This window comes from Vitis vinifera, chromosome 9, assembly GCF_030704535.1.
Source record: "Vitis vinifera cultivar Pinot Noir 40024 chromosome 9, ASM3070453v1".
In the NCBI taxonomy this organism is placed as follows: domain Eukaryota; kingdom Viridiplantae; phylum Streptophyta; class Magnoliopsida; order Vitales; family Vitaceae; genus Vitis; species Vitis vinifera.
Window position 1 is genome coordinate 11,295,912 of NC_081813.1, and position 72,089 is coordinate 11,368,000.

Here is a 72,089-nt window from a genome sequence, read left to right on the forward strand (position 1 = left end):
GGGTGACAGAAGAATATGCTTATAGATACACATGTAATATATATTTGTAAGTCATATGAATGACTTGAAGCATGTAATATATATAAATACACATATTCATACTTGAAATATTGCATTTTTTTAGATTATTAGTTTAATTTAATGGAGATGAATATTTAGTTGAAAAGTTACAATGTATTATTGAAAATATGACTTGATAGTTGATTATGGATATGTGTCATTTCTAGTATATAAAAAAAGAATAATTTAAATCTGTAACATTTTATATTGATAATCTATTATTCTTATAACAGGTTCAAAGAGTAAACAAGTCAGTATCAAAGAAGTTATTACAAGTGTAAGTGTATGTTTATTTATTGCATACTCTTATATAGTATCAATTGTAAGGAAGATAAAATTACCTCGTAAAGGTAATTAAATCTTTATATATTTTAAACTTTTTTTCTATATATTATGCTTTTGAAGCTTGTTTAATTAAACATATGTTATTTGACAAACTTTTCACAAATGTTTTGTATACTTATGTGTTTTATTTTGTTCCAAAGTTTTATTGCATAATACTGATGTATATTATCTCACAAACTTTTGACAACTATGTTGTGTACTAATGCATATTAAGTTTTGTTCTTGCCTATTTAAGTTTATACATTTAGTTATTTAAATATATCCAATATTATGTTGAAAAAAGATGTACTTAAATTTTTTTGTTCTTAATATTAACAAGTTTTGCAATTCTCTTGTATAGGATATATATTCCATTATTTTAATTGAAATGGAAAATCGAGATTGGATGTCAAAAGATAGAAGGTCAGTTGAGTATGATGAAGGAGTTGAAAACTTTATCAATTTCGCATTAGCACATTCAACCAACCATACCTCTATAAAATGCCCATGCTTACGTTGTGGAAATCTATTATGTCAAACTCCTCAAGTCATTAGAGAGCATTTGTTCTTTAATGGAATAGATATCAGTTATCGAGTATGGTATTGGCATGGAGAAAAGGGTCCCAGTGGAGGATTTTCAAATGTCTCACAACAACGTTATGACAAATGCGAGTATAATGATGTTGCTGATACAATAGATATGGTTAATGCTGCACAAGTTAATTGTATGAATGATCCCCAAGTGTTTGGAAGGTTACTTGAAGATGCAGAAAAACCTTTATATCCTGGATGCATGAAATACACAAAGTTGTCAGCATTGGTAAAACTTTACAACTTAAAAGCACGTTATGGTTGGTCTGACAAAGGATTCTCAGAATTGCTTCAGTTGCTTGGAGATATGTTGCCATTGAATAATGAGATGCCGTTGTCCATGTATGAAGCCAAAAAGACTTTCAGTGCTCTTGGTATGGAATATAAAAAAATTCATGCATGTCCTAATGATTGTATTTTGTATAGAAACCAGTATAAGGATGCTATTGCATGCCCAACTTGTGGAAAGTCAAGGTGGAAGATAAACAGTGAAGGGGGGAAGATTAAGAAGGGGGTTCCTGCAAAGGTTTTGTGGTATTTCCCACCAATCCCTAGATTCAAAAGGATGTTCCAATCTTCAGAAACTGCTAAACATCTTATGTGGCATGCCAAGGATAAAGAATGTGATGGTAAACTACGCCACCCATCAGACTCCTCAGCGTGGAAACTAGTTGACCACATGTGGCCTGATTTTGCTTCTGAACCGCGAAACCTTAGACTAGCACTCTCAACAGATGGTATAAATCCTCATAAGTCTATGAGCAGTAGACATAGTTGTTGGCCTGTTATACTGGTCATATACAACCTTCCTCCTTGGTTGTGCATGAAAAGGAAGTTTATGATGTTATCATTATTGATCTCAGGACCACGACAACCTGGTAAAAATATAGATGTTTACTTGAGTCCATTGGTAGATGACCTTAAAACTTTGTGGGAAAAAGGAGTTGAGACTTATGATGCACACTTGCGTGAGGTTTTTACTTTAAAGGCCATCCTTTTATGGACAATCAATGATTTTCCTGCATATGGAAACTTAGCTGGTTGCACTGTGAAAGGATATTATGCATGTCCAATATGTGGAGAAGGAACATATTCCAAAAGATCAAAGCATGGTAGGAAAAACTCATATATGGGTCATCGACGAATTCTTCCACGTAACCATCCCTATCGGAGACAAAAGAAGGCATTCAATGGTGAACAAGATTTTAGGATTCCTCCTAAAATTTTGAGTGGGGAAGAAATACTTGAAAAAGTTGATCTCATTCCTATTTCTTGGGGAAAAATGAAGATAAAATCTCTTGAATCTGATGTGAACACAAATTGTTGGAAAAAAAATCCATACTTTTTGAGTTAGAATATTGGAAATATCTTCATGTCCGTCACAACTTGGATGTTATGCACATCGAAAAGAATGTTTGTGAGAGTATTATTGGTACTTTGTTTAACATCCCTGGGAAAACAAAGGATGGACTTAATGCTCGACTTGACCTAGTTGAAATGGGTTTAAGGTTTGAACTTTTCCCAAGAGTTGACTTGAAAAAGACCTACCTTCCCCCTGCATGTTTTTCACTATCTAGAAATGAGAAAAAATTAGTTTGTCAAACGTTGTCTAATTTGAAGGTCCCTGAGGGGTATTGCTCAAATTTTAGAAATCTTGTCTCCTTAGAGGAATTGAAGTTGTTTGGTCTAAAATCTCATGACTACCATGCACTTATGCAACAACTGTTGCCAGTTGCATTACGTTCTGTTTTGCCAAAGCATGTGAGATATACTATATCAAGATTGTGTATCTTCTTCAATAAATTATGTACAAAAATGGTTGATGTGCCAAAATTGAATGAAGTACATAATGAGTTAGTGGTCACGTTGTGCTTACTTGAAAAGTATTTTCCACCTTCATTTTTTGATATTATGCTTCATCTAACAGTGCATTTGATAAGGGAGGTGCGACTATGTGGTCCAGTTTACTTTAGGTGGATGTACCCATTTGAGAGGTATATGAAAGTTCTTAAAGGATATGTTCGCAATCATAATCGGCCTGAAGGATGCATTGCTGAGTGCTATTTAGCAGAGGAAGCTGTCGAATTTTGTACTGAATATTTATCAGGGACTCATGCAATTGGAATTCCAAAAAGTAGCAATTATGACAACAAATTTGGTAGACCTATAACTGGTGGTCGTTCAACCAACATTGATCATAAATCGTGGTTACAAGCACATCATTATGTGTTAGAGAATACAACTATTGTCCAACCATACATTGAGTAAGAAAAATATGCCTTTATTTTTTTATAATTTCATAACATAATGATGAAATCCTAAGTTTGCATTCCTTGTCTATAACGTTATAGGGAACATATGAATTGGTTGAAGTCTCAATACCCTCGACAATCTAAGAGACAAATTTGGTTGCAAGAAGAACATATGCGTTGTTTTACGTATTGGCTTAAAGGAAAGGTAATCTCTTAGTTTTCAGAAATTATTTTAATATGTTGAAAACATCACAAGTTTCCAATTATGTTTTGACTACACACAGGTTGAAGAGGCTATCCATAACGGGCAAGATATTTCCAACACGCTTAGGTGGTTAGCACATGGCCCTACTCACCAGGTGGTTAAATATCCTGGATACATCATTAATGGGTGTCGTTACCATACTAAGGAACGTGATATGACATGCGTCACCCAAAATAGTGGTGTTAGCATTTTAGCAGGGACTATGCAAATTGCCAGTTCTAAGGATAAGAACCCAGTTTTTGGTGAACTTTGCTTTTATGGGGTCATTAATGAGATATGGGATCTTGATTACAACATGTTCAAAATTCCAATTTTCAAGTGTGATTGGGTTGACAACAAGAATGGTATAAAAGTGGATGAACTCGGGTTCACATTAGTTGACTTCTCCAAAATTGGTCATAAATCGGATCCATTTATTTTAGCATCACAAGCCAAGCAAGTCTTCTATGTTGAAGACCAACTTGATCCCAAATGGTCAATAGTTCTCTCAATTCCTCCAAAAGATTTCAACAACATGGAAGGACTGGATGACTTCACCGATAATTGCATGGAACATCACCCCTTTATAAGTTCAATGCCAGAAGTTGAATCATTTGACGTTATGGATGAATCAGATGCAATATACATGAGAGAAGACTGTGAGGGCATATGGATTGAAAATAATTAAATAATATATTGTACCCTTGACATGAGATATAATAAGGCATTTCACTTATTAGTTTTCATGAGTTGCACATTAGCTTAGCTTCTATATATTGCTCATAATATATATATATTGATCATCCTAAATTGATTTCATGCATCATAAACATATGTTATTCAAAGGTACCACTTCAATCTTCATTTAACTATCTTTTTTGTTGTCCATGGAACTAGATTTATATTATTTTTTATTATCATGTTTTGATTTTATGCTCACATAACTTGAAACTCTCATTCCTAAATTTCTTTTTCATTAAAACTATAAATAATAATTGAAACTATATATGCACTAATTTATTTTATTATTATCCTCACAAATAAATTCTTCATTATTGATAAGAAATCAAAAAACAAGACAAACTTTGAAATAAAATTTCAAAAACTATATTTGTGAATGACCAATTTAATTATAGGAAATATATGCAAGGATATACTAATCTTGCTTTTGAGTCATTTTACAGGTTTGTTGGTGAAGTACTAGTTTGCACATTTACTTGATATCTTCCACACAAATATGGATCCAGAAGAAGAGGAAATGCCAAAAGTAAAGCATAGAGGTAGTACATTGAAACCAAAGATTGCAAAAAATCGAAGTAAAGGGATAAAGCTCAAGATTGAATACAATAGCCTTGGTAGTCACATTGGGGAAAATTCAGTTGAACTAAGTAGTTATCTTGGTACAATAACTAGAACCCATGTGCCAATAATTGTTGAGAGTTGGAGGAAAGTCCCTAAAGAGACTAAGGAGAAGTTATGGGATTTGATCACGGTAAGTCTATCTATAGCTTTCATATATAATTATTGTATACATTCATTAACATGAGCTAACATGGGTTGCTATTTTGTAGACAAGCTTTAATGTGAATCAAAATTCCAAGAGGAATTGTTTCCTACTAATGGGCATCAGGTTTCGAACATTTAAGTACAAGTTGACAAAGAAATATATATTACCTTTCAAGAATGACCCAGAAAAGCTGAAAAAGCCACCTCCTATCTACCCATTCATACAAGAGGATCATTGGAGACAGTTTGTTAAAGATAGACTTTCTGAACACTTTAATGTTAAGCATTATTTTTAATACATCTTCAATTTTTACATTTACATAGTTTCACCATGTACTAATTTTGTGTCTATATTTTTTAGGAATATCGCAAGGTTCAGAAAGCGAGAAGAGATAAACACATTTACAATCATTATCTTGGAAGAAAAGGATATGCACGTTTTGAGCAAGATATAGTAAGTAAAAATTTTTGTAAAAAAATGGAGTATATATTTTGTTTATAGGAAAATTATTCCAATTTTTAAATGTCATTTATTAACTTGATCATATTGAACTAATGAGTTTTATTGTTAAAATTTTTATAGCTACAAGCAGAAGGGAGTATTGGTAGGGTTGATAGAAGTGTTTTATGGAAGAAAGCACGTGAGAAGAAAGGAAAGTTTAATAAGATTACAGAGCCAGTGATTAACATGATAGTAAGTTAGCATATTTATGCCTTTTAGAACAAAACATATTTATGTTATACACCAATTTGTCTATTATCCTTTGTATTAAAACAATTCATTTTCTAGCTACCTTGAATTGGTTGTCTTTGATTGATATGTAAATCATCTTCATCAAATTATTACTAATATATGTTTTGTTGTAGGATGAATTACTAGAAAATGCTAAGGAGACTGGACTACCTCCACCTGGTCCAAATGACATATTAGGTCAAGCATTGGGTAAGCCTGATCATCCAGGACGTGTGGTAGGTCAAGACCGTTTGGTTAGGCCTAGCTCATACTTTCATCAACCATCTGATGACATGAAAAAAATCAAAGAAGAAATATGGGAAATGGTACGAAAGGAGATGGAAGATGCTGCAACAAGACAAGTTATGTCTCCCCCCACACCCCATTCTGATATGGGTAGTAATAACATGAGACAACAACTTGTTTTACAACCAGTTGTAGCAGAAAAACCAATGTTTAAAATGATAGAAGAGCCCCAACCACCAGAACCACCACTGAAACACAAGGTATGCATTTACTTACTAATAATACAAGATTAATATAAGTGATATAAAGCCTATGTAAATGATATTATTTGTTGTATTGAAGGTAATTAAATGCAAATTAGCAGTGGAAAGAAAAGGAAATGTTGTTGCAACTGGTACACTAATAGAAGAAAAAGGATCGAATAGGTTGGTTGTAATAAATGTTGCACACAAGCCAGATGCTAGACTCCCATTTCCAAATCCATATGAGATTATCAATGTTGGGGATGCTATTGGCTTTGAGCTTGACTGGCCAACAAGCCTTGTCATACTTGAAACTGAACATCCCCAGGTATGTCATTTTATGCCTATAGTAAATTTGATTGTAACTTGGTATTTTATTGTTTAAGAGTATATATATCTAACATTCCTTCCTTTTTCATAGGTGTTGGATAAAGGAAAGAAGAAGATAGTGAAGACACCAATTATTCGAAAATCTAAGCCTCAAAATCATTCGGTCATTAAAAATTTTCAGAAATTTGTGGATGGTTGCCTTGGTAATGACAAGACATACCCAATACAGCTCCCCATTTCACTATTCGGTGTCGAATTTCAAACATATATATCTAGAGAGGATTGTGAATACATTATTTCATCTTTGGAGGTGTCATCAAACTGCATCTCCTTCTATTTATGGTGTGCACCTTTTATTTTCATTTGTTTTTATTTTTTTAATGAGTTGCCCATGTTGAACAAGATTGGATATGACTAATGATAATTTTCTTTTGGTGTTTTGATACAATAATAGGCACATGCATGATCAAGTACATATTGCCAAAAAGGAATCACAATTTATATTTGTTAATCCTTTTACAATATCACGAGCAGGCCTTAGTACTCCTCAAACAGAGAAAAGAGCACAATTGTTGTCAAAACGCTTAATGGAGTGCCAAGATGCTAAATATGTTTTCATACCCTACAACCCCGAGTAAGTGACAAATATTATACTTTAATTTGAGGTTTTATGATTGATTTATATTTCTAATTATATGCTACTTTTGTTTTTAATGTTTTAGCTTTCATTGGGTCTTGGTAGTGATTGAGCCAAGGAAAATGATAGTCCACTATCTTGACCCTATGCATCACAAACCATGTGAGGACTTAAAGGATATCGTAAACATGTAAGTTCTTCCTATATTATTATTATTTTTTTAAAATACATTCATCTCAAACACATTTTTTTTATTATCTATATATATGTTAAAACATATAACATTTACCTATTTTAAAAATGTACCCATTGAACTTATTTACATAGGGCTCTTCGAATATCTGCAAAGAAAACATCTAAGAGGGAGCCATCTTGGCAACTAGTGCAGGTGACATCCAAAAAATTTTCTTTACACATTAGCTTATGCATTTGCACCATTTATATATATGAGTACTAATGTTATTTTATAATTGATCGATTAGTGTCCAAGGCAAGAAGGAGGGTTCGAATGTGGCTACTTTGTTATGAGATTCATAAAAGAGATAATTTTTGATCCTACAATTATTGCTTCAAAGGTATTACAAATTTAATGAATTGTACATAGTTTTAGGCTTCCAAATGTTATGCATTTTAATGTTATTTTCTTATTTGATTTCAGTTTGGTGGTAAAAAAACATATTCTCAAGTAGAGTTCGATGAAATTAGAGGAGAATGGGCTACTTTTGTGCTACAACTAATCATGAATCATGTTGATGCATCATGATCACCATGCATGGTGAGTCCTTTAGCTACTACATGAATTTTTCCATAGGTACTCTTTGAATAATGTTTCTATTTGAAAAAAAAAAAAAGTTCTTAGATTTGTTCATTTATGATAACATCGATCCATGTTTATTTTCTTCAATACAAATCTATAAAACTCATTAAACTATGTAATGCAGGTATACACTTTTGGGATGGTGGAATGGAGAATAAAAAGAAAGAAGAAGGCAACAAGATTTTGGGTTTTTAAATGCAACTCTTATGTCATACGTTGTAGGACATAAATGTTACTTTAATTAGTACTGAGAAATTTAGATTTTTAGATGGGACTTTTATGTCATTTTATAGTTAGCCGGTTTTATGCTTATGAAATGGAGGTATACATGAATCTTGGGATCTTTAACATTTGTAAATCATGTTTTGGTATGTATTCACTCTTCTTTTTTTAGTTTTGATGGGTTTGATTTGGTGGATGTACTATCTTTTTGTGAACATTTGATATACAAATATTATTAGATGATCAATGTATTATGAGTTATTCCAGAAACATTACAGAAAAATGAGTTAAATATAATATGATTGTTATATTTATGGACATAATATAAACAGGTTAATCTTACTTATTAATTCATAAGCATTACAAAAATCTATAACTAAAAGCAATCATATCTTCCACAATAATTTACAATGATGTGACACCATTACTCAAAGGTGATGCATTTAATATGACATCATAACTCAAAGATGATGCATTTAATGCGACACCCTATCATCACTAGAAATATATGGTGTCACTTCCGAATGGGTCACCATTTATCTACTTTGGTGTCACTTCCAAATACGTCACCAATTGGTACCCTCTATGGTGTCAGTGGAGAAGGTGACGCTATGCTGTAATGACACCTTATGTATATGGTGACTCGTTATAAATGACACCATATATCTTTTTCCTTGTAGTGAATTTTATCCAAATGAATCTATATTTAAAATTATAATCATATTTATCAAAATTTTTACTAAGATTATCTTTAATTCTTTTAATATATTTATACTCATTTATTTAAAAAATGAAAAACTAATTTTTTTTTTTTTTTTTTTTGTAAACATGTTCTATTACCTTTCAAGTAAAAAATTAGATAAGTTTGAAAGTCAATAAATAAAAAAATTAAATATCACTTTCAATAATTTTTAGATAAAATTTTATATAATATATTTTATTTGAAAGTTAATTTTTAAAGTTTAACTAAAAAATTGTATTGACAATTTTCTTGTTGTGGGTCAAAATACTTTGCATTAGTCTATCTAGATAAGAAAAATTATTAATATAATATTAGAAATTCTTATCTTAGTTATTTTTTTTCAACAAATTTATCTTTTTTAAAATTTTAAAATATAAACATTAAAAATTAAAAAGCTAAAAAGAGATATAAGTGATAGTTAATTTAAATTTTTTTTAAAATATGCTTAATGTAGAAAATATAAAAAATAATTAAAAATAAGAGAAAAATATAGATGAAAGGGTAATATAAATTTAAAATAAAAAATAAAAATTAAACTAAAAGATAAAAAATATTTGGATGAAAAATCCCAAAATTTTTATCATTGCTTTTAATAAGAGCAAAAAGATTCATTATCTTTAAAAATGAAAAATAAAAAAATATTATTACTTTTTATTTGACATAAAATAGAAATATATATTGGAATAAAAAGGAAAAAAAAAGTTAGAAATGAGTAATATTTAATAGGGAATAGAAAAGGAAAAAAAACACAAAAAAATTAAAATTCATACTCACTTGTAGGCATATAAGGGATAAAGGTATTTTAGGAATTAATGAAAGATAATATTCTTCATCTTAATTTTCATACTTTGTTTGGGTCTTGGGCTTAAATATGGGTGGTTGGAGGACCAAATGTTAATTTTTGGGCCCAGCTGGGCCCAAAACACAATTCTCCCTTTTTTTATTGGATAAATACAGGGAGATAATAGTAAAAATATACATTTGTACAAAAGATTCTTGAAATCTTTTATCTAGATTGACCCATAGGTCCTCCATAAAAGATTAACTCAGGATCTACATATGAATCATCAGATAAAATTGTATCTTTAGTTTCTTCATTTTCTTGATAGTCGCCAAACTGTTTGAGGGTTTGAATAAGTCCCTGACAATAATGTTTTTCACACCCAAGACATACAACAGTTCATGCACACAACAAATTAATTCTGTTTATGAACTCTAAGCTTAAAAACAAAAATAATTACTATCTAATTTATTGCAAAAAAATTGAACATAAAAACCTAAAGATTTGAATATGAAAATAACTTTTGTATTGAAAATATACCTTGATTACAAGAGAGTTGTTGATTACAAAGAGGCTTGTTGACAGGAGAGGTATGATTACAAAGGAATAGATTTTGAAATGAGATATTACAAAAGTTAGAAAAAGATTTTTAGAACACTCATTGCTCGCTCTTGCGCTCTGCCTTGTGATGAAGATTGCATTTCTATTTATAAATGAAGAGATCGAACTTAAGTCTTGATGAAATCTGTGTGCTTGAAAAGTTTTGAAATCCATCATAAAGTGTTGGGACAGTTGGAACTTTGCTCAATCAATTTCTAATGTGCAGGGACAATTGGAGTTCTAATTAAATCAAGTCTTCTGACAAGAGGAGACAACTTTTTCAGGTAGGAAAGAAATTTTTTTTTCCCATGTTGATTTTACTATTTAAACTATTCAGTCACTATTCATCATTATTTGAATAGTGTTTTTTTTACTAGATAAATACAAGAAGACAATTGTACAAATATACAATTATACAAAAGATTCTTGAAATCTTTTATCTAGATTGACCCACAGGTCCTTCATAAAGGATTAACTTAAGGTCTACATATGAATCATCTAATAAAGTTGTATCTTTAGTTTCTTCATTTTTTTTATGATCACCAAACTGTTTGAGGGTTTGAATAAGTCCTTGACGATATTGTTCTAAATCAGTAGCAGCTGCTAATGAAGCTTGATATTTGCCATGTTGATTTTTACTATTTAAACTATTCAATCACTATTTGACACTATTTATCACTATTTGAATAGTGTTCTTTTTTTACTAGATAAATACAATGAGACAATTGTACAAATATACAATTGCATAAAATATTCTTGAAATCTTTTATCTAGATTGACCCATAGGTCCTTCATAAAGGATTAACTTAAGGTCTACATATAAATCATCTAATAAAGTTGTATCTTTAGTTTCTTCATTTTTTTTATGATCACCAAACTATTTGAGGGTTTGAATAAGTCCTTGACGATATTGTTCTAAATCAGTAGCAGCTGCTAATGAAGCTTGATATTTGCTTTTCAAAGTTAGGAATTCCTTTTGAGTCGGCCCTTGAGAAAAACTTGTTGAGTCTTTTGAATTTGATGAGTTTGGCCTTGAAATTATTTGCAAAATCTTTTGTTGACAAATGAACGTGTGATTGATTTTTTCCCACCATTTGATGCTAAATTCTCTGGATAGAGATAATGGAAAATGAGGAGGTTGTTTTTGCTTCTTGGTAATATTCCATGTAAGAATCTGTGGAATTCTTAATCTGGAACAGAACATCAGGAGTCTCAGTTGAGTGATAGACTGAGATGAAGTCTTGCTTTTGTAGAAGTCGAATATTTCTTGAATTTTAGGAGGAAATATGGAGTCTAGTAAACCAAAGAAAGTCCACCATTTTTTAAACCAAGAAGGAAATTTGGTATTATAGTTTCTTGAAAATTGGATGAACCAAGAATGCTGCTAACTTTGCAAATAAAACATATTGTACCTAGCATCCATATAATCTATATAATTGTAGCTCATGGGATGGAAATGTTGACTAAACACCTTGCAGGTGAAGGGTTTTTTATTCTAATAAGCAATGGTCATGACTCTAAGAATTTGACATTTGAAAAAAGCAATCCTCTGAGGATTGTTTTTATCAGTGTTATGAGTAATTTCAACTGAAGCAGTGTCCACTAAGATGAAATCATAATCAAAAGATCATTGGAATTGAAGTTGACTCCTTGAGGAAAGATAAAAGAAGGATTTTAGGAACTTCTTCAAAATTAAACTCAAGCTCGATGAAAACAATCTCTAAGGTTTTGGGTTGTTTGATATATTGACTAGTTGAAAAAAAAAAAAAAAAAGGTAGTGTTGAAATAGTATTAGGGTTAGATTGACTCTGAATAGGAATATTCTTAGATGTTGATTTAAAAGCTTGAATGAAACTTTTTGAAGGTTGAAGAGAAGGAAAATCTGGACTTGGGACTTGAAATGAATTTGACGTTTGTATTGGAAAAGTAGAATGAATATTTGGAATTTTTGAAATCATTGCATGTGAAGCTTTGGTTTTCTTGGATGATGAAGGAAGCTAGGGCCTAACAGGAGTACCCAATAGGATATAGGAGGATCCTTACCCTACAAAAAACTCCCAAGTAAGGAAGTCAGGAAAGGAATCCAACTCTCCTTTAATAAATTCAATTTCAAAATCAAAATTTGAAAGTAAAGTTTGCCATCTTGCAAAAATTTGTTTTGAAATTAATTTTTTAACATCATTTTGTAAAATATCTTTTGCAACTTTGTAATCAATTTTTAAAAGAAATTTTTTGTTTATCAAATCACTTTGAAATTTTGAAATACATAAAACTATCGATAAAACTTCATTTTTGACAGTTGAATAGTTGATTTGAGCATCCAACCAAATCCCCAAATGATATCTAACTATATGCACTTGATTGTTATATTTTTGCTTTAATATCCCTCCATAACCTAAATTAGATACATCTGATTCTACAATGAGCAAGGCATTGGGATGAGGGATGTTAATGCATGGTAAATGTTTGACTCTTTCTTTAATTTCTTTGACTAAATTAGAATGATGCACAATCCATGCAGGTGCATTTTTCCTAAGTCTTTTGTATAAAGGTTCACAAATGATTCTCAAATCTTTGAAATAATCATAAACATAATTTAAACAACCTAGAAATCTTTGCAATTATTTTTTATATTTTATTTCATTAGGAAATTTGTCAGCATATTCTATTGACCTTTGAATCGGTTTTGTTTTACCTTGATAAATTTCATGTCCTAAAAATCTAATCTTTGTTTGAAATAATTTCATTTTTGGGGCAGAACATGCCATTCCATTTGCTTTAGTTATGTTGAAAAGCTTCTTTAAATGAACAAAATGTTTTTCTAATGAATCATAAATTACTATAACATCATCAATGTATACAATTATGAATTAAAAATGGGGGTTAAAAATATCATTCATAATATTTTGAAATTCAGAAGGGGTATTTTTTAGACCAAAAGGTATGACATTCCATTCATAATAACAAAAATGGATTGTAAAAGCAGTTTTGTATCTATCTTCCTCTTTAATTTGAACTTGTTGAGTTTTGTTTTCTTCTTTCATTGTATCAATACAAATTAATCATCAAATGAAAGGATAATGATGAAATGCATTAAGGTGGGAATCATTTTTTATTAAAATGCTATTGTTATATTTAGTTTTATATTAGAAATATGAATATATATATATATATATATATATATATATATATATATATATATATATATATATATATATATATATATATTAAATAATAATAATAAATAAATAAAAAGTTTTTGCTTTTGTGCTTTTACTATGCTAGCATGTCTTGTGGTTAGAATGATTTTTTTTTCTTATTTTGATAAAAGTTTTCAATATCGCAATACCAAAATTTTTTACATTTTTTTTTATATAATTAAGATAAAATATTTTAAAACTAATAATGTAAAAATATTGCAATTTAATATATTTCCAAATATCCCAAAATTCCAAAATAAATTACAATAATAAAAGTTTATATGTTAGACATAAATAATCTAAACATGCTCATAACAATCCTTAAATAGCAATTAGATCATAAGTGGAATTGAAAACAGATCAAAAAAGTACCTCCCGCCATTGCCATTCTTACAGGTCAAAATAGTGTCTTCTATTTTTCAGGTTTCAGGTGCTTCTAAACCTTTCTCAACCTCCACTTAGATGGTGTTTTTAAGACTGAAAGAGATTGAAGGCTTAGGGAACCCTACCCATTAGTGCCCTGTCCCTTTTTAAAGATTCTCTCCATCACCTAGTCTGGTTCGAGTTTGCACATAACATGGGGTAGTGATGCGAGCGTGGTTCAAAATGTTAATCCTCGTTCCTAAATTGATAGAATGAATGTGGACCATATTCCGAATCACGTCTTCGATTTGTTACCGAAGATCCAGGAGAAACAAAATCCCAACATTCTCCCACTTGGTCTATATATTCTATCATTCACCATAGCAAGAAACAAAACACATGAATCATGGCAATAGGTCCTCTAAAACCAAGTATTATCTTCCATGTACCACAATGCATCATGTCTCTTAAACACTAGCCCATATAACTTAATGAATAAACCCTATGTTTATTCTAGGTCCAAACATTAATGATATTTCTCTATAAATGAATAAAAGTGTACACAAAGAAAATCAAATATGAGAAAACATCACAAATAGAGTTTCATTGAAAAGAACATTTGTTCTTACAACGAAAATCACACAAAGGAACCAAGTCCTAATCTATCTACATGATCCTTAAATTTCAAATGTGGCATGCCTTTAGTCAAAAGATCAACAATCATCAATTCAATGCTAACGTGTTCAATAACCATTGTTTTCTCTTTAACATGTTCTCTTATGGCTAAGTACTTGATGTTGATGTGCTTGTTTCGACTACTACTTTTGTTGTTCTTAGCCATAAAAACTATAGTTGAATTCTCACAATATATCTTCGATGGCTTAGAAACTAAATCCACTTGATATCTTCCTGGTCTATACTTGGATTACTCTGATATCTTCCTAACATCCCAACAACAAATGCAATGTCAATTCTTGTATAGACTTGAGCATACATCAAGCTTCCAATAGTAGAATCATAAGTTCTCGCTCAAGATCATTCTTCGGGCACTAATCCAAATTAAACCTATCGCCGGGAGCTATACTTGGTGAACAATCCTTCATCTGAAATCTCTCTAAAACCATGTTGATATAGGTCTCTTGAGACAGACCCAAAAGGCCTCGAAATCTGTCTCTATGTATCTTAATGCCAATGACATAAGTCGCATCACCCATATCCTTCATGTTAAAGTTTTCAGATAGAAACTATTTCACCTCATGTAGTAAACCCTTATCATTGGTTGCAAGTACAATGTCATCCACATACAGAATAAGGAAACAAATCTTACTCCCATTGACTTTCTGATATATACATTGATCCATAATGTTCTCCATGAAACCAAATGAAGAGATAACATCATGAAACTTTAAATACCACTGATAGGATGCTTGTTTCAATCCATATATGGATTTCTTAAGCTTGCATACCAGATGTTCACCACTACTAGAGGAAAATCCTTTTGGTTGTTTCATGTAAACCTCTTCCTCTAGATTTCCATTGAGAAATGTCATTTCAACATCCATTTGTTGTAACTCTAAGTCAAAATGTGCTACTAATATCATAATGATACAAAGAGAATCTTTCTTAGATACAGGATAAAAATTCTCCTTGTAGTCAATTCCTTCCTTTTAAGTAAATCCTTTAGCAACGAGTATTGCTTTATATCTTTCAATGTTGCCCAATGAATCCTTCTTTGTCTTAAAAACTCATTTACATCCAATGGCTTTTATACCATCAGGCAACTCAACAAGATTCTAGACTCCATTAGATGTCATAGAATTCATCTCATCTTTCATAGCATCATACCATAAATTTGACTCTTTGCAACTTATGGCTTGTGAAAATGTTTAAGATCATTTTCGGCTCCAATGTTATAGTCTGATTCTTGCAGATACACAACATAATCACTCGATATTGTTATTTTTCTTTCTCTGGTAGATCTCCTTAATGTTGTATCAACATTTTCCTAAGGATCATGTTGCTCAACAGGTTGTTCAACAATTTTTGGCGAATCTTAAACAACTTGATCTACTGGATTGTCATAAGCAATTTATGGAACTTCAATGATTGGTTGTCTATCACTTGGTTGAACTTGATGGGCGTTGTGAATGACAATCAATCTATCACTTGAAGTGGATGGTTGAGCATCAATGGGATATTTTTCATAAATAATGTCCTGAAATCGATCGCTCCCACTAATCAAGTCATTCTCAAGAAACTTAGTATTTCTTGACTCCACAATCCTAGTGTTGTGAGATGGATAGTAGAATCTATACTCTTTAGACCTTTCGGCATATCTAATGAAATATGCACTAATGGTCCTTGGGTCTAGTTTCTTCTCTTATGGGTTATAAACTCTTACTTCAAACAGACATCCCCAAATACGTATATGTCGCAAACTCAGTTTCCAACCTTTCCATAATTCAAATGGCGTCTTGGGGACAACCTTTGTTGGAACTCGGTTCAATATATACATTGTCATTTTAAGAGCTTTAGTCCACAAGGATTCAGGAAGCTTAGAGTTGCTACTCATACTCCTAACCATGTCCATTAATGTTCGCTTTCTTCTTTCAGCCACACCATTCTGGTCTAGGGAATCAGGCATGGTGTATTGAGCAACTATCCCATGCTCTTGAAGAAACTTTGCAAATGAACCAGGTGCTTATTCATCCTCGACGTATCTACCATAATATTCTCCACCTCTATCTGTTCTCACAATCTTTATTTCCTTTCCTCATTGTTTCTCTAATTCAACCTTAAAAACTTTAAAGGCACCCAATGTTTCACTCTTGTTATGAAGCAAGTAGATATACATGTATCGTGAGTAATCATCTATGAAGTATTTCGGACCATACACGTCCATGTCTGGACAACAAATATCTGAATATATGATCTCTAATACGTTTGTGCTCCTCTTGGCACCCTTCTTAGACTTGTTGGTCTGGTTTTCCTTAATGCAGTCAACACAAGTGTGAAAATTAGTAAAATCTAAAGTATTGAGTACTTCATCATTTACTAATCTCTTAATTCTCTATATGGAGATATGTCTCAATCTTCTATGCCACAGCATAGAGGAATTTTCATTCATAACACATCATTTTGTACCAGTGTGAACATGTATAGTGTTATTAGGGGTATCGTTTTGCAAATTGATAGAGAAAAGACCATTAGACAATGTACTATTTCCAACAAGATTAGATTTATAAAAAAAAAAACTGAAAGATGTCTCATAAAAACTAAAGGAATAACCCAAATGTACATCTCTTGAAACTGAAATCAAAGTCTTAGAGAACCTTGGAACATAAAATGTCTTTTCTAAATCAAAAATAAAATCACTACTTAAAACTAAACTGCATGTTCCAACAACCTTCACATGTGAACGCATCTTGTTTCCTGAATATATGCATTGCTCACTTAGCATTGACTTCCTAAGGTTTCGCATACCTTGTAAGGTATTCGAAACATGGATTGTAGAACCAGAATCAATCCACCATGTGTTATAAATAACATCAACCATATTAGATTCATAACAAACAAATGAGATTGGTTTACCTTTCTTCTTAAGACATTTTTGGAATTTGGTACAACCCTTTTTCATGTGCCCCTTCTTTTTGCAAAAGAAGCACCTATTGACCTTCTTGATTCCACATTGGGGCGGTATTTTACCTTTCCCTTTCTTTTTAGCCTGATTATGATCCTTTCCTTCCATTTTCAACCTTCCCTCCTCTTGAATACACATGGTCAGAAGCTCATTAATTGACCACTTATCCTTGTGTGTTGTAAGAGATTTTGAAGGGTCCATATTGTTGTGGAAAAGTGTTTAAAATAAAGTGCACAAGAAAAGTGTCAGACATTTCAACCTCAAGTGTCTTCAATTGTGTCGTAATATCCCTCATCTGCATTATGTGCTCTTGCACACCACTCACATCGGTGAGCCTTAAGGATGAAAACTTCATTATCAGGGTGCTGGCAAGTGCCTTATCTGAAGTCACAAATTGCATATCAATAGCCTTCAGTAATGCCTTGACATTGTCATGTTGATTGACAGAACCACGAATACCATAAGAGATTTTAGTCTTTATGAACATCAGACTAAGGCATTTTTATCGCTTCCATTGTTCACAAAGAGCCTTTTATGATTTAGTGTTGGTGTTAGTAATGGTTGGCTTGTCTTTCCTGATAGCATAATCAATGTCCATGCACCCCAAATTAAGGAGAATTATCTCATTCCAAACCTTATAGTTATCACCTTTCGATTTGGGAATGTCACATTTTATATTAGAGAAATTCGCAGGTTGCATGAATGCACAAAAATTAAACATACATGCTTATAATTCAAAATTGAGACTAATAATCATATATCATGTTTTACCAATGTAACTCAAAACCTTATGATAAAACTATCAAATTATGTTCCCTTTCCTAATTCCTGTGGGTAATTAAGAAATATAATTTGATATTCCATCCTAATTAATTATACAAATATAATAAAAAAATTCTTGTGGGATGAAATTTTATTATATCAAATATAATTAATTACCCGTAATGTCATTTTCCTATATGTGATCCTAAAACACTTAATATATAATTTTGCATAATTAAATATGTTTGTGGCTACTCTTTAATTAATTATAAATTATATGGATCACTTGACATTTAATTAATTCACAAGAAAAGCTTATATAAATTGTATGAAACAATAAGCAATATGTACACAAAACTCAATATCAATGTACTAATATTATTCAACTCAATGTTGCATGTATAATATAACAATATATCATACACACAAAATTATGAAATAAATATTATAAGCACATAAATATCTAAAATTAAATCCCTAAAGAGCCTTTAAGAATAAATTTAATGTGCAAAATTATTTAATTTAATGTGGTATGCATAATAAACCATAAAAATATACATTCAACTAAAAAAAATAAATAGTCTAACACATAAAATATCGATAAAGAAACCCATAAATTAACATATCTTAAAACACTAAATTTTATGAATTTCCGGAAAAAAAAAAAAACGCAGATTGTTAAAACGAACAAGGCAGAGGTATACAATTGCTCTAATATCAAATGTTAGACATAAATAATCATAACATACTCATAACATTCCTTAAATAGCAATTAAATCATAAGTAGAATTGAAAATAGATCGAAAATATACCTCCCACCATTGCCATTCTTACAGGTTAAAATAATGTCTTTTATTTTTCAGGTTTTAGACGCTTCTAAACCTTTCTCAACCTCCACTTAGATGGTGTTTTTAAGACTGAAAGAGATTGAAGGCTTAGGGAACCCTACCCATTAGTGTTCTGCCCCTTTTTAAAGACTCTCTCCATCACCGAGTCTGCTTCGAGCGTGCACAAAACATGGGGTAATGATGCAAACATGGTTCTGAACATTAATCCTCGTTCCTAAATTGATGGAATGAATGCGGACCACATTCCAAATCACATCTCTGGTTTGTTACTGAAGATTAAGGAGAAATAAAATCCCAACATTATAATGATAAATTATTAGTTGGGAAATTGGTAATTACGGTTTCCAAATTGTCTTTGAGTGTTAAGAAAATACAAAATAAATAAATAAATGAAATCTAGGCTTTTATTAAAATACAAAAAATATGCAATGCATATTTTGGTTATGAATTTATTATTGAAATGTGTGTTCAATTATTAAACTTAATTCATTAATTTTTAGATTTTGTAAATTTAGAAATTAAGAACATGAAATTCTCACTTTTTACTTATCAAAATTAACTAAATTTTTTTATTTTATTGATACGTACGAGTTATATTTTGAAGTTATACTTGGGGAAACTTCACCCCACACGCCTAAATTATTCAACACCGGCTCTATTAATTTAAACTAATGACCCCATACGCCTAAATTATTCAACACCGGCTCCAATAATTTAAACTAATGACCCGGCACGCCTAAATTGTTCAACACCTGCTCCATCGCTCAAGTCAACCAGCGCAATAAAGCTGTAGATCCCATCCCCCCATCTCTCTGGTCTTCTTCTTTCATCCTCCATTCCTCCTCATTCATCAATCCCATTCCCACCTTCATCAACCCGGCTCCCTAATGGCGGATGCTCTCCTTTCTATTGTCCTAGACCGGCTGGCTTCTCTTACTCAACAGCAAATTCATCAGGAAGTTTCTCTGGTTGTGGGTGTTGAAACAGAAATCCAAAGCCTCACCGATACACTCCAGGTCGTCCGAGCTGTTGTTGCAGATGCAGAGAAGAGACAAGTGAAGGAGGAACTTGTCAAAGTTTGGTTGCAGAGGCTTAAAGACATCGCCTACCAAATGGACGACGTGCTGGATGAGTGGAGCACTTCTCTTCTCAAATCTCAGATTGAGAGAGCTGAAAGCCCTTCCATGTCTAACAAGAAGGTAAGCTCCTGCATTCCCTCCCCTTGCATCTGTTTCAAACGAGTTGCTGGTCGTCGTGACATTGCTCTTAAGATTAAGGATATTAAACAGCAAGTGGATGACATTGCAAACCAAAGCAGTCGGTTCAATTTTACATCCAGATTTAGCAACGAGGAACCACAGAAGCTTATAACTATCTCTGCAGTTGACATTTCAGAGGTATGGGGTCGGGATAAGGACAGGGACACCATACTAAGGCAGCTGTTGGGTAAGAGTTGTGAACAAAACTTGAGCCTTTACATCATCTCCGTGGTTGGGATGGGAGGTATCAGCAAAACAACTCTTACTCAACTAGCCTTTAACCACGATGAGGTGAAGGCTCATTTTGATAAAAGAATCTGGGTCTGCGTCTCTGATCCTTTTGTCCCAATAAGAATTTTGAGGGCTATTCTTGAAGCCCTCCAAGGCCAGTCTTCTGATCTCCATGATCCTGAAGCTCTACAACAAAAAATTCAAGAATCTATTGATGGGAAAAAGTTTCTCCTTGTGCTGGATGATGTGTGGACCGAAGACTATCAGTTGTGGGAACAACTCAAGAATTGTCTCAAGTGTGGAGGTGGTGGGAGTAGAATTTTTGTGACCACTCGCAATGAGAGCGTTGCTAGGATGATGAGAAACACATACATGCACTCCTTAGGAAGCTTGCCATTAGAGCAATGTCGGGCATTATTTTCCCAAATAGCTTTTTGCGGGAAGAGTACTGACAAGATTGAAGAATTAGAAGAAATTGGAAAAAAAAATAGCAGACAAGTGCAAGGGGTTACCTCTTGCCGTTAAAGCTTTAGGGAGTCTGATGCAGTCCAAAAATAATAAACAAGATTGGGAGAATGTTTTGAATAGTGAAATGTGGGAACTGGATGTTTTTGAGAAAACACTGTCCCCTGCCTTATTGTTGAGTTATTATGATCTTCCCCCGCCACTTAAACGGTGCTTCTCATACTGTGCGGTCTTTCCCAAAGATCACACCATTCAAATAGACGACTTGATTAAGTTGTGGATGGCACAAAGCTACCTCGACTCTAAGTCAGACGGAGAGATGGAGACAATTGTGAGAGAGTACTTTGAAAACTTAGCAGCTCGGTCTTTCTTCCAAGATTTTGAGAAAGATGATAAGGGTAACATAGTAAGGTGCAAGATGCATGATATAGTGCATGACTTTGCTCAATTTTTGACCAACAATGAATGCTTAATTGTGGAGGATGACTGTGAAAACCTAAAGACAAACTTGTCCCTTCAAAAGGGTCGTCATGCAACTGTAATTGTCCATGGAAGTACCAGATTCTCTTTCTCCGTTAATAAAGCGAGGAATTTACACACACTTTTAGTTGTGTCTGACAACGGGTGTAAAATTGACTCATTTCCACTTGATTCATTCCAGCAACTCAAATATCTTAGAGCAATGGATTTGAGAGGTAATGACTCAATTGTAGAACTCCCAAGAGAGGTGGGTGAATTCATACATCTGAGGTACCTTAATCTATCACGTTGCAGAGCTTTGAAAACATTACCCGAAACCATTTGTGGTCTATGTAATTTGCAAACCTTGGATGTTCGTCTTTGTTTGGGACTTAGAAAACTGCCTCAAGGGATGGGAAATCTAGTTAACTTGAGACATTTTTTATTTACTTATTATGAGGAATTTTCGGAACAGATAAATCTGGCCAAAGGAGTTGGAAGATTAACATCTCTTCGAACCTTGCCCTTTTTTATTGTTAGTGATGAGTGCAAAATAGAAGACATGAGAAACTTGAAGGAGCTTAGAGGACGGCTTGAAATAAGGGGACTAGTCAATGTGAAAGATGCAGAGAAGGCTGAAAAGGCAGAATTGAAGAATAAGAAACACCTCCACGGTTTGACATTACATTTCACAACAGGGAGGATGCAAGAGAGGATGAAAAAAGTGGCAAAAGCCTTACAACCTCATCCAAACTTAAAATCCCTGAGCATAGTACAGTATCAAGTCAGAGAATGGCCTAGGTGGATGATGGAGCCATCATTACTCCAACTAACACACCTTCTCCTTTCTCACATAGCATGTCAGTGCTTGCCTCCTCTGGGAGAGCTACCACTTCTCGAGAACCTGAATATACAATACATGCCGAGAGTGAAATACGTGGGTGGTGAGTTCTTGGGATCATCATCAGCAATTGCTTTTCCAAGGTTGAAGCATCTGGGTTTTTCTGAAATGCAAGAGTGGGAAATTTGGGAAGTAAAAGAAGAAGGGAGGAAAGTAATGCCAAGTCTTCTTTCCTTGAAAATAAGCGCAAGTCCAAAGCTTGCGACATTGCCGGACCTGCTCCAGACACTACTACAAAAATAATTTATGGTGTCACTATTTATGGTGTCACTTTTAAAATAATGACACCATAGGGTTTATAATTAATAAAGGTGACACATCATATTAAAAATCTTCTATTGAGGTAGTTAGATGATGTTAATTTTATATTAATAGTGTCATTTTTTGGAAAGTGACACCATATAAAATAATTTTTTTTAAGTATTATAACTTAATGAGCCTATTTGAGCCCACTTTTAGAATTAATAATGAAGGTCAATATATAAAAAGCCCATTGTTTCCACATGACACCCACAATCCAAAAAATCTCAATATACAAACCCTATATATAATTAAAATCATAATCTTCTTCTACCTTTTCTCTCACCCATAGTCAACACGCTCACAACCGACATTCTTCTCTTTGTGGACTCCTAGGTAAGTCAAAATCTCTTAGATCTATCATCTTTTTTTATTTTTATTAATGTCATTATATTGATTGTTTCAACGTTTTTGTATTATGGTTTTTATGTTTTTTTTTTTTTTGAGTTGTAGGGAAGAAAAACTTAGGTTTAAAGTTCTAGCATAAAAGAAAAAACCTGTAGATTAATTGATTTTTTAATCTGAACCAAACACACAATCAACTCCATAAAAACAAGTGGAAAACAAGAAAAAAGGAATGATTTTTAATATGTATTTGTGTGAGAACGATAGGTACAGATTTTATTTGAGATATATTACCACATAATCTTCATCCCTTCTAAAAAAATGAGAGAGAGAAAAAAAAGGAATGATTTTTCTGTTTGTATCTAAGTGAGAATGAGACACGGAATCTTTAAATCCATTCTTTGGATTAATCTGCATGAGGATTTTGAGGAAATTTGTTACTGTTTAGTGACGGAAGCCTTTAGTACCAGAATCAATTGTTTGATTGGGTGGGTTCCAATCAGACCTTAAGGAATGGGTCCAAAGGACGTCATCCATCAGAGTAATGGTGTTCATTATTGTTCTTGTGCCTTGAGTCAAAGTTAACTGACTCATATGCTTCATATCCAACACGTGTAGAGGGGAAAAATAAAAGTAATTGTTCTTTATGAATGGATTTGGTTGTGGGCTGGGGATGTTTTTCAAGAGCTTGGAATATTAGGTACAGTAATTGGTTTCGTAGCAGCGTGAATGTATTTGAGTTTTACATTTTTTTTAAATATATGGTCATGTAAAATAAAAGTAAAACATTAAGTAAATATAGAAAAGCCACAAATACAGCAACTTGCATGTAAAAGCATTTTTGTGTTTTGTCTTTTACAAGTTTTATAAATTGGAAAATTCTGACACCATACAAAAACATAGAAAAGCCACAAATACAACAACTTGCATATTTTTATTTTTATTTTAATTATTTATAGTTGATTAAGTTTATGGTATGCCATGTTGGATGCTTTCAGATTTTACAGATCTAAGTTATTTTTATTTTGAGAATAAATATTCCATAATTCAACCTTTTCCTTTTCTTGTTGGTAATCATGCTACATAAAATCTAGGAATGCTAAACACATCTCTTTTAAAATTACTATATTTACAATAGGAAAATGGCTTTTATCAAAAGAGAAATATCCTTAAATTGTGTGTGTTTGTTAATGTAGAATAATGGGCGTTGCTGAATGTTTGTGTCTCTATTACTTGTCCGGGTGAGAGAATAAATTCCCATTTACCCAGAAAATAGTGGGAAGTTCTATAAAGTTGTTTTGAGTGAGATTTTCAGATTGGTACATGTGCATGGGGCATTAAGGGATCGTCCTCATTGAGCAAATTCCTCTTGTATGCCAATTCCTTTTAATGAAATTTGCTATTTTAAATTAAGTTCTTGGTCACTTAATGCCCATTTCAGCCTCATCTGAGCAAATTAATTTCAACCTCTTGTTACCCATTTTAGACTTTGTTTAGACATGAAATAATGATTGACATCTTCATGAAATCTTGCTGCTTTAGATTAGATTCTTGGTCACTCATATGGCATGATCTAAGTGGAAAATAAGGTGGTGCTTGGTTCACATGTGCCTGAGAAAATGGCAAACACCTTCATCCTAGGGGCTGCATATTTAGAATTTTGGTATAAGCTCTCTCCCCTGATCAAAGACTCAACAGTCTGATGCTTAGAGTCCAAAATATTGATGAAAGCCACAACAAGCTATCCTCATTAATACGTTGAGTTGGTGACTTCCCTTTTCCTTTAATGGTTGTTCTTTGATATGGAATCCCATTGACTGCAGTACTTCAAATTGAGCCTTTGTTGATTCTATCTGTTGTTTGTACATGCAAGACCAATTCACGAGGATTATCCTCATTCTCATCAACCGGTCCATGGTAAGGCTCTTCTCCCACATGGCTTCCCACACACCCACCCAATCCTGCCCCCCTCCCCCCCCACATTCCATGAGGTCCTCTCCATGAAACAAGAAGCCAACTAGGTCAATTCTTGGGGCCACTTGTACATTTACCTAGGTCATGTTCAGTTAAGTGTTGATGAAAGCAAAAACAAAATGCTAAGAAAACTGATTTTTCTCAATGAGGTTGAATGAACATCAAACGTAAATACCAACTTATAATAATGACAATTCCAATAACATGTTTCAATCTTATAATGGTTGTTATATATTAATCAATCAAGCAGGGATGAATTAATATGTAAGTAACAGAGTCGGTACTTATTCACAAAGGAAGGACCGAAGAACAACAAGATTTGATGATGGAAATTTCAGGTGGCTGTTGTTGTGAACTGGTAAGAGGCATAAGAGAGAGTACCGAGGCTCCAGCTATGGTGGATGAGTTTGGAACCCATGGCTACATGCAATGGATAGAAGTGTTCCAGCCATGGGTGGGCCTCTCTAGCATGCGGTGCCTTCTCTTCATAGTGATTTATGTCTTCATATCTTAAACACGAACATGTAAATATAAATGTCAGAAAATGAAACAAAACAAATGACTGCCGCTGCTTCAATGCATAGGAGCAACTCTATTTTATGTTGCTTGATTTTATGGCAAAGAATAGCGTATATATATAGTAATTGAATGATTACCTTCCATCAAGGAGAGCTTCTTTCAACCAGGTATCAAACTGATCATATGCCCAAGGCACAACCGATTCACTATTGGGATTGAGCTAGGGCCCTCAGATTGTGAGTGGCATTTCCAGAACCAATGATGAGGACGCCTTTTTTAAAGTCTTCCAGACCTACTTGTCCTCCTTATCCACCCCAAAATCTTTTGCTAAAATGCTTGATACGAAATCTATAACCAGCTTAAGCTCCTAGCAACAGAACCTTGCAAGAAACCTTAGGTTTCAATGACCTCTCCCTCCATCTGAACCACAAAAAAACCCCACTTCTCTGGCTACTGCCACGCTAAAGAAGACCTAAAAATGATCCTTTGAATGACACTTCCCATGCCTAACATCAAACCAAACTTGGTTCTGAGCCCCTCTTTTGTCGTTTGTGGTACAAGTAAGACAATAAAATACATTCTCTCCATTTCTGATTGGTTTTGAAATATCCTTTCCCATCAATCCACCCCAACCTTCACCCACCCAAAAAAGGGGAAAAATCTCCACCTCTAGACCCTCCAGATCAGTTCCCTAGCAAAGCCTTAAGGAAGAGCAAGCTTCGGATTCCAAGATTCCCTCACAAAGCACACAGTCAACCATAAATTCTTCCCACTTCCTCCACTATCATCATGAAAAAGGATTCCAAACCCATGCTTATAGATACACATGTAATATATATTTAAACTACTGGGGAGCATATTTAAACTACTTTTACATAATTTAAGTGCTTCTATTTATCAAGAATTGTTTTAAATAAAAAAAAGGTATATATATGATTCTTGGGGGTCTGATGTATATAGTGGATTAAGGAATACATTGATTAGCATGGGTGACAGAAGAATATGCTTATAGATACACATGTAATATATATTTGTAAGTCATATGAATGACTTGAAGCATGTAATATATATAAATACACATATTCATACTTGAAATATTGCATTTTTTTAGATTATTAGTTTAATTTAATGGAGATGAATATTTAGTTGAAAAGTTACAATGTATTATTGAAAATATGACTTGATAGTTGATTATGGATATGTGTCATTTCTAGTATATAAAAAAAGAATAATTTAAATCTGTAACATTTTATATTGATAATCTATTATTCTTATAACAGGTTCAAAGAGTAAACAAGTCAGTATCAAAGAAGTTATTACAAGTGTAAGTGTATGTTTATTTATTGCATACTCTTATATAGTATCAATTGTAAGGAAGATAAAATTACCTCGTAAAGGTAATTAAATCTTTATATATTTTAAACTTTTTTTCTATATATTATGCTTTTGAAGCTTGTTTAATTAAACATATGTTATTTGACAAACTTTTCACAAATGTTTTGTATACTTATGTGTTTTATTTTGTTCCAAAGTTTTATTGCATAATACTGATGTATATTATCTCACAAACTTTTGACAACTATGTTGTGTACTAATGCATATTAAGTTTTGTTCTTGCCTATTTAAGTTTATACATTTAGTTATTTAAATATATCCAATATTATGTTGAAAAAAGATGTACTTAAATTTTTTTGTTCTTAATATTAACAAGTTTTGCAATTCTCTTGTATAGGATATATATTCCATTATTTTAATTGAAATGGAAAATCGAGATTGGATGTCAAAAGATAGAAGGTCAGTTGAGTATGATGAAGGAGTTGAAAACTTTATCAATTTCGCATTAGCACATTCAACCAACCATACCTCTATAAAATGCCCATGCTTACGTTGTGGAAATCTGTTATGTCAAACTCCTCAAGTCATTAGAGAGCATTTGTTCTTTAATGGAATAGATATCAGTTATCGAGTATGGTATTGGCATGGAGAAAAGGGTCCCAGTGGAGGATTTTCAAATGTCTCACAACAACGTTATGACAAATGCGAGTATAATGATGTTGCTGATACAATAGATATGGTTAATGCTGCACAAGTTAATTGTATGAATGATCCCCAAGTGTTTGGAAGGTTACTTGAAGATGCAGAAAAACCTTTATATCCTGGATGCATGAAATACACAAAGTTGTCAGCATTGGTAAAACTTTACAACTTAAAAGCACGTTATGGTTGGTCTGACAAAGGATTCTCAGAATTGCTTCAGTTGCTTGGAGATATGTTGCCATTGAATAATGAGATGCCGTTGTCCATGTATGAAGCCAAAAAGACTTTCAGTGCTCTTGGTATGGAATATCAAAAAATTCATGCATGTCCTAATGATTGTATTTTGTATAGAAACCAGTATAAGGATGCTATTGCATGCCCAACTTGTGGAAAGTCAAGGTGGAAGATAAACAGTGAAGGGGGGAAGATTAAGAAGGGGGTTCCTGCAAAGGTTTTGTGGTATTTCCCACCAATCCCTAGATTCAAAAGGATGTTCCAATCTTCAGAAACTGCTAAACATCTTATGTGGCATGCCAAGGATAAAGAATGTGATGGTAAACTACGCCACCCATCAGACTCCTCAGCGTGGAAACTAGTTGACCACATGTGGCCTGATTTTGCTTCTGAACCGCGAAACCTTAGACTAGCACTCTCAACAGATGGTATAAATCCTCATAAGTCTATGAGCAGTAGACATAGTTGTTGGCCTGTTATACTGGTCATATACAACCTTCCTCCTTGGTTGTGCATGAAAAGGAAGTTTATGATGTTATCATTATTGATCTCAGGACCACGACAACCTGGTAAAAATATAGATGTTTACTTGAGTCCATTGGTAGATGACCTTAAAACTTTGTGGGAAAAAGGAGTTGAGACTTATGATGCACACTTGCGTGAGGTTTTTACTTTAAAGGCCATCCTTTTATGGACAATCAATGATTTTCCTGCATATGGAAACTTAGCTGGTTGCACTGTGAAAGGATATTATGCATGTCCAATATGTGGAGAAGGAACATATTCCAAAAGATTAAAGCATGGTAGGAAAAACTCATATATGGGTCATCGACGAATTCTTCCACGTAACCATCCCTATCGGAGACAAAAGAAGGCATTCAATGGTGAACAAGATTTTAGGATTCCTCCTAAAATTTTGAGTGGGGAAGAAATACTTGAAAAAGTTGATCTCATTCCTATTTCTTGGGGAAAAATGAAGATAAAATCTCTTGAATCTGATGTGAACACAAATTGTTGGAAAAAAAATCCATACTTTTTGAGTTAGAATATTGGAAATATCTTCATGTCCGTCACAACTTGGATGTTATGCACATCGAAAAGAATGTTTGTGAGAGTATTATTGGTACTTTGTTTAACATCCCTGGGAAAACAAAGGATGGACTTAATGCTCGACTTGACCTAGTTGAAATGGGTTTAAGGTCTGAACTTTTCCCAAGAGTTGACTTGAAAAAGACCTACCTTCCCTCTGCATGTTTTTCACTATCTAGAAATGAGAAAAAATTAGTTTGTCAAACGTTGTCTAATTTGAAGGTCCCTGAGGGGTATTGCTCAAATTTTAGAAATCTTGTCTCCTTAGAGGAATTGAAGTTGTTTGGTCTAAAATCTCATGACTACCATGCACTTATGCAACAACTGTTGCCAGTTGCATTACGTTCTATTTTGCCAAAGCATGTGAGATATACTATATCAAGATTGTGTATCTTCTTCAATAAATTATGTACAAAAATGGTTGATGTGCCAAAATTGAATGAAGTACATAATGAGTTAGTGGTCACGTTGTGCTTACTTGAAAAGTATTTTCCACCTTCATTTTTTGATATTATGCTTCATCTAACAGTGCATTTGATAAGGGAGGTGCGACTATGTGGTCCAGTTTACTTTAGGTGGATGTACCCATTTGAGAGGTATATGAAAGTTCTTAAAGGATATGTTCGCAATCATAATCGGCCTGAAGGATGCATTGCTGAGTGCTATTTAGCAGAGGAAGCTGTCGAATTTTGTACTGAATATTTATCAGGGACTCATGCAATTGGAATTCCAAAAAGTAGCAATTATGACAACAAATTTGGTAGACCTATAACTGGTGGTCGTTCAACCAACATTGATCATAAATCGTGGTTACAAGCACATCATTATGTGTTAGAGAATACAACTATTGTCCAACCATACATTGAGTAAGAAAAATATGCCTTTATTTTTTTATAATTTCATAACATAATGATGAAATCCTAAGTTTGCATTCTTGTCTATAACGTTATAGGGAACATATGAATTGGTTGAAGTCTCAATACCCTCGACAATCTAAGAGACAAATTTGGTTGCAAGAAGAACATATGCGTTGTTTTACGTATTGGCTTAAAGGAAAGGTAATCTCTTAGTTTTCAGAAATTATTTTAATATGTTGAAAACATCACAAGTTTCCAATTATGTTTTGACTACACACAGGTTGAAGAGGCTATCCATAACGGGCAAGATATTTCCAACACGCTTAGGTGGTTAGCACATGGCCCTACTCACCAGGTGGTTAAATATCCTGGATACATCATTAATGGGTGTCGTTACCATACTAAGGAACGTGATATGACATGCGTCACCCAAAATAGTGGTGTTAGCATTTTAGCAGGGACTATGCAAATTGCCAGTTCTAAGGATAAGAACCCAGTTTTTGGTGAACTTTGCTTTTATGGGGTCATTAATGAGATATGGGATCTTGATTACAACATGTTCAAAATTCCAATTTTCAAGTGTGATTGGGTTGACAACAAGAATGGTATAAAAGTGGATGAACTCGGGTTCACATTAGTTGACTTCTCCAAAATTGGTCATAAATCGGATCCATTTATTTTAGCATCACAAGCCAAGCAAGTCTTCTATGTTGAAGACCAACTTGATCCCAAATGGTCAATAGTTCTCTCAATTCCTCCAAAAGATTTCAACAACATGGAAGGACTGGATGACTTCACCGATAATTGCATGGAACATCACCCCTTTATAAGTTCAATGCCAGAAGTTGAATCATTTGACGTTATGGATGAATCAGATGCAATATACATGAGAGAAGACTGTGAGGGCATATGGATTGAAAATAATTAAATAATATATTGTACCCTTGACATGAGATATAATAAGGCATTTCACTTATTAGTTTTCATGAGTTGCACATTAGCTTAGCTTCTATATATTGCTCATAATATATATATATTGATCATCCTAAATTGATTTCATGCATCATAAACATATGTTATTCAAAGGTACCACTTCAATCTTCATTTAACTATCTTTTTTGTTGTCCATGGAACTAGATTTATATTATTTTTTATTATCATGTTTTGATTTTATGCTCACATAACTTGAAACTCTCATTCCTAAATTTCTTTTTCATTAAAACTATAAATAATAATTGAAACTATATATGCACTAATTTATTTTATTATTATCCTCACAAATAAATTCTTCATTATTGATAAGAAATCAAAAAACAAGACAAACTTTGAAATAAAATTTCAAAAACTATATTTGTGAATGACCAATTTAATTATAGGAAATATATGCAAGGATATACTAATCTTGCTTTTGAGTCATTTTACAGGTTTGTTGGTGAAGTACTAGTTTGCACATTTACTTGATATCTTCCACACAAATATGGATCCAGAAGAAGAGGAAATGCCAAAAGTAAAGCATAGAGGTAGTACATTGAAACCAAAGATTGCAAAAAATCGAAGTAAAGGGATAAAGCTCAAGATTGAATACAATAGCCTTGGTAGTCACATTGGGGAAAATTCAGTTGAACTAAGTAGTTATCTTGGTACAATAACTAGAACCCATGTGCCAATAATTGTTGAGAGTTGGAGGAAAGTCCCTAAAGAGACTAAGGAGAAGTTATGGGATTTGATCACGGTAAGTCTATCTATAGCTTTCATATATAATTATTGTATACATTCATTAACATGAGCTAACATGGGTTGCTATTTTGTAGACAAGCTTTAATGTGAATCAAAATTCCAAGAGGAATTGTTTCCTACTAATGGGCATCAGGTTTCGAACATTTAAGTACAAGTTGACAAAGAAATATATATTACCTTTCAAGAATGACCCAGAAAAGCTGAAAAAGCCACCTCCTATCTACCCATTCATACAAGAGGATCATTGGAGACAGTTTGTTAAAGATAGACTTTCTGAACACTTTAATGTTAAGCATTATTTTTAATACATCTTCAATTTTTACATTTACATAGTTTCACCATGTACTAATTTTGTGTCTATATTTTTTAGGAATATCGCAAGGTTCAGAAAGCGAGAAGAGATAAACACATTTACAATCATTATCTTGGAAGAAAAGGATATGCACGTTTTGAGCAAGATATAGTAAGTAAAAATTTTTGTAAAAAAATGGAGTATATATTTTGTTTATAGGAAAATTATTCCAATTTTTAAATGTCATTTATTAACTTGATCATATTGAACTAATGAGTTTTATTGTTAAAATTTTTATAGCTACAAGCAGAAGGGAGTATTGGTAGGGTTGATAGAAGTGTTTTATGGAAGAAAGCACGTGAGAAGAAAGGAAAGTTTAATAAGATTACAGAGCCAGTGATTAACATGATAGTAAGTTAGCATATTTATGCCTTTTAGAACAAAACATATTTATGTTATACACCAATTTGTCTATTATCCTTTGTATTAAAACAATTCATTTTCTAGCTACCTTGAATTGGTTGTCTTTGATTGATATGTAAATCATCTTCATCAAATTATTACTAATATATGTTTTGTTGTAGGATGAATTACTAGAAAATGCTAAGGAGACTGGACTACCTCCACCTGGTCCAAATGACATATTAGGTCAAGCATTGGGTAAGCCTGATCATCCAGGACGTGTGGTAGGTCAAGACCGTTTGGTTAGGCCTAGCTCATACTTTCATCAACCATCTGATGACATGAAAAAAATCAAAGAAGAAATATGGGAAATGGTACGAAAGGAGATGGAAGATGCTGCAACAAGACAAGTTATGTCTCCCCCCACACCCCATTCTGATATGGGTAGTAATAACATGAGACAACAACTTGTTTTACAACCAGTTGTAGCAGAAAAACCAATGTTTAAAATGATAGAAGAGCCCCAACCACCAGAACCACCACTGAAACACAAGGTATGCATTTACTTACTAATAATACAAGATTAATATAAGTGATATAAAGCCTATGTAAATGATATTATTTGTTGTATTGAAGGTAATTAAATGCAAATTAGCAGTGGAAAGAAAAGGAAATGTTGTTGCAACTGGTACACTAATAGAAGAAAAAGGATCGAATAGGTTGGTTGTAATAAATGTTGCACACAAGCCAGATGCTAGACTCCCATTTCCAAATCCATATGAGATTATCAATGTTGGGGATGCTATTGGCTTTGAGCTTGACTGGCCAACAAGCCTTGTCATACTTGAAACTGAACATCCCCAGGTATGTCATTTTATGCCTATAGTAAATTTGATTGTAACTTGGTATTTTATTGTTTAAGAGTATATATATCTAACATTCCTTCCTTTTTCATAGGTGTTGGATAAAGGAAAGAAGAAGATAGTGAAGACACCAATTATTCGAAAATCTAAGCCTCAAAATCATTCGGTCATTAAAAATTTTCAGAAATTTGTGGATGGTTGCCTTGGTAATGACAAGACATACCCAATACAGCTCCCCATTTCACTATTCGGTGTCGAATTTCAAACATATATATCTAGAGAGGATTGTGAATACATTATTTCATCTTTGGAGGTGTCATCAAACTGCATCTCCTTCTATTTATGGTGTGCACCTTTTATTTTCATTTGTTTTTATTTTTTTAATGAGTTGCCCATGTTGAACAAGATTGGATATGACTAATGATAATTTTCTTTTGGTGTTTTGATACAATAATAGGCACATGCATGATCAAGTACATATTGCCAAAAAGGAATCACAATTTATATTTGTTAATCCTTTTACAATATCACGAGCAGGCCTTAGTACTCCTCAAACAGAGAAAAGAGCACAATTGTTGTCAAAACGCTTAATGGAGTGCCAAGATGCTAAATATGTTTTCATACCCTACAACCCCGAGTAAGTGACAAATATTATACTTTAATTTGAGGTTTTATGATTGATTTATATTTCTAATTATATGCTACTTTTGTTTTTAATGTTTTAGCTTTCATTGGGTCTTGGTAGTGATTGAGCCAAGGAAAATGATAGTCCACTATCTTGACCCTATGCATCACAAACCATGTGAGGACTTAAAGGATATCGTAAACATGTAAGTTCTTCCTATATTATTATTTTTTTTTTAAAATACATTCATCTCAAACACATTTTTTTTATTATCTATATATATGTTAAAACATATAACATTTACCTATTTTAAAAATGTACCCATTGAACTTATTTACATAGGGCTCTTCGAATATCTGCAAAGAAAACATCTAAGAGGGAGCCATCTTGGCAACTAGTGCAGGTGACATCCAAAAAATTTTCTTTACACATTAGCTTATGCATTTGCACCATTTATATATATGAGTACTAATGTTATTTTATAATTGATCGATTAGTGTCCAAGGCAAGAAGGAGGGTTCGAATGTGGCTACTTTGTTATGAGATTCATAAAAGAGATAATTTTTTATCCTACAATTATTGCTTCAAAGGTATTACAAATTTAATGAATTGTACATAGTTTTAGGCTTCCAAATGTTATGCATTTTAATGTTATTTTCTTATTTGATTTCAGTTTGGTGGTAAAAAAACATATTCTCAAGTAGAGTTCGATGAAATTAGAGGAGAATGGGCTACTTTTGTGCTACAACTAATCATGAATCATGTTGATGCATCATGATCACCATGCATGGTGAGTCCTTTAGCTACTACATGAATTTTTCCATAGGTACTCTTTGAATAATGTTTCTATTTGAAAAAAAAAAAAAGTTCTTAGATTTGTTCATTTATGATAACATCGATCCATGTTTATTTTCTTCAATACAAATCTATAAAACTCATTAAACTATGTAATGCAGGTATACACTTTTGGGATGGTGGAATGGAGAATAAAAAGAAAGAAGAAGGCAACAAGATTTTGGGTTTTTAAATGCAACTCTTATGTCATACGTTGTAGGACATAAATGTTACTTTAATTAGTACTGAGAAATTTAGATTTTTAGATGGGACTTTTATGTCATTTTATAGTTAGCCGGTTTTATGCTTATGAAATGGAGGTATACATGAATCTTGGGATCTTTAACATTTGTAAATCATGTTTTGGTATGTATTCACTCTTCTTTTTTTAGTTTTGATGGGTTTGATTTGGTGGATGTACTATCTTTTTGTGAACATTTGATATACAAATATTATTAGATGATCAATGTATTATGAGTTATTCCAGAAACATTACAGAAAAATGAGTTAAATATAATATGATTGTTATAGTTATGGACAGAATATAAACAGGTTAATCTTACTTATTAATTCATAAGCATTACAAAAATCTATAACTAAAAGCAATCATATCTTCCACAATAATTTACAATGATGTGACACCATTACTCAAAGGTGATGCATTTAATATGACATCATAACTCAAAGATGATGCATTTAATGCGACACCCTATCATCACTAGAAATATATGGTGTCACTTCCGAATGGGTCACCATTTATCTACTTTGGTGTCACTTCCAAATACGTCACCAATTGGTACCCTCTATGGTGTCAGTGGAGAAGGTGACGCTATGCTGTAATGACACCTTATGTATATGGTGACTCGTTATAAATGACACCATATATCTTTTTCCTTGTAGTGAGAGGACACCACCGTTGGATTTGAGCTTCAAGTATTGTAATATCTTACAAGGGAAGTGGCCTTGGCTGCTTAAAGTTACAGCAAGAGTATGATTGGTATGTTAAATGTTAAAACACCCCACCTCTTCTCTCTTTTAACAACCTTTTCTTAAACAAAAATAATAATGAAAGGACAATTTTATCCTCGTCTTCTTAAAAACTACTTTCAAAATTTCTAAAATATAAAATAATAAACTTAAATTTTTTTTAAATTATTTTTAAATCTTTAAGGTAAGTGTGTAAAAGTTTCTTCATTTTACATGGTAATTACTATTATTTTTTACTATGATAATAATTGATGCAATGCAGGTAGGAGATGACCCATCCATGGAGCATCTTCGATCCAAAACAACCTTTCAAGTGAAGAGAAGTAATTAAGTTTCTGGTATGAAAGCAAGTCCACCATCGTATTGGATTTCATGATAAATAAATGTGAAGTTGTGATTCATATGTGATGAGAACACATTCCATTACATATAAGTTTATCTTTTTTTTTTTCTTTTTTTTCTATTTTTCTCATTTGTTGAAAATACTACATGTAATTTATTCTTTAGTCTTGTTTTATTTTTTTCTTTTTCTTTTTTAAATTTGAAAAATAAAATACAATTTAGTATAGGAAGTACTATGGAAAGGAAAAAAAAATCCTAACCTTTTTGTTTGATGATTTTTGCCAAAAAGAAAAAGAAAAAGAAAAAGAAAATAAATAAATTTGAAGAAATATATGAGAAAATTTTAGTGGGTTTAAAACATTTTAAAAAAAAAAATTCTTTACTTTGTCTTTTCCTGGTATCATGTTTGTTTAATTCTTTGATATTTTCTGCTCAAACTTTCCAAGATTCTAAATGCTATTCTATAATTTGGATAATCTCTAGCATTACAAATCTAAGAAATTTGTTTATATTTGTATGACTGATTTTATTTCAGGTGAAAATGGTTTGATAGCTTATTTGAAAGAAAAAGTGAAAATAGTTTTTTTAAAGCAGTTTTTAAAACAAAAATAATAAATGTATTCATTTTTAGTCATTTTAAAATTTCTTTTAGGCTATAAGTACAAACTACAACTAACTCAAAATCTACGGAAATATGAGAGAGAGCGAGAGAGAGAATGGACGCATAACATTATTATTGAGAGGATCGCTCGCTTCATTGAAGGGAAAAAAAATAGAGAGGAAAAAAAAGTGAAAGAAAATAAAAAAATTAAAAATAATAAATTATTTTATATACTACTTCAAACTCATTTTACTTATTTTTCTTCTTTTACGTAAATATTAAATAATTTAAAAATATACAAATTTCTATCTAATTTTAATTATATTTTATTTTTATTATTGTTTTCCTTGTTGAAACTAAATATGAGAAAATCATTTTCTTTGATATTTTTTTTCTTTTCTTTGTACTTTCTAGGAACCAAACATGGCAATAATGTTCTTTTGATATGATCTCTCTATTATTAATTTTTTATATAAATACTACAAGTTAATAGAGAGGGTATTTATTTTGATTTTGAGTTTTTGTTATTTTACTTTTACAGTTAATAATCTTTTTTTTTTCTTACAAGCTAATAGAAAGTGTATTTTTTTTTTCTTTTAAGAGCTTATAATTATTTAAAACCCAATTAATTTCACTATTTTTAAAAGAAAATATTAAATTTAGTTGATTGAAATTATTGATTTTTCAAAATTTAGGAAAGAATTGAAAATGAATACTATAAAATACGACTATCATGAAAATCATGAAAGACCCAAAATTAATAAAAGTTCAAATATTGTAATTATGAGGATAAATAATAACCATAACAAAACATTATTCATCCTTCTTTTAATGTATATAGACATAGATATAAAGTGAATTACTAAGCTAAACAACTCCTTTATCTTTCATTTGGATCTTGCAAACATTGAAGAAAAATACCAAAAAAAAAAAAAAAAGAAGAAGAAAAAATAGAGAAACATAGTTTGAGAGAAATTACAAGACAAGAAAAGAGATAGAAATAAGAAATCTAAATGGAAAGTTTGAAGCTTCATTCAAATGGGATCTCAAGAAAAACATAGAAGGAAAAGTTTAAAATAGATTAAAATAAAAAATAAGTCTCGATGTTTTCTGATATTTGTTTTTTAAAAATTGTTTTTAAGTTAAAAGAAAAAAAAATTAGTATTTTTCTAAAAACAAGGTGTTTGATAAATAGCTTAAAAAAATACTTTTCCTCTTTTGATTTTGTAATGTATATAATATTAATTAAATTTAATTCAACTCTTATCAAAAATAAAAATAATTTTATAATTAGAAATAAATTTAAAACTAAATGTCTTTTAACAAATATAAATACTAATATTAAATAAACTCATAAATGATATATTTTTATAAAAAAAAATGATACTATTTTGATATTGATTGCAAAATTATTAATCTTAACATATTCATAATTGATTTTTGGTTAAAAATAATAACAGATAACAATATTTTATTTAAAATGAATTTTAAAGCAAAAAAGTTTTTTTTTTAATATATAAATAAGACAAGTTTTTCATACATGTACATATTTATACTAGAACATAATAAAGTATTTTAAATTAATTAGTGTAGACCCCCCGGAGGCAGCAGTATTTTATTATTATTATTGTTTACTTTTTATTTTTATTTTTCCTACCTTTCTTTTCCCGAGCCGCTCGACATGATGGGGGAGGTTTTTGGGGGCAGAAAAGGGGACTGAAGTGGGCTGCTTTTGGGGGCAGATGGGACGGGGTACAGAGTGGCTTGCGGAGGAAGAGAGGAACAGAGGAGAAAAGAAGGAAAAGAGGAAGCTGTGAGGTGAGGGGAGGCCGGGGAAGCAAAGCAAGGAAAAAGGGGGATGCTTTGCTGGTTTTTTTTGGATCGATCTTGTCGAAGAAGATCATTGACAGGTATGGTTCTCTTCTCTTTCTCTGACCATTCTTGGGTGATGTTGGTGTGTTGAGGGTAATCATACCCATATATCCCTTCTTAATGATTCTTGCTTAAGGTGATTTCATCCTTGTTTTTCCCCATAATATATGTACCTGCAACCATGCCCCGGTTTTGTTTGATGATCTTTTGATTTCACCCACCCTCATCTAAGCCCAGGGATTGATGCACGTTATGAGGCTGTTATGGGTTCCATTTGTTTCGATTATTCGTACTTGGTTTTGCCTTTGTTTTCTTCCTTTGCTCTGTTTGCCTCCATCCTAAAAGCCAGCGTCATGTTTGGAGAGATGCAGAGGACGCAATATTGAAGACATTGAAGCCTGGGCATCCCGTGCTGCATATACTAACCCTTTGATTCTCTGTCTTCTCATATGCATGGAGCTTCATGCGCATGGTCATCCCTACCTTCCCATCCATAGTACACTCCATGTTCATCCATCACATTCCTCTCTAGCAGCCCACGCATATCATCTCTCTCTAAACTTATCCAAACCCATTTTCCTTGTCCATTGCACCCATTCCTCTCGTTCTAGCGTGGCCATGCATAGCCATGTATGGCTGCCACCCTTCATACCCACCTCCTCAAGCTTGCCCAGTCAGCTGAATCAATGGCGGCATTGGAGCTTCTCCTCCTCCATTGCTCGTCTCAGAGGCTGGGAGTAACTTCTCCACCGATCTCCATGGCCACCAGGCACATCGCTGCGGACAGCCAAGCTCCCCTCCGGCGGCTGACTCCCTGCCGCATCGCGAAGCCGTCCCACACCAACGAGCAGGATCGCCTCCTCCCTTTCTTCTCCTCAACCTGATTCGGAAGGCTCGTCTTCTTCGTCTAACCTGAGGACTGAGCTGATGCCCAAGCACTGACGTCACCGCGGCTGTCCAAGACCGGTCCGACCCTTGGCTTCGGCAACCAGAGCGAGCATGCGCGAGTGCACGTGGGCGCCGGACCTTGAAAGAGGATGATGAGATGTGAGGTTCCGATGAAGACGGCGATGAGGCTGACGGTGAGCTCAAGGACGCAGCGGATTTTGATGGTGATACCCAGGCAGAGGTTGGAGAGGTGGGCTGTGAAGGAATTTGGTGTTCTTGGGCTTGCCCATTGACACCTTTGGACTTGGGCTTAGATTTGGGTACTGGGCCCAATTTTGTGATGGAGATAGGTTTTAGGCTAGCCCATGAAGACTTTGGGCTCAGATTTGAGTTGCAGCTCAGGCCTAATCTTGTGTTTAGTTTTGGATTTGGGCTTGGGCTTGTGGATTGAGTTTTATGTTGGACATGGGCATGGGCTCAAGGGTATGGGGTTTATGATATTCTCTCTATTATTATTATTACTATTATTAATTATTATCATTATTACTATTATTGTTACTGTTATTATTATTATTATTATTATTATTATTATTATTAATTATTATTATCATTGTTACTATTATTATTGTTATTATTATTATTATTATTGATTATTATTATTATTATTGTTAACTATTATTATCATTATTATCATTTCACACTATCATCATCCATTTATTATTATTATTATCATCATTAACCCAAACTTTCGAAAATCTCATTATTATTATTATTATTACCTCAACTTTCAAAATCTATTTATTATTATTATTACTATCATTAATCCAAACTTTCAAAACCCTAGTATTATTATTACTAACCCAAATTTCAAAATCTATTTATTATTATTATTACTATCATTAATCCAAACTTTCAAAACCCTATTATTATTATTACTAACCCAAATTTCAAAATCTACTTATTATTATTATTACTATCATTAATCCAAACTTTCAAAACCCTATTATCATTATTACTAACCCAAATTTCAAAATCTATTTATTATCCTTATTATTACCATTAATCCAAACTTTCAAAACCCTATTATTATTATTACTAACCCAAATTTCAAAATCTACTTATTATTATTATTACTATCATTAATCCAAACTTTCAAAACCCTATTATTATTATTATTACTAACCCAAATTTCAAAATCTATTTATTATTCTTATTACTACCATTAATCCAAACTTTCAAAACCCTATTATTATTATTACAAACCCAAATTTCAAAATCTATTTATTGTTATTATTATTATTATCATCATTAATCCAAACTTCCAAAAATCTCATTATTATTATTATCATTACCTCAACTTTTAGGATCTTTTTATTATCATTATTGTTAATTCAACTTTCAAAATCCCATTATTATTATTATTATTATTAACCCAACTTTCAAAACTCTTATTGCTATTATTATTATTAACTCAACCTTCAAAATCTCATTATTATCATTATTATTAATTCACACTTTCAACATCTATTTATTATTATTATCATTAACCCAAACTTTCAGAATCTCATCATTATCATTATTATTAATTCAAACTTCCAACATTTATTTATTGTTATTATTATCATCATTAATCTAAACTTTCAAAATCTATTTATAATTATTATTATTATCATTAATCCAAACTCTCAAAATATTAGTATTATTATTAACTCAACTTTCAAAATCTTATTATTATCATCATTAATCCAAACTTCTAAAAATCTCATTATTATTATTATTATAAATTCAACTTTCAAAACCTATTTATTATTATTATTATCATTAATCCAAACTTCTAAGAATCCCATTATTATTATTATTATTAACCCAACTTTCAAAGTCTATTTATTATTATTATTATTATCATCACTAATCCAAACCTCCAAAATCTCATCATTATCATTATTATTAATTCACATTTTCAACATCTATTTATTATTATTTATTATTATCACTAATCCAAACCTCCAAAATCTCATCATTATCATTATTATTAATTCACATTTTCAACATCCATTTATTATTATTTATTATTATCATTAATCCCAACTTTCAAAATCTCATCATTATCACTATCATTAATTCGCACTATCACCATCCATTTATTATTATTATTATCATCATTAGCCCAAACTTTCAAAAATCTCATTATTATCATTATTGTTAACTCAACTTTCAAAATCTATTTATTATTATTATTATTATCATTAATCCAAATTCTCAAAATCTTATTATTATTATTATTATTAATTCACACTTTCAAAATCTTATTATTGTTATTATTATTATTAATTCAGACTTTCGAAATCTTATAATTATTATTATTATTAATTCAACCTCTCAAGACCTCATTACTATCATTATTATAAATTCTACTTTCAAAAGTCTATAGTCTCGCAGTTCAATTTCCTAAAGTCCGTTCCTCATTTTCTTTAACAAATTTCGATTTAATCACCGGAGCTCTAATCTTCAAAATTTAATCCCAAAATCTACAATTTCCCAGTAAACTCCAAGAATCCAGTTTTCACCCGAATAGTTTTAATTCCATTTCAGTTCCTAAATAATCTTCCGATCTTCTTGATTTTACATAAGTAATAGTGAATTCTTCATAATTCTAAAACACGGGATTTGTGAGATTAGCTCATGAGCAATAAATCGGGCTTTGTTGGGGCCCTATGTTTGACCCTTTTTACTAGCAATTATCGTGCTTACCGTATTTTGCTTGAGCTCCGTTTTGCACTCCGATATGTATGAGCTATGTTTTGTATTCATTAATTGTGCACTAATCCCATTTTTTTTTATAGCGCATTGTGGTTCGTGGCCGAGGTACGCATCTACTCCCTTTTTAGTCAATCTCTATTACGTGTTTTGATTCTCATATTGTGCATGATTTAGGTGGATATCCATTGACTTTCTCGTTGATTGCCACGTCAGTTTCACTTTATTAGTAGAGACCCGACTTTAGGGACTTAGAGGGGTGCTACGGTCTCTACCGTACCTTTCCGATAAGTAACTTGACCCCCTAACCCGATCCGGTTTTTCACAGACCACCTTTTCCAAAACAAGGAGTCACACTTAGGGTTTTTCTTTCTTATTTTGTTTACCCTTTAAAAATAATACAAAAATAAGTGGCGACTCCAAGTCATTTTCCTTAATCAATATAAAATCAATTTTTCAAATAAAAATTGAGCTCACTACGGAGTGGGAAACGCATGAGCCGAAATGCGGGGTCCACAATTAGATTAATATTTTAAATTTCAAATTACTTATAAAAAATAGAGATTCATTCAAGAATTACTCACTTGATTTAGAATCTATTTACTTCGATAAAAAAAAAAAAAAGAGGAAAATAGGGTTGTATGTGTAGGGAAAACTATAAAGTCATAACCCATTATCCAACAATTTTAGTCTATTATTTGTAGTAGTAATTGGGTTTATTTTTAACTTCTAAATTATTTTTTAAATTATTAAACCCATTACTAAATTTAATACACCAAGTCTTGTTTGATTTGAAATCTATTTTTGAGGAAATTCATAAAACTATAATATATTCATTAATGAATTTAATACATTGAGTCTTGTTTAATTTAAAGTTCATTCATCAAATGAGAATTGAGAAGATTTATATGAGAGAAACAATAGTCATTTTGAACCTTTTTTATCCATAAATTAATGATATTATTTGGATCACTATTTAAGTTTCAAATTATCAAAAACATTAAGTCTTGCTTGATTTGGATTTTATTTACCTAGTAAAAAAAATTACAAAAATATGATTATATGTAAAATAAAGATTGATAAAATATTTACCATGAATTTTGGTCTAGGAATATTTAATGTTAATTGAATTAATTTTGAGTTCCTAGACTTTTTAGTACTAATTAATTGTATCTGTTTTCTAGTTTCAAATAATTTTTTAAAATTTAAATAAATCATATGTATCAAGTCCAATTTTTTTAGAATATATTTGTTCAATGAAAAAAAAATATGAGAAGTTCGAAGGAATTTTATAAAAATTGTGTAATTAAGAATGAAAAAAATAACCTTGTGTCATATTTTATTTACTTTTTAATTGTTTTTTAAATAATAACAAATTTTAATTATTCTATATTTTCCTTTTATTTTTTAAAAACACCTTAAAACAACTTTTATTTATCCTCTAAAAATTAATTTTCATTTCAATTTATTTTTAACAACTATTTTCAAAGAACAACTATCAAAAGAGTCATATTTTAAATAAATAAAAAAAATTGATTTTTAAAGACAAAAATATTTCTTGGTTTGCCTGGTCACAATTATTTCACTTCCTTTATTTCACTTCCTTTGTCCGTAAAAACTTTTACAATAATTTTCCAAACATTTGATTTTGCATAAGTAAACTAAAGAACAACTTTATATTAATTGAAATATTTCAAAATGTTGTATTTTATTATTTTTCATTTCACATTTTTTTACATTAATTCAGAAAATAAAATTTTCCAATATTATACTTGTACTTTAGAAAGTGATTTCAAATAAAGCATTAATTACATGTTTAATTGATTTATGAGGAATCAAATGAAAGAGTCATTCCTTTTTTTCCATTCCATAAGTTCACTAAGGCTATGTTTAGTTTTTGGAAAATATGAAGAAAAATACAGGGGAAGAAAATAAAGAATAAAAATGAAAAGAAAAAAAAAAGTGAAAGAACTAGAAAGTAGATTTAAAATTAATAAATTATTTTTTATGCTACTTTAAATTCATTTCACTTATTTTTTCTTTTAATTAAATAATTTTAAAATATATAAATTTCCAATTAATTTAAATTATATTTGACTATTTTCCATGTTAAAACCAAATGATAAAATCATTTTTTTTTCTTTTTTGTCCTTTTTTTTCCCCTCATTTTCCTCTCTCGTCTTTCTCCTCATCCAACCACTCCACCTGCCCCCTTATCCACTCACTTCTTCTACACAGCTAGCCCATTTCCCTTTTGCTCCAACTTCTCCTTTTTTTTTTTTTTAATTATTATTTTTTTCTCTCTATTGCTTCCTCTCCTAGGCTACCCCTTGCACCCAAAAGAAAAATGCACAGAGAGACACCTAGACGACCCATTTTCCCTCTTCTCCCATTTCTTCTTTCTTTTGTCACTTCTCATTTTTTTTTCTTTTTTTTCTTTTATTTTTGGTTTCCCAAATATCTATCAACCGTCACTACCACTAGTGACCCCTTCTTTTCCTCTCTCATTCTTCCATTTCCCTCACTTTCTCTCTCATCCTCATCTTACCCATTTTCCTTTCTTGTTTCTTTTATTTTCATCTTTCTTTCTTCCATCTCGAAGCACCTTCACTGTCATTATTCTTCTCTTTCTAAAGATTTGAAGATTTGAAATTGTGTAAGTTTTTCTTTTATTTCCTTGATTTTAATAGGAATCATTGTTGAAACTTAGGTTTATACATTTATGTTTGTTTGTGGGCTTTGTGTTTGGGCCTTGCATCATGAGATTTAGGTATGCCTATTGGATATCTAGTTGGACTTAATTAAATTTATTGGACTTCTTTTTTCTTATTGCATTTGGGCTTTACATGAGTTTGATTTTGGTTATGGATCTAGGTCTGTTTATTAAAATGTGCTTAGATTATAAGATATTAAATTTAGGCCTAATTGAATTTATTTTGATTTTTCATATAATGGGCATTCTAATTAATATGGAATTTGGGCTTATTTGTTATTAGTGAAATTTATTAGATTGGTTGATAATTTATATGATTTTGATTATTTGAATTATTTAATTTGAGCATGAAACAATTATGAATATTTTGGGATGTTATTTTGAGTTTGCATATTAAATTGGGTTGATTTTGGTTGTGAATTTGAGTTTTCTTATTAAATTGCACTTGTTTATTTTTGGATTTTGGGATATTAAATTTAGGCCTAAATGGAATTTATTTTAACTTATCAAATTTTAGGTTTAGTTGATTGTATTTATATTTTGGTTGTTAATTTGAAAATTTTAGATTAAGCTTATAGCATGTGAGATATTTCTGTTGGATTATATTTGCTAATTTGGGCTCATTTTTAATTGGTGAAATTTTTTGGATTAATTTGAAGTTTGAATTTGGGCTTGAATATTAGTTTTGAACTTTGTACATTTTTTTATATTTACATTTGGGTAATTTTTATTTTGCATAGGCTCGTTCCACTACTTGTATCGGTATTTTGTTGACCAAGTATGGATTCATGACGCATGGAGGGTTGAATTTCATGGAGGAAAAGAAAGCTTAGGAAGACATTGAACTTGTTGTAGGCTTGTTGGAGTATACATTTTATTTTTCACTTCTATTTGATTTTATTTCTATTAGTTCTTGTAAATATCCATTTGTATATATTTTATTGAGTGTGTATAGAATTGAATATTGAACAAATCAGAAATTTTGTTTAAATAGGGAAACAATTCAGTACATATATTTTAATAAAATAATAGTTCTAAAATATTCTTCTTAATAAAAAAAAGTTTTTTTAATAATAATTTAGAAAAATGTTTTTAGGAAAATCCAGAAAATTGTTTTTAACAAAATTTGAAAAATTGTTTTTAATAACAATTGTTCAAAAATTTATTTGTTTAATTAAATTGTTCAAAAAATTGATCTTTAAATAAAATTGCCCAAAAGTCAATTTTTAATAGGATTGTCCAAAAAATTATTTTTAAAAAAATAAATTCTTAATTAAAATGAGATTAAAATTAATTTTCATAAATAGGGGTCTTAAAGTTTTTTTAAATAAGAATAAGATGAGAGTCATTTTTGCAAATCAAAGTTGGAAAAATTATTTTTATGATAAAATTGAATTGAAAATATTTTCATAAATAAAGTTAAAGAAATTAATTCCTTTGTAAATAAAAATCAAACTGAGATACTTTTGTAAATAAAGTAGTAAAAATTCATTCTTATTTTTAATAAAAGAAAATAAAAATAATTTTTGTTGCCAAATTGAAATTTTGTAATACGTTGTTTTGATAAAATAAGTGTAAATAACTTTCTTAAAAATAAAAATTGAAAGCAAATAAAGTTGAATCAAATCATTTATTGAAAATAAATTAAAACCTTTTTGTAAATAAATAAATAGAAATCATTCATTCAAAATTGTTTTTTTAATAATTTGAAATTTCATTAAAAATACTAAATTTTGAAATATTTTTTCAATCAATTTAATAAATCAATTTGTATGATTTTCATGTCATTTATCTTGTACATTCTTGTAATTTGATTTTACCATGACTTGTGTATATTTTGATTCATATCATTCTATTCTCAATATCCATGATTAATTAATTAATTGCTACAATCCTTAATTCATTTAGTAGAAACTGTAGGTATACAAGCTTAAAAGGGTGCTACGGCTTATTACCATACCTTCTCGATAGGTCTTTTAGTTTGTTATTGAATTCTCTGCTTGATACTTTGGAATATGTTTGATGATCATGATCACTTTTTTGCACTATACACCTGTCATGGGCCTAATACCTCATTCTTTATCTGATGCTTGATTCCATTTTCACATCAATGCTTGTATTTTCATTACAAAAGGTGAAGGGCATGTTTTTACATTCACTTTTTTTTTTTTAAAGATTCGCTTTTGTTACCTTATCATTTTTCTTTATAGAGCTCAGTTTGAAAGTTGAGTCAAGTGCATCTAGTTATAGATAAAGTATCGATCTTATGACATTGTTTTTTTGGCCACCTTTTTTATCTTGAATTATTGATATGAATTATCTAGTCACATTTATAGCCATCACATAGTGGACACCTTTATGACTTTAGAGTTCCTATCATATATCTATATATTGCATTGCCGACTCAAGACCATGTGTTTGCACGTCACATTTTTGTCTTTAAAGTCTTCTCTTAAGTCCCTCACGTGTTTTGTTTGCATTGTGGGGAGTCATTCTTGGAGTTGGTTAAGTTTAGAATCACAACTTTGGAGGAGAGTTGGAGGTCAATTAATCATACCACATTCAAACTAGAGCTCAAATTATTTATGTAATATCTAGTTGAGAAAATAAAGGCTAATCTTAATAGAGAAAACACCCAAGGAAAGAGGGAGGGGAGTGAATTGGAGTTTAAAAAATTCTTTTTCAAACATAATAAATTTAAGCACAAGAAACACAAATATAAAGAGATAAGGTTAGAGAAAACAAACTCAGATTTTATAGTGGTTTGACACTTCCTTACCTACATCCCCTCTCCTTAAGCTCTTAATCGAGTGAGGGTTTCACTATACTTGAAACTTCAACCAAGCTTTTAATCACTTTTACACTTGGATTCCAACTCCAATTGGCTTTTACATAATCTCTTCAAGTCTCTACTCACTTGAAGGTTTTAACACTTAAATAATATGTTTGAATATCTCAACCTAGCTAAGATGAATCACAAAGGTGTACTAAAGAATATGCAAATGGAGATTTAATGCACCAAGAAAAGAATGAGAGATTTTAAGGCAAGAACAAGTAGGTAAGCAAATAAATGCAAGTGTTCTCTTTCTCATAAATGAAGTGGAGCTCTCAATCTATAGGTTTCTAACCTCGGGAGCCAAAATGCCAAAAAACAACCTCGACCGGTCGAGCTAGGGGTTGACTGGTTCACTAACCATTGGAGCATTTAATGTTTAGCAGGTGATCGTTACCCTCAACCAGACCTCGATCGAATCTCAACCGAACCTCAATCGGACCTCGACCGGGAAGGCATATCCCTCGATCGACAATGAAAGGCTACTAGAAAATAGAGAAGGTTTTTTGTATTTTTCGATCGGGAAGGAGTAACCAATTGACCGATACCCTAACTGGTTGAGTTGGTTAGCCAGTGTCTCGATTGGTTCACCATTTTTGCCTCAAAAACTTGGTTGATCGGTACCCTAGCCGATTGGCCAATGCCTCAATTGGTTCACCATTTTTGGCCAAAAACCTAGTTTTTTCTTCTTTTTTTTCTTTTTTTTTTTTCTTTTTTTTTTTTTGCTTCTAGCATTTAAGCAAGGTCTTTAGGTAAATTAATATGCCAATTTTGAACTGTTTTTCTAAGATTCATTTGATAGAACTCGGATTTAGATGGAAATGTTACTTTAATGCATAAACCAAGTTTTTAAAGATGCATGAAACGATATGAAAATCCTAAGTGCATCCATGCATTCATCTTACATATGTTTCCTATGATTAAAGGTCTTCCAATTGTCTTGATTGTGCATCCATTGGGTCCTTTGATGAATTTCCAAATTAACACTTGAAATTCTTTATATTCAAACCAATTAGTAACTTAACCATGGTTTGTTATCATCAAAACATGATTAGGAGAATCCTTAGGCTAACAATATCCCCCTTTTTTATGATGACAAACCTTGGTTATCTAGGAGAGAAAAAAAATCTCTCCCTCAAACCAATCATAGATCAACAATCAATATTTAAGAATTTAAAACCAAGATAATCAAGACATATTGAGAGAATTTGCAACAAGAAATCCATGTAAGTCATCAAATGTATAGGCATATCATATATCATAAGTCAAATGTATCAATCAGTACATCATATGTCTAATATGTACGATAAAAAAAAATATGCACGTATGAGTCTCCTATATCTAGCCTCCTAAATCCTAAAATATCTTCCCATTTGGCAACATAAAAAAGAAACAAGAGGGGTCTCCAATGAATCAAGATTGAGGAAGTGGAGATGGAAACACAAAACGCGGATAGGTCATCATCTCCTCATGCTGACACTCTAAGTGATCCTTAATATGATCAATCATCTGGTGGGATACTCAAATTGCGAAGTGAAGCCAACCTGATACTGATCCATACGATCCTCCATGGAGTAAAAACATGTATCACTAACCACAACAAGCTTCTCTGTGTGAGTGTCAAGAAAGCTGATATGAGTAAATAAGTCAATCCATGGAGCATGATAAAAAACGAGAGGTGCTTGAGAAGATGGTATCTCAGTATGGGTAGGCTCAATGGATGTAGGTCTAGAGAAGGAAGACTCATTGTATGACGGCTCAGAGAAGGTAGTCTCAAATTAAACACCCTCGGTCTCTAAGATAGTCTCTGTCTAGAGTGGAGGAATGTCAAGTTCAGGCCCTCTTTACTAACGGCCACTCTGAGGGTCTACTCCATCTTCCATTTCTCGAATCTTTGTCTCCTCCTCAACTCCAGGATGTGACTATCCCTGTCATTGGGCCTGTGTTGGTGCCCTCTCTATTTTTTTTCACCCAATAACCATTTAGGGCCTTCTCAAATTTCATCCTCCCCATGGACTGATCATCATATGTACCATATGTACTGGGGGCCTCAATATTCATCTCTTTACTCAGGTTAACACCAACATCCTTGAATACTCTGGTAAGGAAATGACCATAAGGGAGTACACGAGTCGTGCTCTCACCATATGAAATCATGTGCATCATCATCAAATATCCCAAATGGATTCGTATCCCAATCAGAATGGAATCTATAAAGAATGCCTTGTAATAGGAAACCTCATCTCGGTGTCCATCATGTGGTAGAAAAAAATAAAAAACAACATATGATGTAGTACTCTATTGATGACCGTCAAGCTGTGTGTTGAGGGCAAAATGGTCTAGACCCGGGGAGAATATTTCGTATCTTTGATATTCCTCCGATTGGACTCAGAGTATACGAGTCCAAGATGCGGCCCACTATGCTGGGTTTTAAGCCTAGAGAGGCTATTAAGAGGATTTGTGGACTTCTAAATGCCCATGGGATGGGCAAACCCTCAACACACAGCTTGACGGTCATTAGTAGAGTACTACTTCTACCACGGAATGAACACTAAGATGAGGTCTCCCATTACAAGGCATTTCTTATAGATTCCATTTTGACTGGAAGACAAATCCATTTGGGATATTTGATGATCATGCACATGATTGCATGTTGCGAGAGCACAACTCGTGTACTCTACTATAGCCACTTCCTTACTAGAGTATTCAAGGATGTCGGTGTTAACCTGAGTAGAGAGACAGTTTTTAAGGCCCCCATACATATGATGATCAATCCATGGGGATGACCAAATTTGAGAACACCCTAGATGGTTCTTGGGTGAGAAAAGTGGAGAAAGCACTAGCACAAGCCCAGGGACAGGACCAATCACATCCTGAAGTTGATAAGGAGGTAGAGATTCAAGAGATGGAGGATGTAGTAGACCCTTAGAGTGGCCATAAGCAGAGAAGGTCTGAGCTTGACATTTGCCCACTTCAGATAGAGACTCTATCATAGACTAGGGGTGTTCAATTTGAGACTACCTTATCAGAGCCATCATACACTGAGTCTTTCTTCTCTAGACCTACATTCACCGAGTCTACCCATACTAAGATACCACCTCCTCGGGTACCTCCCGTTCCTGACCATGCTCCATGGATGGACTTATTTACTTAAATCAATTTTGTTAGCACTCGCATGGAGGAGCTTGTTGTGGTTAATGCTACACGTTTTTACTCCTTGGAGGATCGTATGGATTAGTATCAGGTTGGCTTCACTTCGCAATTTGAGTATCTCTAACAGAGGATTGATAGTATTGAGGATCGCTTAGAGCGTTAGCATGAAAAGATGATGGCCTATCCGTGTTTTGTGTTTCCATTTCCACCTTCTCAGTCTTGATTCATTGGAGATCCCTCTTGTTTCTTTTTTATGTTGCCAAATGTGGAGATGTTTTAGGATTTAGGAGGCTAGATATAGGAGACTCATACATGCATATCCTTTTTTGGGTCATACATATTGGACATATGATGTACTGATTGATACATTTGACTTATGATATATGATATGCCTATATATTTGATTACATTGTTGTCTTGTTGAAAATTCTCTCTAATATGTCTTGATCATCTTGGTTTTAAATTCTTAAATGTTGATTTTTGATCTATGATTGGTTTGAGGGGGAGATTCTTTTTCTCCTAGATAACCAAGGTTTGCCATTATAAAAAATGGGGAGATTGTTAGCCCAAGGTTTCTCCTAATCATGTTTTGATGATAACAAACCATGATTAAGTTACTAATTGGTTTGAATTATAAAGAATTTCAGGTGTTAATTTGGAAATTTATCAAATGACCCAATGGATGCACGATCAAGACTATTAAAAGACCTTTAATCATAGGAAACATATGTGAAATGAATGCATGGATGCACTTAGGATTTTCATATCTTTTCATGCATCTTTAAAAACTCGATTTATGCATTAAAGTAACATTTCCATCTAAATCCAAGTTCTATCAAATGAACCTTAGGCAAAACGTTTCAAAATTGGCATATTAATTTACCTAAAGACCTTACCTAAGTGTTAGAAGCAAAAAAAGATCAGAAAAAGATAGATTTTTGGGCCAAAAATGGTGAACTGGTCGAGAATTGGCCAACCAGCTCAGCCGGTTAGGGTACCGATCGACCGGTTACTCCTTCCCAGTTGAGAAATGCAAAAAGCCTTCTCTCTCTTCCAATAGCCTTTAATTGCCGGTCAAGGGATATGTCTTCCTGGTCGAGGTCCGTTTGAGGTTCGATCAAGGTCCGATCAAGGGTAATAGTCACTTACCAAGCATTAAATGCTCCAATGGCTAATGAATCGGTCGATTCCCAGCTCAATCGATCGAGGCTACTTTTTGGAATTTTGGCTCCTGATGTTAGAAACCTATAAATTGAGAGTTCCACTTCATTTATGAGAAAAAGAACACCTGCATTTATTTGTTTACCTACTTGTTCTTGCCTTAAAAGCTCTCATTCTTTTCTCGGTGCATTAAATCTTCATTTGCATATTCTTTAGTGTACCTTTGTGATTCATCCTAGCCTTAAGTTGTATTTGAGCTATTGTCAAGTTAGGTTGAGAGATTCAAACTTATTATTTGAGTGTTAAAACCTTCAAGTGAGTAGAGACTTGAAGAGATTGTGTAAAAGTCCATTGGAGTTGGAATCCAAGTGTAAAAGGGATTAGAAGCTTAAAGCTTCAAGTATAGCGGAACCCTCACTCGGTTAGGAGCTTGAGGAGAGTGGACGTAGGCAAGGAAGTGTCAAACCACTATAAAATTTAAGTTTGCTTTCTCTAACCTTATCTCTTTATATTTGTGCTTCTTGTGCTTAAATTTATTGTGTTTGAAAATGAATTTTTTAAACTTCAATTCACCACCCTTCTCCCCCCTCTCTTGGGTGTTTTCTCTATTAAAATTAGCCTTTATTTTCTCATTAGTATTAATGAATTAAATAGGCAATAATGATTATCTTAGTATTTAACTTTTAACGTGCTTAATTAGATGTTAAAACTAGTTTAGTGTTAATCTTGTTTAATTATGAATTAAACCTTGATTAAGGTTAAGTGGGATTAGTTAATAACTTAAGCATGCTTATTAGGTTCTTATGGACTAATTAGAGTTATGAAAACCTAAAGGACTAATGGGCAGTTGTAGGTTTAATAATGGATAACTAGGAGAACTAAATTGCAATTTTGGGAGATTTGAGGTTGGTGGCAACCTTGTGGCCTACCACCTCTTGCTTGGCTGCTTAGAGACCCTTTATAAGGGTTGGCAGCCTTGTTTTGTAGCCTTGTCTTTACAACAACCTGGGTTAAAGAGATAATCTAGAGAGAAAAAGTGAATAATTAAGGTAAGGAAGAAGTTAAATTTTGTGATTTTGGTATATTTGGGTTCCTAATGATATTTTGAAACAATAATGGTAAAGTTTGTTTAAAAGTTGAGTGTAATTAGTATAAACATGTTTTAGGTATAAATCATAATTAATTAAGGTTTAAAGTGTTTTAACTTAAGTATCTTATTGATGGAAGAATCAGCATACATGTTTGTTTAGTTTGGTTTGATTGAAAAATAGATTAGTAAAATATGTGATTAATCAGGTTATTTGGACACTTAGGATTTGCTAATTGATTAGGCTTAAGGAAAATCAAAACATTTAGTGTTTGGTAATTAATTGGGGAATCTTAATATGCATTGTAAAGATTGTTTAATTCATTTTAAACTTAATTTGAAAACCTGTGGGCATGTAGATTAGAGAATATGAGAAGTAAAAATTAGAAACAGTAAGTTGTTAAAAATTAGTAAGAAAGGAAAATGTCATAAGTTTTAATTGTATAAATTTTCATGGTTAGGAAACCTAAATTATGTTGTTTCATTTCAGTTCCTTGTAATAGGTAAAGATTGCCTACATAGAAGAATCACAAAGGAGAAGTCGGTGTAAGGTATGGAATTTTATGTCGTTCCATGGTGTATCTTGGTTTCTTTTCTTAAAACATTTTTTGAAATTGTATGTCATTTCTATGATTTCATGAAATGGTTTAATGTGTCAATGCATCTTGGTTTATTGTATTGAAATGTTACAATGATATTTGAACATATATTGATATGAGGATTCATGGTTCAATATTGAGGAAATGGTTCATGGTTTGGTTGCATTGCAAGAACGATATGGAATAATGACAGATGATATCCAAAGAATTGATTGATGTGTGAGAAGTGTTTATGTGAAGCTACAGGCACTATCCTTTGATATATTGTTTATGTGGGACCGTGGGTCTTTAGGTGAAAGTCCCTAAAGCCCTCAAGGAAGACACTCTGATGTGGGTGTATAGGGTTGGTCTTGCCCCTAGGTTTTAGTCCCTAAAGACATGGGGTTGGTCATGCCCTTGGGTATGAGTCCAAGAAGACATGGGATATGACTTAACCTTGGGTGATAGTCCCAGAATTGTCATTATTATATTGACCAAGTAACTTGTGAAGCATTGATATCTGATGTGTACATTGGTGGGGGTTAGTAGTTTATCAATTGTGAAAGAATGGATGAGGAAAAACATAGGTGAAACCATCAAACACATTAATACATGTTTGACATTATTGCATATTTGTTCATGGTTATAAAATGTTTATCATGCATGCTATTATACATTTAATTCAAGGTTTTTAAGGATATGCTTAGGATGATTATAAACTTTCCTACTAAGTTGTGAACTCACTGATTCGACTCATGGTAGCTTAGCTTTAAAGGCGTATCAACAAAATTTATACCTTAAATACTATTACTAAAGTAGCCAAGCTACTATAGCATAGTGGTTCTAGAATCGTTCACTGGGATGGGTTTTCGCAAACACTAGTGATATTCAAATTAGGAAAATAGGTGATTTTCTTATGGATGTTAGCTTTAAAAGAAGATGTAAATGTTTTAGAAAGATTTAAACTAATCTAAGCTAACATTAAAGACTAAAATGAAAGGGTGTAAAAACAAGTTTCTCAAAGATAGGATAGTTATGCTCTAGCTCTTATGCAAATTGGAAATCTCAGGATAGGCTCCTCGCATTGGGGTTGCAACTATGGTGATGCTTGCTTCCCGAACCGGTATGGATTTAGCAAATCAAGTTTTAATCCTTTAAAATGGCAAAACAGATGGTAGTGAATTTCATCAATGGTTATTCACCTTAGACTTCCTTTGAATGGCTCGTAAGAGATAACTAATGGTCTAAAGCCAAAAGCTTACCAAATATTGGCAACTCAAAGTCATTCCAGGTGATAAACTCACCTTTCAATGGCCATTGAAATTGGTTCTAACGGATTAATGCAAAACTTGGAATTGAAAACCTCACCTTCCAATAGCTCGCAGGAGATAACTAATGGATAGAAATCCAAAAGCTTATCAAGTATTGGCCGTTGGAAGTTGTCCAAAGGAAATAAAAACCAAACTTTGCATTAATGAACCTTTAATGAAAAACGACTACCTTACCTTCTAGGTGCGAGAAATTTCCATGGGATTGCATCCAAGTCATCACATAACATCCATACTTTGAGAAACTAAAAGTTTTAGCCAATCATCCTCTGAGGAAAATCCCTCAGAGGCTGTTTGGCTACTAAGAAAATAGAAATGGGGAAGAACAAGAGAAGAGAGAAAAACAGAACAAGGCTCTGTATAGTCTATATATTTAAATATCTATATATTGATCGATATTTTACATACTTCTATATATTTTACAGTGGATGCAAGGGAATATATATAGAGAGGTTTTTCCAACCTTCCTAGCTAAGAAATCTTATGGTTGGTGGATTACAAGGAGAAGAATGGAAATTTATACAAAAATATCTGAAGAAAAAATCTAAAAGAGTCGGTGCACAAATATCCCAGTTTCGCACGTTGCATGGTGACTTGCGAAAATTTCGCAAGTTGATTTCACAACTTAGAATCCACTTTCGCACATTGAGATCCAAGTTTGCAAGTTGCAAAATCACTTTCGCATGTTAGGCTTCACCACGAATGCACAGCTGCCATCTACTTTAAATTTCGCACGTTGGAGTTCCAATTTCGCAAGGTGCGAAATTGTCCTTCAGCTGGATGCAGTTGTCTTACGAAGGCCATATCTTCCTCATTTCAGCTCCAAATCGTACACGGTTTGAAGCGTTGGATTCTTGACTTCCTGAGCTTTGAAATGGTATATAGTATGTAGAAAATGGGCTTCAGGAAGTGCTCAAAAAGTGTGAAAGAAGACTGCAGCTGCTGTCCTCTATTTTCTTCACTCTGTTTTCCTCTTCTCCATTGTTCTTTCCTTGCATACTTTGAACGACTTTGGAAAAGGCTATGGAGCTCCAAAGCTTAGTTATTCATGAATTTGAGCTTCCAAAAGCTTTGTCATGAACTATATGTAGCTCTCCCTCATTCTTGGATTGCTTTGGTGTAGCTAAAAGCTATCAAAAACACCAAAACTTAACACAATTTGATTAGAAATGATTGCAAGGGTTCTTAACATGTCAATTGAGTTAAAAGGTAATAATTACTACTCAAGAGTGTTTAAAAGAGTTAATTGCAAGCTATAAAATAGCACTTTTTGAGTAGTAATCACTCACCCTATCTCGTCCACCTTTAGATGCATGTCAAAAAACATATGCTAGAAATACTGCTTGAGCATTGTTTTTCTGTTGATTGGATGTTGTTTTCTCGCATTGAAAGTGTCTTGAGGCTTTGCCTTTAAATCATACGAAGACTAAATCTTTTTGCACTTGTAATATATGCTACCCATAGTGAACCATGGGGTTTTGGTATATGTAAAGTAATGTAGTACAAGATCTCTTTGTGAAACATATCATATTTTGTTAACAAATAGTTACAAAGTTTGATACAGGATGTATACCTCTTTATAATAGGTTTCCACATTCTCTTTTGCATAAAATCAAGCTGGAACTCAACATTTAAATTTTTGTATCCCTAAATTTTTTAAAGCACTTATGTTGTATTTGAGTATCAATTGTTAAGTTTGAAACTCAGGGTGTGACAATTTAGTTGAAATGTCAGACGAGTTAGTTGCCACACTGGCTTCTATTTAGGAGTTCATGGTCGAGATGGGCAGAAGTTTAGATCAAATAGAGACCTCACACAAGGATCATCATCCAGTCAACATAGGCACTGACGAGACAGTTCCTCATGCATCTCAAATAGCATAGGTTCTTCTACCTGAGGCTTCACATGACATTCCATTCCATCTATCATATCATTGTGACACTGCTCCACCACCTGTTGCCATAGTGCTACCTCTCATTGTTCCCACTACTAATGACACTAGATTGGTGGAGCAGGAAGCTAGGATTGAAAGGCTTGAGTCTAGGATGAGACATATTAGATTGTAGGACTGAGGTCTGACTTGGGATAATAAGGATGGCATACCAATGGCTAGCTTGTCTACCAAGGTTTGCATGTTAGACATTAAGCATTACAGTGGAGTTGGTTATCCAAAGATCCACCTAAGACTCTACGGCATAGTCATGAGAGCAAAGTGCTAGACGATGGACAGTTAGTGGCTCTTTTCTCCATGTCACTTAGTGGAGCAATGTAGAGATGGTTTGCCTTAGTTTGGCCTTCAAGACTCCGCACTTAGGAAGATGTGGCTCATGAGTTTTTTACTCAGTTCGCTTCTAATGTTGATATTGATCTGTCCATACGAGAGTTAGAGGCCACCAGACAGAGGCTAGACGAGTTCATTTCTTCATTTTTCAGTTGTTAGAGGGCAAAGGTGGTCGGTATGGTGGACCGGCCTAAGGAGTAGGATCATATTGATATGGTTATTCGGAACCTACAACCGAGGTTTGCTAGACACCTCTTGGGCATTCCATTCTAAAATCTCAAGAGTTTGGTTCAGGTAGCTTTCAGTGTTGAGGAGGCCATTGCTCAAGGATTATGGACAAATATTGTTCATTTCCTTAATAGTAAGGGGGAAAGGCCAATTGGATCATCTAAAAGATTTAGAGAGATTGACACTATTAGCTACCAGCATCAAAGGCTTGCACATCACTCATATTATAGGTATCCTATAGTTAGAGCTCATATCTTTCATCCTCAGCCTTACATGGCCCAGACTAGTATGTAGTTGCAAACGTCACCTCTAAGAGCTATTGTTCCCCAACCACCTGGACCATATGTGTAGAGGCTCGCGAGACAGTACACTCCATTAGGCATGACTTTAACTAGAGCTTTTGAGAAGCTCAGAGACCTTGGCTTGATTGTTCCTTTGGCACCACGCCCTTTGCCACATCATATTCCTCTTAATTTTCATTTACATGAGCACTATTTATTTCATCAAACTCAGGGACATGCTACTAATTATTTTTCAGCACTTCGCAATGCCATACAAGGGTTTATTGATGTTGGTTTGGTTAACTTGTCTGGACCAAGTGTGACCATCAATCCCTCACCTACACATTCTACACATGTTGTTCCCCTACCTCTTGGTCTTCAATAGAGCATTATGGATATTGATGATATTTGGGGATCACTTGACATTTTGAGATTTTCTTGGTTAAGGCTTTCTTTTAGTTGTTATAGGTGCATTGCTTAGCAAAGTTTTAGTACAAAGTACACCTTAGTTTGGTTGTGGAAGTCCTCAAGGTCACTTTTAGTTTTACTAAGTCTAATTTTGGTCCAAAGTCACAATTTATAGTTCATGTTGAGAGTCTAGTTGTTCGTAGTCCTTTACGTTGCACACTTGATGTACTCATTGGTTCATTTAGTGATATGATCTTTTTGTTAAGGACATATTTTATTTTATTTTTTATGAGTAAATTTTACATCTTTTGTATTGATGTGTGTTACATTGTTGATATGAGACATCTTTCACTTACATGTCATGATTACTCGAGTCTGGCCTTTCATGGAGGATATTAAGCCTATTGACCTAGGGAGTTTGAGACTGTGACTCATCCCACATTTTGATTAGAGTAGTACCATATTCACATCCATACCTTAACTTTTTGGACTCAATGACCCATTCATGGTTGAGCTTTTATGGCATTACTCATTTACACCTTTACACAAATTTTCATTTCCACCTATACTAGCCTTGCACATCATCTTTTTTATCTGACCAAGTAGAATTTGAGATGGTTGGACCTAAAGTAAGCTTTGCATGTTGATGGATGGCTTATGATGAAAAGGTGATTTGACCACTTGATGGGATTGATGATTATTCGGTGGTTGAGATGAGCAAAGAAACTGTTATAAAGTATCTGGATCTTAGCCATTGCACATGTCTTTAAGGTGTTGGCATGACTAGAAAGATTGCTAGTTTGATGAGATTGTTGACTATGCTATGGTTGAGACAAATAGAGAGGTTACATAGAATATCTAGAGTAAGCTTTCACATTATTCTAGAGAAGTTGATATGACTATACTAATTGGATGCCAATCTTTAGCATCGACCATGTGAGATCTTGAAAACATGATGTTCGAGGTTGTGATCAAAGAATGGGTAACCATCGTTTCATGAGCCTATTTACCTAAGCATCCTTACATATAGAATTACTCGTTGCTAGCCCTTCAAGCCTCACATGGATATTATAGTCTTTTCTGTCTTATTACTTCATTTACCTATTATACTGGGTTGGGTACCCTATACTGCTTGCATGCTTTGATTAGATATCTCATGGGTTTTGGACCTTACAAATATATTTTGATCTTATCTATCACTCTTCAATTCAATATTTTCACATTGACATCATCATTATCACTTTTCCCTGTATCACATATCACTACTTATGACATTCATCTTCTCTTCCTTTCATTCATCCTTACCTACTTAGCATTATCTTTGTTTCACCTTGAGTGGTAGGTTTTCACATTATTGCATGGAGGACAGTAGTATTTGTTCCTTATTTCATTTCATGGGAAGTAGTTCAGAGATCTTGGTTTGAGAGGTTGTCTCGTTAGTGAAGATTTATGTTACATCACACTATGGGGAGAGTTTACTCAGATGGGTTATGTATTGTCATTGGAGATTATTCAATATTAATCAGTGTCTATGCAAAAAAAAAACAAAAAAAAACAAAAAAACAAAAAACAAAAAACAAAAACAAAAACAAAAACAAAACAAAACAAAAAAAAAAAAACAAAAAAAGTGCATTGTTTATATGTATGTTGTATCATTCTCCTTTGAGCATGTGTATGTATGTGGAGATTTACTTCTTTGGGTTTATGTGTCAATGAGAGTTTGTATGTGAGCTCCCTGATATCCACATTTTACTTGATCTTATCTTGATGAATATTTTTTGGTAAGAATATGAGTTGCCCATGCGCTTTTTGTGAGAGAGGCAAGTGACATTTCTTTAGTATCTCTAAATCTTTGCCCTATCCATCATTCCATCCATTTTTTATGTGACTTCTCTTCATGATTTGATGTGGATCAACCAACACTCACATTTTTCTCTTTTTTTTTTTTTTTTTGTTAATTTCTATTACTTTTTTCTACTCTACTATATTCTATCTCTTCCTTTCTTTTCTCATCTCGCTTGATGTCAGATTTGAGGGACATATCTAAGTCCTTGACTCGTGAGGTTTCCTATGCATTGCATCTCACACATGAGGGGTATGGGCATTATATCATTGGGATCTTTGAGCCTAGTTTTCCTTCATTTTTTTCACCCTATCACCCTATCCTACATTTCATCCCGTTTCCATGCCTTGGTTTGCGTAGGGTGCATGCAAATCTATCATAGGCTCTCTAAATCTATCGCAATGAATAAACAGGTATTCAAAAACAATATAGATACCATAGAAAACATAGATATAGAGAATAGAGTCATATACATTTAATCTGGATGTTCTTGAATCAATTCCAATTTATGTAGACAACTCTAAAGTCGTAATGGATCTCATAAACACCATGATCTTCTACCCGATGACTCTTCCTTGTGTCTAAGGACTGAAATGGTGAAGATTTCAAGGGTGAAGGCTAGGGTTCTCTCTCTCGGCTGAAAAGGAGAATGATAAGACATGGAAACCCTAACTCTTAAAAAGGTATTCATAAGCGTCCTACTAGGCTTAAGTGACCTAAGCCCATGATGGGCTTAGGTCACTTAATCTAGTTTGAAAAAGGTTGCTAACTAATTAATTAACCATACAAGACCTTAATTCATCAATTGGCCTAGTCTAGAGATACCACTCACTTATTCCTATGTAACCTTATGTAATTACCATAACACCCTTATGCACAAAAATGAACTAAAAACTCATCCAACCCTCATAAACCGTGTCATCAAGGAATATAAGCTCAGAGCAGAGACCATTGGGACCCATAGGAGTATTGGCTCCTTTAGAATCAAATTCTGAAATTGACTCAACATCCCATTATAAAGAGTCAACTGCACTCCAATACCTTATGTAAATTATGAGACACTAAGTGCCCGGGTTCATGACTTACCATCCACTGCATGCAAACTTCCCATGAACTGGTGTCCATAATTTAACAAGATATTGCTATCACCTATGAAGATTACCTCTCAAATCCTTGAGTTACAAATCTCACTTATTATGTGATCAATTGACATACTTTAGTTCCAATGAGCAGATGTCAAATTCCACTAAAGGAATTACTGTGACCACATATTTCATGATCACATATCCTTTGGATCACCTAAGAGGACACATTGTCTCAATCCCATGAGATATTATGGTGCCTCTATTGAGAATACCTATTGCCACCAGCCTCCATCAATAGTGAACCAATCCATAGAGATATATGGCCACTGTAGGGTCTCACCCATAGGTTAAAGTCTCCAATTGATTTTGGCACAAGCTCAATATCTTCTCAAGGTTGAGAGTCCATACAGTATAGTAGCTTGGTGAATTATGACAAGTGATAGCTTTGTGTAATGATTCACCGTAGGTCCTGTCTAATATGCCTCACATACACTAGTTCACTCACCATGGGAAACCCATCCCGATGATCAAGACAAGTCATCTCTTCAATTAGAAGGTGGTGCACTATAGTCTCTACTGGATTGCCCAAATTCATGAATCAACTATGGACAACTTATCTACTTACAAGGAACCTATGACTTGTATCTTTTGTGCAACTCTTAATACACCCAAGTCATGTACAATGTAAGAGACATGGGTTGAATGCTCAAATCAATATTAATACAACAAAAAGATAATAAGAGAATAATTAAGTCTAACTTTGTTACATCATATCTTTCTTTTAGGGGCTCAACCCCAATAGTTTCCTATGCATTGCATATCAGGCATAAGAAGTATGGGTATTATATCATTGGGTTCTTTAAGCCTAGTTTCCCTTCATTTCTTCATCCTATCACTCTAGCCTACATTTTGTCCTATGTCTTAAGACCTCCCTGAGGCTATAACTTCACACATTATGTTTGACAGCTCACACATTGGTGATACTTGAGATTGATTGGAGATTGTTGCTTAGAGTAAGATGGATGAGGAGCTATGATATGATTTATACTGGGGTATACCCTCTTATCAATGATGGATTTTTTAGATGATTTGGTCTACATTGGAGTATACCTCACTATTTGGTGATGGATTTTTTAGATGATGGCTTACATAGGGGCATACCCTTCTTACCAGTAATGGATTTATGAGATTTTTTTATAGTGGGGCACGATCGTTTCATTCATTCTTATGGAGCATATGACGGATCAGGAGTTGTAGATATTATATTGGTATATTCATTTTCAACATTGAAGGTTGAGATTGATTTTATCTGATGATACATACAGTGACATGTCCCTCTCATCGGCGACGAACTTTGATTTATCTTGGAGCATAGTCACTTCAGGTGATTTATACTTGGACATAGCCACTTCACTCATTCTCATAAAGCACAAGGATCATGAGTCATACGGATCACGTTGAGATATTTCTGTCTTCAGCAATGGAAGTAGAGATTGGTTTTGATCTGTTTATGTACACTAGGGCTTGGTCCATCTTAACAATTGTTGATTTGGATACACTACTGTATACTGGGGCATAGCAATTATAGAGAGTATTTTTCATTGAAGGATAACCACCTAATTAGATCCTTTACATCGAGGCATATCCACCTTTTGGATGGAGATTAGATTGATTCTTTAAGTTGGAGCATCCGATGAGTGATATAGAGATCATTGGATTGTTTCATGTTGTCCTCATTGCATATTGGGGCCTAGTTATATCAAAAGACATCATTTCATACTGGAGCATAGCCACTTTGTTGATTTTTGACATTGAGACTTGACTTTTTGCTTATGATTGCTGCTTTTGATGGATCATGGAGTTAGTGACACTTCGAGTTCATTCTTCTCAGCATACTTAGTTGATCTTTGATACCCACTTACCTTTAATTCATATCTAGACATTTCATCCTTGATACATTCACACTATTAGGGTAGAGCCCTTAAAAGCATGACATGATGTAATAAGTTTGGAATTCATTATTTATTTAATGATGTTCCAGTTTCACTTTTATCTACATTTATTCCATGTATTATATTTTATGAGCATTCCTATTTGCATTTTTTGCATTGTATGTGACTTAGGTGCATTAGGAGTTGCACAGAAGATCTAAGTCATGGGTTCCTTGCAAATAGATGATTTGTTCACAACTGGTTCATGGGTCTAGGCAACCCATTAAAGGTTATAGTGCACCACCTCCTAATTGGAGGGATGGCTGGTCTTGGCTATCGGAATAAGTTTCCCATGGTGAGTGCACTAGTGTGTATGGTTACACATTGGACAAGACCTACAGTGAGTCATGACTTAAGGCTATCAAGTAATCATGACCTCACCAAGCTATTTCATTGTGTTGTCTCTCAACCTTGAGAGAATATTGAGTTTATGCTAAAGTTAGCAATGACTTTAACATACAGGAGAGATTGTAAGCTAATCACATATTCCTTATGAATTAGGTCATTGTTGATGGAAGTTAGTAGCAATAGGTATTCTCAATAGAGGTATCATGATATCTCTTAGGATTGAGACAGTATGTCCCATTGGGTGATCCTAAGGAGGTGTGTTCATGAAAACTATGGACATACTAGTTCCTTAAGTGGAACTTGACATAAGCTCTTTAAGAGCTATATGTCAATTGAACACACAATAGGAGGATCTGTAACGCAAGAATGGTAGAGGTAGTCTTGAAAGGCTAATAGTTTTCACCTTGTTAGACTATGGACACCAGTTCATGTTGAGACAGAACACAATGGATAGCAAGTCACGGACCCAAGCACTTGGTGTCTCATTATTATTTACATAGGATACTGGAGTTCAATTGATTCTCTATAGTGAGATGTTGAATCAACTTTAGAATTGGATTCTAAGGGAATTAGTATTCTTATGGATCAGAGTGGTCCCCACTCTGATCTCATATACCTCGTTATCATGGGTTATGAGGGTCGGATTGGCTCTAGGTTCACTTTTGTACATAAGAGTGTTTTGGTAAATACATAAGGTTACATAGGGATAAATGAACAAGGTCTCTAGATTAGGCTAATTGATTAATTAGTAAGCCCTATTGGGTTAATTAATCAATTAGGACCTATTTTGGGCTAGATTAAGTGACCCCAATCCTTAGTAGGCTCAAGTCACTTAAGCCCAATAGAAAACCCTATAAATACCTCCTTAAGGGTTAGAGTTCATATAGTTTTTCTAGAAATTTATCTTCTTTTTCCATAGAGAGAGAGAAGTAGTCATAGCCACCACCCTCCCTTCCATCCCCACCGGAAGTGTGTCAAGATCAAGGTTCAAGTCATCAAGCAAAAGACTTTGGGTTTACGAGACTTCTACGATTTCGTTCTTCATCTTCACCACGTGGATTTGATTCAGGAACATCTGAATTTGAGGTATGGTTTTCGTTTGCACTTCCTGAATCCTTTTAAAGTATAAAAATTTTATTTTTTTTGCTATGCATAAGATTTTGAAAAAACCTAGGATAGTTATGCATATTCCTAACCTAATCTGGACTTGGGAAACAGAGAGATCTGGGTTTTTCCCATCACACACTTATATCCATCTTACTAGAGCTTAACCATTACCTTCTTTTGGTTTATTTCACCATGACCCTATCCATTTCTTTTTACTAGGAGAGGATGTAGATCAATCCTCGAGTTCTTTAGTTGAGCTTTCATACATCTTTTAGACTTTAGGTTCAACATCTTCCATGATGGCAGGGCCTTGCGGATTATCGATTTATTAGTGATGATGCTTTCATTTTGACAATAGACATGTTGAGTTTTGACTTGCTTACACTTTGCATGCTGAGCATTGGATAACATTGTTTTTATTCATCAATCATTTTTACTTTGTCAGCATAATATCATGATGCATAGTCTTATTGGTATTCCCACTTGAGGTTGAACATCTTCATTACATGGTTGATGAGCTATTCCAGAGTACAACAATTTTATGGTGTTTCATGTCTTAGCTTGTTCACCATCACATTTTAGGGCATACACCCTTCCTTGAGATCACAAAACCTTTAGCAGATTTCACTCATCTTTTTATCTAATTGTTAATCCTTATAAGTTGTCATACTGGGGCATGCCCCTATTTTCATTAAGCTTACTTGCATCACTATCCCAATTACTCATTTCCTTTTGGTTTTAGGTGATTTCGGTCATAGGGATTGTGTCCCATCTATTTTAGGTGATTTTGATCATTGTGACTGCATTATGTTCTTTCCTTCAGTATAATGATTTCAGTCATGGCGACCGCGTCCCGTCTATTTCCTTGATTCGATGATTTCAGTCATTGCAATAGTATCTCATTCATTTCCTTCATTTTTAGGTGATTTTGAACATTGCGACCGCGTCCCATCCTTCCTTCAATTTTAGGTAATTTTGGTCATTACGATCGCATCTCGTTCTTTTTCTTTTATTTTAGTCAATTTTAGTTATGGCGATCGTGTCCCATCATTTCCTCTAATTTTAGGTGATTTTGATAATGGCGAGTGCATTTCATTTGTTTTAGGTGATTTCAGTCTTTATGACTGTGTCTCATTCCTTCTTTCAGCTTCAGGTGATTTCGGTCATGGAGACAACATCCTGTATATTTTATGTGATTTTTCTCATGGCGATTGTATCAATTTGTTTGATGATTTCAATCATTGCGACTGCATCCCTTCATTCTGCAGTGTTTAGTGATTTCAGTCATGGCAACTGCTTCCTGTTCTTTCCCACCTAGTTTAGCTTATTTTAGTCATCACAACCACATCTTATATGTTTTAGGTGATTTCAGTCATGACAACCACATCCCATCTATTTTAAGTGATTTTGGTCATTGTGACTGCGTCTCATTCCCTCCTTCAATTTTAGGTGATTTTGGTTATGATGACCACATCCCGTCCGTTTTAGGTGATTTCAGTCATTGCAACTATAGGTCTGCATTTTTCACGTGCATTCCCACTTGACTAGCGAGACTCACTTTTGATTGAAGTGAAGAACTGATTTTTATAAAATAAAATAAAAAATAAAAAGAGTCACCACTTACTTTTACTTATTTTTTTAAAAAGAGGAAATCAAGTAAGAACAAAACCCCTAAAAATGACTCTTGACTTTTGGAAAAGTTGTCTTCGAAAAACTCGACTCTGAGTCCAGGAATCAAGTTACCTATCAAGAAGATATCTCCAAAGAGGTAGCACCCCTTTAAGCCCTAACGAGGTCCCTACTAGCTAAGTTGAGGGAATTATGACAATTAGTCAGTTGATTATGGATACTTAAATGAGCTAAAGTGATTTCAAAACTCTATCAATACTAGCATGTCAAACAAGGGTGCTAAACACATTTATAAAGAAAGAATAGTACGTATACCTGAACCACAACTTAAGCACTATCACAAGACATCAATGGTTAGTTAAAAATAAAACACAGAACTTGTATTTCACCCTAGACTCTTAATCATACATGGAAAGTCAAGCAGGCAATCAAAAGGATATGAAATTAAGATGTGAAGGTAAGAAGCATACCCGAATAACATAGATAGCTTACAATGCACTTCCACAAGACATGGGAGGTTGGATCAAAGTTACAATAACAAACAAAGAAAAGTAATCCGAGTGTGCATGGTATCCAAATAGCATAACAGAAATAACCAAAGTATAAGGAAACACCAATTATCTCACAAGTCATGTATATAACTCCAAAAATCAACAATGCAACAACCAACAACAAGTTATAAGATGTCAAATGGCCATGAATTAAACAACAATGCAGGTATGATGCAAAACTTCTAGTCCACAATCAGAATAAGGCATCTTTAAGAATAAATCCTAAGAAAATACTAAAAAAATGGACTTTGATCACACAAAATCACAAAAGACTTCTCGTTGATGTCTATAATAACATACAAAAGTTCAAGCATTCAAGTAAACAAAATATTCAATTCAAAATATCTAAAAAATCTAATAGGTCCAGAATTTGGCAAAAAATAGTAACCATTGTAAACTAAATTTTAGAAAATACCTAGAGGCCTTCTAAATTAATTAAAAATAAAATAAAATTACACAAGTCATTTAAGATGTCTAGATTGTACAAAAAATTAATCCAAGGGCATAAAACATTCACAAGAATTTTTAGAACACTATAATTGATTAGTTGTCTAGATTCAATTTTATGCAGTAAGTGTGACTTTCAAAAATCATATCTCCCTCAAGAAAACATATATATTTTTTTATATTTTATGTGCCAAAATTCAATTTTAAGAAGTATAGAATCAATGAAAAATATCAAATCAAAATTACAAAGTCATCTAATAATTTAATTTTACAAAAACATTTCGAATGTCCAAAACTAGGTGAAAACATAACCCCTAAAAAACTCATTTTTATCTTCCATTGTAAAATTGCTTTTTAATTCAAAAAAAGTTCTAAATTCATGTTTAAGATGTTTACAATATCATATAACTATTGGAAAATTTTTCAAAACATCACAAATAAGTTGAATAGAATTTTAGTTTCAAGTGTGTAATAAATTGAATAAGCTAATCAATAAAAGGTTTTTGAAAAATGATTTTATGTAAGGATTCCACCAATTGCTCAATTGGTATATACAAATCCAGCTTATGAATTCCTATCTATTTGGGACTACAAGCTTGGGTTTATGCTTCACTCAAAATCAAAGTTTTACTAAAAATTAAAAGAGGGTGAAAATGAAATCTGGTTGCATGCTTTTAAAAGGAAGATTTTCAATCCTATGGATCCTAAGTGAGTTTTTTTTTAATGCATTTAAATAAAGAGTATTTTGATAAAAAGATTTTTTTTCAAGAGAAAATAAATAAATCATTGTTTGAAAGCAACAAATAATTGGAATCAAAAATCAAGAAAACAAGAGAACGGAAATTTGAGAAGGAAATTTTTTTTACAACTAACTAAATTGATATGGTGAAGATCAAGGCCAAACTTCATTATTTTCCAAAGGCCTCAAAAAAAAGAAAATAAAACAAATGATCACCAAAGCAATAAACAAAGTATTTTTTGATAAAATAGAATAACATGATAACAATAAAAAAAATCTTATTATTAGAATTTTGAAAGCGCCTGGACTAAAACAAGATGGATCAAAAACTAGAAATTATCAAACTTGAAAACAATAGCCTATGATTAACTAAATCAATTCACTAAAATTCCAATAAATACACAAAATAAATATTTATAAATCAAATACTAAGCTTAACGAGCTTTAAAATATGTAAACAACATCATGGGATTACCTAAATTAATTGATTTAAACACTAACCAACTACAAAGTAAAATATTGTCAAATTAAAACCTAAATTAACGAACTTGAAAACATGTAAATAGTAACACAAGATTAACTAAATTAATTAATTAAAATTCTAAACAACTAAAAAATCAATATGATAAATTAAAACCTAAATTAATTAATGAACTTGGAAACATGCAAATAGTAACACGAGATTAACTAAATTAATTAATTAAAATTCTAAACAATTGTATACCTAGTATGATCGATTAAAATTAAAATAAATGACTTGGAAACATGCAAATGGTAACACGTGATTAACCAAACTAATTAACTAAAACTTTAAATAACTATAAAATTAAATATTGATAAATCAAAGGTTAGAATTAACAAATTCGAAAGGTAAAAATTATAGTATGAAATTAACTAAAATAAATAACTGAAATTCTAGAAAACTCAAACTAAATATTGATGGATCAAAATTAGAATTATCGAACTTAAAAACACAAAAATAATAGCACATGATTAACTCAAATTCCATAAAATGCAAACTAAATATTGATGGATAAAAATTAAAATTACCAAAATTTTAAAAACACAAAAACAATAACATATGATTAAATAATTTGATTGACTAAAACTCTAAAATGACTATAAAATAAATATTGGAGTATGAAAAATTAAAAACTAATAAACTTGGAACACGAAAACCACAATATGAGATTTAACTAAATTGAACAAACAAAACTCTAAAAACAATTACAAACTTTAAAATAAAACGAATCAAAACATCAAAGCTTATAACTTTGTAACTTAGCACTCATGTTGAATTTTCTAGAAGGTATCTCCCTAACCCACTATGTGCGTGCTGTGCATGAAAATATCCTCACATTCATACTTGCAGTCCATGAAAAATACTCTCAAGTCCATGTGTGTTGTATATGGAAATTACAATCATGTGTATGTGTGTTGTCCATGGAAAATACTCCGATATGCATACGTGTTGTCCATGGAAAATACTCTCATATGCAAACATGTTTTCCATGGAAAAACCTCATTCCTATAGTGTGTTCCCTGTCCTATGTCGATTCCAAAAGATTGCAGCCCGTCAAAATCCTTCCTCGATGCAGCCCCTCTAAAACCCGGGTTGTTCTAGATTTTTTTTTAAAAAAATAAAATAAAATCTACCTCATTTTCACCTTCAAACGTTGCTCTAAATCCTATCTAGAATGCAGGATATCGCTAAGAAGTTCCATCTCATCTCCTGTACCCTCGCAACTCTAATTTCACATCCGGCCAGAGGTTCTCAAAGACACTTGTCACTACATAATTTCCTTAACTTTGGTTTGTATACTAAACAGCTCCATTTCCAGCACCATCACCCACACCCGGACCATACTCATAACCAAGGCATTATTCCTAGAAAAATCACATGGTGGTAAACCGCCTAATGCACACTATGGGATGGACACCAAAACTCAAGGAAAACCACAATCATATAACAACAAATGAAACAAATTATAAACACAAATCATTAAGCCATTAAATGAAGCTTCACCTCATGCATTTACAGGCTAGGTAAGAGAAACCATGAATTCTAAGCAAAAAAATAATAAGAAGATGATCTTTAATCATTCAACATAAGCAAAGAAACAGGAGCTGGAAATAATGGCAACCAACTTGCAAACTTCTCAGACTTTAATAAACAGCATATGGCCATCTGCTACCCATACCCTAAAGTGACAAATAGATATCCAGGGACAGCAAGAAATGAATGAAGGTAATAACGAGAATGAATAGGAAACTTGGAATAGTCATACCTCAAGGTGTTTCTCTAATTCTACTCCTTCTCTGTTTTTGCTTCTCAAAAACCTTTTTACCAGAATTTCTCCACCTCTATTTTTCAGAAAACCCCCTTGTTTTTTCCTATGCTCCAAATCCCCTTTTTTAGGTTCATTTTTTAATCTGATCTCCTTCCTCCTCTAAAAAAACCTTTCAGAATCCCCCTCTCGTAATCTGCCCCCTCAACCTCTCCTTCCCAATGGCCCCTTTTCACTTCCCCACCAAATTTTTTTAAAATTCTCCCAAAAATTCAACCTATGTCTCATTCCCTATGTTCTTCTCTTCACTTTCCCACCCAAAATTCTTTTTTTTTTTCTTTTCTTCTTCTTCTTCCAAAATCATTTTTTTTATTTTGTCTAAATAAATGAGTAAATAAAATAAAAATAAATAAAAAATTATTTTGGAAAAAAGAAATGAAAATAAACAAAAAAATTTTAAATTTAAAAAAAATAAAAATATAAAATATAAAATAATATAAATAAAATATAATAGTAAGAATAATAATATCAATAAAATAATAATAATCATAATAATAATAATGATGATAATAGAAGCAATGGCAACAAATACAATTCTAATGATGATAATAATAAAAATAACAAAAATACACAATGATTATATATATAAAGATAAGAAAAATGAATAAATAAATATAAGTACATGACACATATTCATTAAAAAAATAAAAAAACATGCAAGTTACGTGAGTCATGCAAATGACTTAGGGGTGTTGGGGTAAGCCTAAGTGGACTAGGTGCACCTAGACAGGCCAAGTGTGCCTAATGGGCCTAAATATGCCTAAACAAACTATCATAAAAGTGTACCTAATATCCAGGATGACTCAAAGAGATAAGCTATATGAGTAGCAATGGGCCACCAAGAACTACTGTGAAATAATGAAAGAGCACTTAATTAGGGCACAAGAGAAGCACAAGAATATACCTAGTATCTTATGTGCTCGAGAGATAAAATTGAGGGTTAATAATGACCGCATACCGTTTTTTCATTTAGTTTGGTGATTTTGATCATGGTAGTCACATCCTGTCTGTTTAGGTGATTTTAGTCATGGTGACCGTGTCCCATTTGCTTTAGGTGATTTCAATCATTACGACCGAGTCCCGTTCCTTATTTTTATTTTAAGTGATTTCGGTCATGACAACTGTGTCCCATCATTTTCCTTTGTTGTAGGTGATTTCAGTCATTGTGACTACATCTTGTCATTCCTTTGGTTTTAGGTGATTTCGATCATTGCAACCATTTCCCATCATTTTCCTCAATTTAGTGATTCCAATCATTACAATCACATCCCATTCTTTTCTTTAGATATAGGTGACTCTAGCCTTTGCACACCTTGTCTTCACAGCTTCATATTTTATCCTACTTCTCACTTCATTACATATGTGTTTATTACTTTTTCATCATGTTATTCTGAAGTTTCTCCTCCTCCTTCATGCACGATATAGCTCTTTAGCTCATAACATGTCTTGATTGTATTGTTGGTACCCCTTACCTTGTGTTCTCATATAGCACATGTATGATTTTTTCCTTTGTACACATTTGTTCCTTTGCTCCTTAGTGGTTTGGCTGCTACTTAACTTTGACACCGATTTTTGAACTACTTTTGGGGGCCTTTTAGAGGGAGTCTGAATCTATAGTATTACTTTAGAGGCACTGTGGGAGTTTCATTTTCTTGCCTGATATGTTCTTACCTTTTTTTTACAATTGTAAAGCCCTTTTGTTTTTGTTTTTTGAATGAGATCATGTCCATTAGGACACTTTTGGGGTCTCTCTTGTGCTTCGGTATAGTTCACTTCATTCCACTCTATTGCTCACATTCCTGACACTTATGAAATCTACCGAAGTAGAGCATATTTATAGACCCCAAAATTTGTCTAAATTTCCTTATACTAGTGAAATCTATCGAAGTAGGACATATTTGTAGACCCCAAAATTTGTCTATCACATTCCTTACACTTGT

The 72,089-nt window shown here is 32.7% G+C and overlaps 2 protein-coding genes and 3 long non-coding RNA genes across 5 annotated transcripts; all 5 read left to right on the top strand.

Annotated features, from left to right (window-relative positions):
• The first annotated feature begins 5,483 nt into the window (after positions 1-5,483).
• Positions 5,484-8,451, top strand: LOC132254317 (uncharacterized). Its single transcript, XR_009466573.1, has 2 exons — positions 5,484-7,940; positions 8,107-8,451. It is a non-coding gene; the product is annotated as an uncharacterized LOC132254317 (long non-coding RNA).
• An 11,576-nt stretch (positions 8,452-20,027) lies between these two features.
• Positions 20,028-21,155, top strand: LOC132254274 (putative disease resistance protein RGA3). The gene has a single exon (XM_059739568.1). The coding sequence runs from the start codon at positions 20,028-20,030 to the stop codon at positions 21,153-21,155; it is 1,128 nt and encodes a 375-aa protein (XP_059595551.1).
• Positions 21,156-21,222: 67 nt separating this feature from the next.
• On the top strand, positions 21,223-22,698 carry LOC132254275 (putative disease resistance protein RGA3). The gene has a single exon (XM_059739569.1). The coding sequence runs from the start codon at positions 21,223-21,225 to the stop codon at positions 22,696-22,698; it is 1,476 nt and encodes a 491-aa protein (XP_059595552.1).
• A 9,364-nt stretch (positions 22,699-32,062) lies between these two features.
• Positions 32,063-35,030, top strand: LOC132254318 (uncharacterized). Its single transcript, XR_009466574.1, has 3 exons — positions 32,063-33,934; positions 34,072-34,519; positions 34,686-35,030. It is a non-coding gene; the product is annotated as an uncharacterized LOC132254318 (long non-coding RNA).
• Positions 35,031-35,465: 435 nt separating this feature from the next.
• Positions 35,466-35,983, top strand: LOC109123190 (uncharacterized). The gene is made up of 2 exons (XR_002030816.2): positions 35,466-35,560; positions 35,813-35,983. It is a non-coding gene; the product is annotated as an uncharacterized LOC109123190 (long non-coding RNA).
• Positions 35,984-72,089: the final 36,106 nt, after the last annotated feature.

Excerpts from the sequence above, each read along its gene's own strand:
- LOC132254274 (XM_059739568.1), top strand. The coding sequence starts at position 20,028 with ATGGCGGATGCTCTCCTTTCTATTGTCCTAGACCGGCTGGCTTCTCTT.
- LOC132254275 (XM_059739569.1), top strand. The coding sequence starts at position 21,223 with ATGTGGGAACTGGATGTTTTTGAGAAAACACTGTCCCCTGCCTTATTG.